At 38.3% G+C, this 52163-nt stretch overlaps 1 protein-coding gene across 1 annotated transcript; it reads left to right on the forward strand.

The window, feature by feature from the left end:
• The first annotated feature begins 11326 nt into the window (after nucleotides 1-11326).
• On the forward strand, nucleotides 11327-39800 carry TNKS2 (tankyrase 2). Its single transcript, XM_013093938.5, has 27 exons — nucleotides 11327-11749; nucleotides 16818-17042; nucleotides 17998-18093; nucleotides 18414-18450; nucleotides 18771-18846; nucleotides 20023-20117; nucleotides 21282-21348; nucleotides 22842-23028; nucleotides 24170-24291; nucleotides 24794-24885; nucleotides 24970-25048; nucleotides 26082-26253; nucleotides 26959-27038; nucleotides 27454-27599; nucleotides 28038-28203; nucleotides 28489-28708; nucleotides 29097-29206; nucleotides 29928-30116; nucleotides 30902-31154; nucleotides 31768-31850; nucleotides 32434-32554; nucleotides 33508-33605; nucleotides 34071-34145; nucleotides 35165-35270; nucleotides 36118-36304; nucleotides 37131-37287; nucleotides 37575-39800. Exons 1-27 carry the CDS (start codon nucleotides 11545-11547, stop codon nucleotides 37635-37637), a joined length of 3507 nt encoding a protein of 1168 aa, XP_012949392.3. The 5' UTR covers nucleotides 11327-11544; the 3' UTR covers nucleotides 37638-39800.
• The last annotated feature ends 12363 nt before the right edge of the window (nucleotides 39801-52163 follow it).

Below are 52163 nucleotides of genomic sequence, written 5' to 3' on the forward strand. Positions count from 1 at the left end.
TGTCCATGTACTGTTTTTAAAGAGCCGGCGCAGCAGTGCCAGGCTCCCTCACAAGCTGCTTGCAGGCCGCAGCCTTGGTGGCCTCAGGTGCTGGGGCCTCAGTGCTGTGCGGGACCAGCTCGTGCCACCCGTTAGCCTGGGCTTGCAAGTTTGCATCGTACTGACAGTAGCGTGGCCCCAGGGCAGCCCTTCATGCTTAATTTAGGTTTAGCTACTATTGTTTCCCATAGCTTTCCTCAGCAATGCAAGTGGCATGAACACTTGTATAATTACTTCCTACCCTCTGTAAGGTGAACTTAACTTTTTTTCTGAGACCAGTTGCTCCTTCTGTGTTACCTGAGTAACTACCAAATAAGAATAGCTTAGAAAAGAATGATTTTATTCAGTTCCAAGTTTATTTTTATATAAACTATTTTGGATATATTGGACAATTCCTGAAACTTTCTGATGATTTCTCACTGTGATCATTCTGTCTTGGAGAAAATGATAGTGTGAGGGCCAGCATGTATCAGTTGTCCTGATAAGAAAAGTCTGCACAATGGTCACTCAAACACTTAATAAAGCAAGCAGTCCTCTTTCAGATCACTTAATCTAGCTCTAGAATGGTAAACACATAATCCTAATAGAATTATTAGGTATTATTTACAGTCACAAATGCCTGAACAGAAAAGAAAGTCACAGAGCATTTGTGTACCCTTCTATGTATGCTGCCATAATTTCCAGTTTTGCACCACTTTGAGTACACAGCTGCCATTAGAGGCTTTGCTAGTTGTGTCAGATTACAACTATAAAAAATGTTTTGTTTCTCTGCAGTTAAAGATTCTTAGAAACCAGCATGTTTCCATAGATTTTTTTCAATGACTGTAATGTGAAGTGTCTGGGAACAAAAGCAAACAATGCCAACTTCTGTCATGTGCTTATCTGCTGCATAGGATTGTTGTTTACAAGCTAAGAGGGCCACAAAAATGGCTAGAACTGATGTCCTCATACATACTGCAGGGACTATTCTGATCCACACTGAAGTTTCCGTACGTGGACAGTATCAAGAAAGCTTTGCTGCATTGTCTAGCCAGGCAACAACAAACAGATCATTGCTGAGATTGTTTTTGAAGGAAAACCTACCATGAGAAAGATATTTCACTATTAATCACACAGAATCACAGAATTTCTAGGTTGGAAGAGACCTCAAGATCATCGAGTCCAACCTCTGACCTAACGCTAACAGTCCCCACTAAACCATATCCCTAAATATTAAGTGCCTATAGAACATTTATTTTGTGTGTACTGATAGCATTTCAGATGTCTTTAAGGTTTTAAGATCTTAGTAGTCATGTCCTCCACAACCAATACATTTTCCCACTCAGCTGTTCCTTTTCCTGTTTTGAAATTGTTTGGGTGATGAGGTAGACCTAGAAGGTAAAGTACTGGGTAAAGTATGGAAGAATGAGGTAGAAGACTCCTTCAGCCAGTACCTTGAGACCTCATCTTGAAGAGCAAAGATCCTGGCCAGATGAAGCAAAGAACTAAGAAGGAAAGGGAGAAGAAAGACTATTCGCTCTCCTGGAGGGGCTCCAGAGTGATGGAACCTGAGATATATTTAGTTTTATCCCCAAGTTACCTTCCTGTCAAACTGACATTCTGTGTAACTTAATCTTAACAGCAATGGTTGACATTTAAGTAGCTCTGTAAAATAAAAAGGGCCTATTTTGGAATTTTGTAGAAATATATTCAGTCACCTCTAAAATCCAAAATTGGTAACTTTGAAATGTATTTCCTGACTATCTAAAACAATTTAGGATTTAGAATTACATTGCAAAGGATTACATTTAGGATTACACTGAAAAGCGTTGTCATTTAAAGAGGAATTATCAGGTGTTAAGCACTGGGTGTACTGGCCAAATGCACAGAGGGTACATACCATACAAAATAATCATAGTCTCAGGTGAAATACAAGCACTACTATTTACTATTTTTAGGCTGGGTTATTTCACTGTGTGACCATGATGTTGAGACTGACCATAATGTAACATTTCAACAATCAAGTTCAGTACAAGAAAAAGTCAGTGGTTTTCCACAGTGAATGGAAAAATGATTTTTCTATGCATCAATAAAGATATAAATTACTGTGATTAGGCAATATATAAGGTTTTGAGATAATCTATCCAAAAGAAACTTTGCAGTTTCTATAAGGAATTACAGAAATAAATGAATCAAAAATATAATCCTAGAACAAACTGAATAAAGGTGTCAAAAATTTCCCTCTCTTGCTAGAATCAAGAAAATCAAAAAATCCAGAAAAAGTTTGTCTCTCTACCTAAATGAATAGTACATTGCCATTTGTTTACATTACTCAACTGTGACAGACAGTAATAATAAATGATTTGCTAATGTTATCCCATCCTTCAAATGTATAATATTGGCTATAAACAAAGACTACCGGTATTTATTAACTCTTCTTTCAATGAGGAAAACAAATTTAAAGTTGATTTAAGCATTTGTGTGTGTGTGGCCCAAGTTGCCCAAGACATTTTACTTTTAAGGTGTTTCATAGCTAGGTTTTGGTGGGCAGCTGAAAGGGGAGTATTCCACTTGTCTACATGACAATTCCATGAACCTGCATGTAAAATGTAATCCAAATGAAAAAAAAATTTTTTTTTTTGAACAGTTAGAACTTTCATAAGGTACCATCATTTGTAGCTGATAGAAGACTTTTACAGCATAGCATTAATATTCTGTCAATGAATGAATGCAATTATTTTCTTGCAGCCTATATAGACAAAATAGCACAGAAACCTACTATAGATAAGGAGTTAGTTTGCTATCATGTTTCAGTGAACTTCCTTGTGCTAAATACTCACTGAATCTTTGTGGGAATACACTCTAGTGTAAAACCCACCAAACCCTTTGCATTGCATCATTGAAACTGTTGGAAGATTTTTCTCTTGTACATGCTTAACCAGGTTAGGCATACAAAAATAAGAGACCTAAGCTTCAGAGTCTCAGAATGAAGCTAAATTCATGACTTGTATTTCACTCTGTAAATTAGTTTGCTTTTAAGAAAGTTCAAGCATAGAATTAATTTGACCCATCCAGGTCAAAAAGTTCCTAGGTTTCATTAGGACCAGTTGCAAACTACATCGAAGTTATAACCAGCTGTTGTGTTGCATTACTTTGCTTTGATCTGAGAGGTCTGATAAATAGATTCTGTCCCCAATTTACTCATGTGACAAACACATTAAATGGCAGTGAGGATTAGTCCCTTAAATATAGCGTTATTGCCCACTCGGCATTCATGTAGGAACACAAATGCCTTTAGTGGGTTATAGAATCATATGGTCTGGGTTGGAAGGGACCTCAAGGATCATCTAGTTCTAACTCCCTGTCATAGGCAGGGATGCCACCCACTAGATCAGGTTACTCAGAGCCTCATCTAACGTAGTCTTGAACACCTCCAGGATGGGGCATCCACAACCTCTTTAGGCAACCTGTTCCAGTGCTTCATCACCCTCTGAGTGAAAAAAAATCCTTCTAAACTCTAACCTAAATCTCCCTTCTTTTAGTTTAAAACCATTCCCCCTTGTTCTATCAGTATAAGATAGGATACTGATAAGATAACTCTTTATTCGAGTAAAGAGTCTTTCTCCATCCTTTTTATAAGCCCCCTTTAAGCAGTGAAAGGCTGTGATGAGGTCACCCTGGAGCCTTCTCTTCTGTAGGCTGAACAGCCCCAGCTCGCTCAGCCTGTCTACATAGGTGCTCCAGCCTTCTGATCATCTTTGTGGCCCTCACTCCATCATAAAAGGCCACCACATTGGTCAGGCATGATTTACCCTTGGTGAAGCCATGCTGGCTGTCTTGGATCACCTCTTTGTCTTGCATGTGCCTTGACATTGCTTCCAGGAGGATCTTTTCCATAATCTTGCCAGGCACAGAGGTGAGGCTCAGTGGTCTGTAGTTCCCTGGGTCCTCCTTTCTACCCTTTTTTAAAAAGGGGAGTGATGTTTCCCTTTTTCCAGTCACCGGGGACTTCACCTGACTGACAGGACTTTTCAAATATGATGGAGAGAGGTTTGGCAACCCTGGGATGCATGACATTAGGCCCCATAGACTTGTCTAGTTTCATCAGGTGATCTTGATCCTGCTCTTCACTTGTGGTGGGTGGGACTTTGCTCCCCCAGTGTCCATCTACAGATTCAAGGAAATGAAAGCCTTGGGAAGCCTAACTAGTAGTGAAGATTGAGGCAAAGAAGTTGTTGAGTACCTCAGCCTTCTCTATGTCTGTTGTTACCAGTTCATCCTTCTCATCCATCAGAGGGGGTACAATCTCCTTGGCCATTCTTTTCTGAGCAATGGAAGAACAGAATCCCTTCCTGTTGTTCTTTGCATCCCTTGCCAAGCTCGCTTCCATCCATGTCTTGGCTTTCCTTATTCCATCCCTGCACATACAGACTACATTCCTGTACTCTTCCCAGGCCACATGTCCTTGTTTCCACTGCCTGTGCATTTCCTTCTTGTGCCTTAGTTTGACCAGCAGGTCCTTGCTCAGCCATCCCAGTTGTCTGTCCTCCCTTCCTGGTTTTTTTATGCAGGGGGATGGCAAGTTCTTGTGCTCTAAGGAAAACATTCTTAAAGAGTCTCCAGCTCTGCTCAGCTCCTTTGTCCCTAGGGACAGTGTTCTGGGGGATCTCAGCTACTATGTCTTTAAATAACTTGAAGTTTGGTTTTCGGAAGTTCAGGGTCCTGACTTTGCTCTTTGCCAGGCCTGTATTCCTCGAGATCACAAACTCAACTAAGGCATAGTCACTGCAGCCCTGACTGCCTCCACTCTTGACCTCTTTAATGAGCTCTTCCATGTTGGTGAGCACCAGGTCAAGTAATGCTTCTCCTCTGGTTGGTTTGTCTAGTACCTGGACCAAAGTTATCCTCAGCGCACTCTAGGAATCTTCCAGATTGCTTACAGCTTGTTGTGTAGCTTTCCCAGCAGACATACAGGTAGTTGAAGTCCCCCATCAGGATAAGAGCGTGCAAGCACAAGACTTATTGTAGTTGAAGCAAGAATTCCTCATACACAGGCTCTCCTTGATCTGGTGGCCTGCAGTAGAACCCAACCACAAGCTGTCATGATGCAGGTTTTAAACCTTCCATATAGGAATGTAAGAATTGTTTTAATGGATCAGAAAACTTTTTCCTCCAAGGATATCTGTTTGCCCTTCTTGAGAAATTATTACTGGCTACAGTAAGAAGTAAGATGTTGAAAAAATAATCCCAAAGGAGAAGCTTCTTGTTGTCACGTGCTAGTTTAGCTCCATGATAAATGATGCTTAGCACACTAACTGTATTCACTTCTCATAGTCTTCCTGTTTTTTAAAAAAATGTTGTGTTTTTTTTTTGTTTTGTTTTGTTTTTTTTACTGACAATTTATGGTCATTGGAGTTTGAATCCCATAACCTTTTGAACTTACTTCCTAGTTACTGTCACTCAGTTATAATCTGCATAATATATACTTCACAGTCTTTTTTCATATCTGATTTTAATGACTAACCATATTCCCTCTTTTCATCACAATTCCTCTTCTGAATCAGTGCTATGCCAAGTTTTCAGTAGAAACCTTCCATTGAAAATGTTGAAATTCATTGGACTTGATCATTTTCACTTCATGATGAAACTACAGTTAATTCTTGAACCAAGTAACTGTGTTGCTTCAGCTTAAGTCAAGAATAGAATAGCTTTTTTTTTTTTTTTTTTTTTTTTAAGATTACGGAACTAGCTGTTCCAAGAAGCCATAATTTGAATTCTTGAGAAATCGCTTCTCAGAGATTTGTCCTGAAGTAACATTTTGCCAATCTACGTGCAAGTAGTTGGAGCAGCACACTACCACTTTCTAAAAAAATGATTAGACTTATTTGCTTCTTTCCTTTTCTTCACACTGCATGCTCTGCATGGTATTTACATTACATACTATGAGCAAGAAATTTAGGTATCCAATGTAAAGGTATAAGCTTCTTATACGATCAGTAGAAAGAGGTAAAGTACTTCAAAGGGCAATTAAGAGCCCATCAATTAGAATCCAGCTTGCCTTGTTAATTGCATAGAGAACCTGGGCACTTCTGTTAAATGCCAGGATAAATTGTGAAAATGTTTGAACATGCCCAAAGCGTTTTTTTTTTTTCTTTCAGTTGGGACAGGAAATAAATATGAAATTCTGTTCAAATAATGTCACTTGACCTGCAATTTAAATGCATGGAAATTCTCTCATTACTTCTAGCTCCTCTGATTTTTTTCTCCTGTTAAAATGAATTTTCCAAGAGAATTACTGTTTCCCATCTCAGTCATTTCTAGATAGACTCTAAGCAAAGATACTTAGGTATCCAACTTTATTTTTGCTTTTGGTTATCTTCAGAAAAGCTGAATATGGCATGGTTGAATAGGCATTCTAGTTTGCCTGTATTTCCTTTTAGCTTTTTCCTATTATCATACCTCAGAGATATAAATGGATATGTTTTGCTAGCATCCCTAGTCAATGCCTATCTTTGGCTCTACTCCTCTACTGCTGTTTGTGGCTTTCTTCCTAACAACAAATAACAATTCTCCAGGCCTCTGCCATGTTCCCAAGCTGGCAGTCCACATACTTAGGTTTTGTACGTGCAGAGTCTGTGCTTTTATAAAAGCTCTCTGTCTTCTCAGACATGTTTGAGGCACTACAGAAAAGCAAACAAAAGCTCCCACTAAGCCCTCCATGTATGTGTCTGCCTAGTAGCCTCTGATGGGAGAATTGGAATAATTTTAAAGACATCAAAAGAATCCAATTCGAGATTAAAATCACAAGAATCCAATTCGGGATTAAAAGATTTTTTTTTTTTTTTTTTAAAGTAATCCAGTTTCCATGAATTCCAACATGCTTTTCTGTGCTTTTGCTGTCAGGAACACAAGCTTCTCCCTACTGCTAACAAGAATCTTCCCTAAATGTATCATGTGAACTGTCATCTTCACAGCTGGTCACCACGTTGTTGGACTGTTCTGGCGGTTGCTGCATACACAGATACAGCATTTAAATGACTACGTCGCCTACCATTACAGCTTGTCAGCACTGCAGCTGTAGCCCCATCTCCTGGAGGGACCACTTAGCTATGTATTTGATCATCTGCGATGCTCACGCTCAGCATCTCCAAGTTTCTTTTCATTTTATTTGTTTGTTTGTTTTCCCTTTTTTTTTTTTTTTTTTTTTTCCAGAACAATGTTTTATATTTTCCACTTTACCTCCACCTGCTGGTAAAACAAAGCTGGCTCATACAAAACCAGTAACTACATAGGTGGACTGACAGGGGAAAGGAACTAGCTCCTGCTTGTTTAAGATGAGCAGCCAAAATACATGATAGGTAGGAAGCAAAGGGGAAGGAGAAAGTTAAGTTCCTTTAAAGCAATTGTTGTGCCTACATCCACTGTTGTACAGCTGTACTGCTTTCATTTTGTAGTATGCTCTTATTATTAAGTTGATCACTCTATTTTTAAAAACTAGTTTGCCTTGATAAAGTCTCTGTTCAGTTTTAAAAATTTAGTAACTAAACAGGCTACTTCTCTTCAAAATTATTTTCTTCATTTCTTTATACACACATTTTATAATTTCCTGATGTACAGCATTAATGATTGTTGAATTTCAGTTTTGGTTTGGTTGTTTTGCCAAGTCTCACACAGAAATACTTCAAAAGAAGTAGGTTTTGAAATTCTTCGGCAATAAGTTAAATGTCTGACCACTCGAAGTGTCCTACTAATTTTACTTTTCATCCTAGAGCAAGGCAAACTGCTACGGAAACAGTTAGGAAGCACTGCGAAGTCCTCGCGGAGCCAAGGGCTGGGAGGTGAGGGCCGGGCCAGCTCTGGGCCTAAGAGGAGGCCTCACCAGGCCGAGTGTACCCAACCTCCCCTTTTCTTTCCTGCCCTCTAGCGACCAACCAAGCATGCTTCTACATAATTGCTCCAGGACCCACAAAAATACTCTAATGTCTCTATTAGAGCAGGTCGTGCCATTGAAATAAATGTGAGGCAGAGGTAGAGCTACTGGTACATCACAAATGACAGCGCCAAAATGGCAGTCATGGTCCTGTGAGGTGCTAATGGTGAGCCTCTTGGATGCTGCTGGTAACAGTGGAGCCACAGCCCCTGCTTTCTCTAGAAAAAGCCCAACAGAAGACCAAAAGACACCGTTGAATTTTACAGATTATTATCTCCTAAAAGAAATAAAGATAAAATATTTTACGTTATGTGAATCTGAAAAGTCAGGGTGACAGACTCAGGATTGGTATGCCAATCCTGAAAGTTGGTAAGTCTTTGACTCACTGAACTCAAGGCTATTTGAATCCTGCTCTTGGAGTATGTTTTAAAATATTTTTCTATTCACAGAGACCTGCCATAGTTTTACACTCCACCTGTCAGGAAACCATACTGGAAAAGAAAGTTAGGCTATAGGTGATTTAGAAAAAATAGCATATTTCTAGCATAGTGATGTAGAGAAACACGTTCTCTATTTTAGATCCAAAATAGCATACATTTTATAGTCAAGGTTTTCTTCAAACTCTCATCTATCTCCATTAGCATTTCATAATAGCTTTTGCCAAAGAAAGAAACATAGCTAGAGTTTATATTGAACTAATAAAAATAAGTTATAGTTCTAAACTTCTTCAGAGGGCCTGGGCATCACAAAGTGTTTGTATGGACACAGACATTTACGCTTCCACAGACACACAACCCCTTCTTCTGCTTTGAAAAGGAAACAGACAATTTCAAGACAATGCATTTGCTATTTCTGCCATCAAAAGCTTGTCCTTTTTTTTTTTTTTTTTTTTTTTTTTCCCCAGCTATGCTAATACGACTAATAAAATATTTTTTCTCTCCACAGGTCCTGTTTTTCCGCACTTCTGACATCATGGAGATGACACACTTTACATGGGTGAAGTGAGAAGCATTTCTTAGGAGTGTCTTGTGATTTCTTTTCCACTTACAGACTGCTTGTATTTTGCCAGATGTAATAAATATATACATCAGGCTTCTCTGAGTTGCTTTGGCACATGCCCTCACCAGAAGACTGGGGCTCACAGGGAAGACACGGTACCTCCCATTCCCCACCTGCACCACACCAGGAGGTGCCTGTGGTCAACTGGCGTCCCCACTGACACCACCTCTTCGAAAGCCCACATTTTGAAGAGGAAAGATGATGTGGTGCTTTTCTGTCTCTGCAACAGGGCACTCGTGACCTTCATCAACTACCTTTTCCAAAGTGCTTTTATTTACATATTATAGCATCAGTAGAAAAATACAATTAAAATATTACCAAGTTAATCCCTTTCTAGTTAGCTTGTGAGCCTTATGGGACAGAGAAAGATGTTCTGTTCTCCAAAACCATGAACTGGTAAAGTATATCCCAATCTCTCTTTTAACTTATATTGTATTATATCCATTTTGTAATTATTCAAGCACTTCCTTCTGATAAACATATTTCACTACATAAATATATAAGGCTTTTCTTTGATTGCGCCATTTACTTCTGTTATATATGGAGTGGTAACTCGTGTCGAGAAAATGGTTGGTATTAATAAAGAAAGGGGGAGATGTGGGAGTGTGGCCATGGGGGTCAGCAAGCCCCATGGTTGATGATAACATAAGACTCTTAACAATGAGGCCATCAGGAACGTAAAAGAGTTTAGAGGTAACAAAGAAGGAGACTCCATGCAGTCTCGGGTTGCTTGTTCTCCAGGAGTCAAGGCATGGAAGTTTCTGGGTGTTTGCCGTTGCTGTTATTTGCAAAGTTGTTTGACCAGTGAAGAGTTGTTTTGAAAAGAACTGCTCTGGGGAGAAGGGTATAACAGGGGAGCCTGCCCTCAAGATTTAAAAAAAAAAAAAAAAAGGCAACATGATGAAGATGATGAAGTTATGTCATCAATAAAGAAGCAGAAAGAAGGAATGAAAAGGAACAGGCAAGCATGACAGAGACCAGGACGGGAACAGGCACATTGATCACCTCATGAAGATAGGTTCGGCCATACTGAGCAAACCGCTCAAAGAAGCTCATAGAGAAAGTCTCTGGAAATAGGCACACTGGAGCTGGGAAGAAGCTCAAGCTGAGAGAAGCAGACCTGAGCATACAATTGCCCCTTGCTGGTAAGCAGTTGCGCATTATGGGGAATCATATGTCCTTAGGAACAAAGACTGTCCTGGTAACCTTACAGCTTATTCTCCTTATTAACAATCAGACAGTTTATGATCCTGAAACATGGGACCAAATTGAGGTCAAGGTGTGGGACTCTGCAACTAAAAACGACAAGGTTGTTGCGGAATTGCTCGGCACCTGGCAAGCAGTCTCTGAGGCCTTAAAGAGCCCTGTGGGACCACAATCACAAACGTGTGGTTTGCCAGGCAGTGAGGGAGCTGCGGGCTCCTCTACTGATCCGACTGCTGTGCCATGGGCCCCTCCGCTGCTACAGCCATCAAACGCTTTTGCTGTTACGCCCCCTGGTGACCTGGACGTGCCTTTTGGCCCAGGCCCTATTGGCCTTGAAAAGGAGATGGATATGCTTGTCTTTGATCCGGGAAGAACGGGATACATAAGGCCCAAAGACTGCGTTGCTTGACAACTTAAAGCAAGACGTATTGTTCAAAGAAATGAAAAACGGAGACTTGTTTGTAATAAAGGAATGGAAATGGAGACTGTTAAGTCATGGAACTTAAGGGATTGTTTGTTACCTTTTCTGATTGTATAGGCATACTCGAGTTTAGCATGTAAAAGCAATGTTCTGTATATTTAGAATGTTTGATGTTCGTGTGTGCGTGTTGGTGGAGCGTAGACTCCCCGCACAACCAGCACTGTTTACTTGCCTTTTATACCTTTTATAAATATTCCTTTTATAAATATTCCTAAATTCAGATTGAGTTGAGACTTCATTTATAACAATAACATCTGCCCTAGAAATATGGTTAAGAAAATATTTTGTAATACTGAGTGCAGATTATTTGGTATGTTGATGTTTTGCTAAGCACTGGAACACAGAAGTTAATGGTTGAAATCATTAGTATAAATGTTAACTTCATTCATCCTGCCTTGAAAAACAAACAAACAAAAATGAATATTTAAAAAAAAAACAACCAACCAAAAAAAAAACAAAAAAACAAAAACAAAACAAAAAAAAAAAAAAAAAAAATTTGTTCAGCCCTGGCCCGCTCTGCGTCCTCTCACAGCCCTCACACGAGGCCCCCGCGCCACCATGGCGCCGCCCTGTGCGCATGCCTGTCCCTTCGCTAGACGCGTGCGCCCTGCGCCAGGTGCCCGCCCCTTCCTGCTGCAGCGAGGCCGAGGGCGGCGGTGCTGCTGCCGCTGCCGCCGCTGCTGCTGTTACCGCTGCCGCTGCTGCGTCCACTGCGTCCGCACCCCTCCACCGCCATGCGCCGGGCCCCGCGCCCCGCCCCGCGCCCTGCGCCGAGGGCCGCCGCCGCCGAGGGCCGCGGGCTGTGAGCGGGGCGCCGCGGGCTGCTGGGCCCGGCCCGGCCCGGCCCGGCATGGCGGGGCGGCGGTGCGCGGGCGGCGCGGCCGCCTTGGCTGAAGCTCCGGGCTGCGGAGCGGCGGCGGCGGAGCCGGCCCGGGAGCTGTTCGAGGCTTGCAGGAACGGGGACGTGGAGCGGGTGAAGCGGCTGGTGCGGCCCGAGAACGTCAACAGCCGGGACACGGCGGGCAGGAAGTCCAGCCCGCTGCACTTCGCCGCAGGTACCGGCCGGGGGCCGCCCCGCCTGCCCGGGCAGCGCCGGGGCTCGGTGCTGGGTGGCCGTGGTGCGTGGGCTGTCAGCCTGGGCGGCGGGTCGCGGCCCCCGGACCGCCTCCGTCCGCCTCGGCAGCCGCGTTTATTTTTAGCGTTTCGCCCACGGTCGGAGAGCTGGGTTTCGAAGTTGTCGCGTCCTTATCGGTAACAGACAGGCTTTGTTAATTCAGCACTTAAAAGGCAAATAACTGACATCACAGAGCAACTGCTTCTGCTGGGCGCTGGCCAGGAGATTGTCCACCACCTTTCCAGACAAAGGCTGGATTGTGGCGGTTGTTGTCGTGTTGTTTCTCCTGGTTGCACTGCAGTGTGAGATGCAGGACCCTAAGGGTGCGGGAGGGAGCAGCTGCGTTTTAGCTAAGCAATATGGATAAGCGATAAAGATGCTTGTTTCTTCATTGAGTTATTTTGGAAAAAGGTTTCTAATTAAGATGCCACTTTTTCTCATTCAGCAGATTTAATGGAGCTAAGTTCCTGAGAGCCTTCTTTGTAGGACAGCTGCATTTCACAGGTTTAAGATACTTGAGCAGCAACAGAGCCTAGGGGACAACTTAAAATATCCTCAGAGGAGAACAATTTTGCAGCTATCTTTTTATAAGTTTGTCCTGCCTGTTCACTCATAAGTTGTGAATTTCTAAATGAGTTTGCTTCACAGCCTTTTGGAGAAGCAGGAGGTTGTTGTTTTTGTTTTGTTAGTTTGCTTTTTGTGCCTAAGGTGTTTCTCATACAACGTAATGATCTACTTTACCTTTCTGGACAAGAGTGATCTGTTTTGGCTTTAAAAAAAAAACAGAGTTTCAGATCTATGGAAAACTTTTTATTTAAAAAAATAAATATAAGTCAGTTCACATATTTGTTGGACTTCTGACACTAAGCAGGATGGTGTGTGTAAGTGGGAGAGGCTGTGGCCCTGCTTACGTCTACTTCAGACTTGATACAGAAAAATGAATAGCCTTTCTCACGAGACTGAAGGGTATGCTGAAAGTTTCTGGTTAAAACGCGATGCAGAATAAATGTGTAATTTCTTGATTTAGTGCTTTGCCACTACTTCAGATCACTCTTTGTTGTCAGCCTACCTGCAGTAGACTCAGTTTTGGAAGTTGGGCATAAGCAGTTCCTGGATTTTTGGGTTGTTTTTGTTTTGATTTGTTTTTTCCATGTTATTCACAGTTTGAGTAATTCTTTTGTCTCTTGTGTCTAAAGGAATTACGTTCCAGGAAGTAAAAGCAAAAGTCTGTTGTATTTGTGCTTTGTTTAGCCTAGGTATGTTATTAGAAAATGTTATGAAACTTCTCTGACTAGTTTCATTCAGTTACAAGACTTTGTTTTATGGAAGAGGTGGAGAACTGTGAAGATAGTTTTCTTACTGCCTTTTTTCCTCTTCGTGGGGCAATCTGGGACCTGAACTTGGGTTTTGTTTTTAACGATTTTGCTCAGACCTTTTTTTCCCTTACCTAGCAACTTAACAAAAAAAAGTGTTTCATTTTACATGTGTCATTTTGTATAGGTGACTTTTAAAATACCTTTCTTACTTTAAAAAAAAAAAAAAAAAAAGAAATAAAAAAGTTTTCCCTTGGAGAGTTTGTCTTTATTAGAAGTAATACGTACTGGGGTCTTGATTGCTGTCTGGGTTTTTGTAGCACACAGCGGCCTTTGCGATGTGGTGGGCTCACTCTTCTCTCACCATTGGCTGCATGTGCTTACTCAAGGGCAGTCAATCCTTTTCATCAGCAGCAGTGTATTGTTGAACTGACAGTATCATAATGTTTTGGGGACTTGGCAGTACCAAAATGCCCTTCCTGCAAGTTAAAATTCATCCAAAAAAAAACAAAAAAAAAAACACCAAACAGCTGGGGCAGTGTCAGTGGAGAAGAATGAGAGCTCAGTCATTTGTGTAGCTTATTCTGTCAGAATTAAGTGAATGTCAATTATGACATTATCTATACAGATGCACAGGCAAGTTTCTGTGGTGATTGAGTATTTGTCAACTAGAAGTTTGCAGCTTTTGAGGGGAACAAGTGCAGCGAGCTGCTTGGCTGCCGTAGGTGGGAGAAGGGAGGCAGCCCTGGTAGCTCTGATATTTTGCAGTAAGAAATTGTGTTTGTGATGATGAGACCAGTTGTCTTGCATAGGAGCAAGCTGTGATACCATTTAGTTTGTCCTCTGGTGCGAGCTTGAGAGACACAAAAAAAATTAGAAATGACATTAAAAAAAAAGTATTAAAGCTGTTCTTGCAGCAGTGGACTAACAGCAAAGAGGAACTGTTTGTGTCAGCAGTGGCTCCTGCCTGTGTCAGCACAGGCTGTCCTCTCTCTCCGCTCAGTGAAAGCAGGAGAGGCCATTGTACAGAGTTTGGCCGCCTCCTCTGTACACATACATCCTGTGGAAAATACTTCTGTTTCCATTTGTGGTGCCCTCTTGTACACGTGTTTTCCCGGAGCAGTGAGGAGTCCCTGCTGTGTGCTTCTTGCTGGAGTGCAGTTACAGAAATTGTTCTGATGCAGGTGATGATCCAGTCACAACATTAAAATATCAGCAGGCAGCTTAGAGGTGTTGTTGTCCGTTTGGGGGGTGTATTTCGATTGGATGCTGGCTTTGCACTGAGAGAAGCTATGGGTAGCTGATGAATTGTGTCTGATTGAACCAATGTGCTAACTAGAGGGCTCCCAGGTGAGTTGTCCTCACCTGTAGGGAGGCTGACCGCAGCTTGTTGTCCATATTGGTATTGATTCCTGCTCAGGCTGGTGGCTGTATTCAAAATGGTGACTGTACGCCACAGCTGTGAAGGAGAGCAATGCCTTCTGCATAAGAATGAGTGATGTTTATCCCCCAGATGTGTAACTTGGAGACAGAAAGTTGGATCAGAGACTTTTCTAACATGGCTAAAGCAGTTTCTGGAAAACGTTCTTTGGAACCAAAAGAAGATACCAAGCAGTCTGTCATCAAATAGCAGCTTTGATGATGTGTTTGCGGGACTGTGGCACTTGTGAGAAGTCTGCTCTGAATAGATATTGTAAGAATTTAGCAAATTTTCATTATGCATTCAGCCTAGAAACAGAATTTCTGGAATTCTTGAAGATGCAAGAAAAATCTAAGAGAACCTATGTAAGAAAGATAAGAGTACTTCTGATATCTAGTTATGAAAGCTAGATGTAAGAATGTTTGAGGGAGGAGGAGGAAAGATGCATTTTGTGGCCTGTCTTTGGCACGTACAGCTTCTTTACAGAACTTCTCTCAGCATGGCTAGCTGATCACATTTATAGACTTGGAACAATGAAAACAATAGGATTGCAGATTCCAGAAATTGCTTTAATTGCAATATTTGTTTTTTCAGCTGTTAGCAGGGGAAGTGAAAGTGCTTCATGGTCCGGGATTTCAGCTGCTGTAAGTCTGGGAGAAAGGTCAACTGAAGAGTTCAGGTTTATTGAAGAACAGGCTGTGAGAGTGTTCTGTTGCAACAAAGCTAAAGCCAAAAAGTTCAGTTGTAGCTAAAACATGCTTCAGTGGTTTTGTGACTGAAATGTGGGTATAGTTGTCAGAAATAAACATAATTTCTAGGTTCTCCTTGCCTTGTCTTCTGACTACCTGCTGAGGGTGGGTGGATGATGGCCAAAGTTCAAATTCACTGGCTTGGAGCACACTGGTGTTTTTAGCTGGAGGATGATTTGGTCTGAGGAGAAGCTCAGGTGAAGAGACAGCCCCCACCAGTTCTTGACCTCTTCAGGAAAATGGTTTGTAGCTCAGGTATTTAAAGCACAGGAGGCCAAGTCCAGCATGCATGTGACATTTCCCAGCAGGTACCCAGCACAGGTCTGGTATGTACCAAAATATGGCTCTTGTCTGTGCTCACAATCCCTGAGACCCAAGCAGGGCTTCATGAAGCCTTTGAGGGAATGTTTCAGGCAGCGTCCTTTAGAACACATGTATAGGCACAATAGCTATAAGCAGAATTCTTAAGTCATGCTGGCTTCTTGTAAAGATACTGAAGAAAGCATGGATACGGTTGGTAATGGCTTGAGATACTGCGTTATTTGCTGTTATATAAATGTGTGAGATACAGCTGAAGTTAAATAATAGTAGCCATAGAATTGGCTTGGAACAGCACTTACCTTATTTAGAATACATTTCTCACCCAAAATGAGCATGTTTTTTTGCTGTCCAGTAACTTGAATGACAGGATTGTAAAATTGCCTCAGAATGTGTGAGAGCATTTTTGTGTTTCGGTCACGATTGAACATTCATAGTCAGATTAGGGATCAATTAAAATAGGCTTTATGGCCATCTTTCAGTTCTGGTTGTGCATGCTCATAATATATTTCTTCTATGGAGAATGGTCGGTCTCAGATAAACGTTTTTACCTTCCTAAGGATTTTCTTAAGTGATCATTTCAAAGATGAAATGTGTGCATTCTGTTAATTAATCTTTAGAAAGCAGGTAGCCATGCTGATGGTTTTAGCTTATAAGCAGTGCTGTGCTTACTTGTTTTTTATATTAAAAAAAAGTTAAGTAAAATAATTTTCATGCTATGTGATTTTATTTCTTTAATTTAAATAATTTAAAATATCAATCATATACACATTGGCTTGAAACCACTCACCACTCCTATTCGTTAAACTCATCTATTGGTCCTTCTGCAAACTGGCTGCAGGTTGGCAGTGTTGTACAAAACATTGTTAGCTTTAATTACCACGTAAAATGACTGAAAAAGGTTTTGTTGGTGGTGTTCTGGTTTCTGTTGTTTTTCAAGAAGCTGTCGACTTGTGGGAGTTCTACCAGAATACTAATTGTTCAAATCTTGAATATTGTTTTTCTACTGATTTTAATATAATTTGGGGGGTTTCAAAAATGGCTTTACCATATAAATGCTCCTTTTGTAAGAATTGCCAGTTTGGATTTTTATTCAGAGAGAAAATAGTCATTTAATCTTGTTTTAATACGGGTATGTGGGACAAGGAGTTTCCTTCTCCAACATCTTTCATCCTTGGCAGATGAGACAAAGCTCTCTTTCTCTTCCAGGTTTTGGTCGGAAGGATGTAGTTGAATATTTACTTCAAAGTGGTGCCAATGTCCATGCACGAGATGATGGAGGTCTTATTCCTCTTCACAACGCTTGCTCATTTGGACATGCCGAAGTTGTCAATCTTCTCTTACGGCACGGTGCAGATCCTAATGCTCGGGACAATTGGAATTACACTCCTCTTCACGAAGCTGCCATTAAGGGCAAGACAGATGTCTGCATTGGTAATTTTCTTGCACTTCTCCTGTGACTGACTTGCGTTTGTGTTTTTTCTTTAACAACAAACTAAAGAATAATTTTTATTCTAGGAAATAAAAGACCATTTTAATTCTATGAAACTATCAATTTACAAGGATTAAAAATAAAAATCTTGTATAAGCTTAAATTCATATGTTAGCTTTATGAGGAACAAAGTAACTACATATTTTAGATCTGTTTTTGATATTTGCCTAAGTATATCAATTCAGGTTGACATCATAGGGAGAAAGCCTTAGTGATGCAATGGAACTAGATTCTCTTCTGCTTCAGCCTAGACTCTTACATTGTCTTCTGCTGTTACTTACAGTGCAGTGGAAAGAACAAAACTATTTTTAATAATGGATTTATTCTGTCTCTCTACATTGCAGTCATGTTAAATTAGCTAAGGATATGAACTAAATTTAAACAAGTTGAGTACATTATATTGATGAGGTGTCTTGACTATGTAATTCTTAAGAGGTGGGAAGAGAGAGAGTGTTTGAGAAACTAGTTCTTTGATTGTGTCATTTCCTTGAATATAATTTATTCAGGAGCACATTTGGAGAGTGGTGTGTATATAACCTGGTTGGTTTGTCCCCAGTATCAGTGCAAGGTCGATGAAGATGCACATCCTTCCAGTAGGTACCTAATGAGAAGTACCTACTGTTTTTTTGGGGAGGAAAGGGGGACAGTCTGTTTTCCAGCTGAAGTTGCCTCCTGCCAGTTTCTGATTGTTCCAATTCTTCTCTGCTATTTTCTAATAAAATGTGGTTCACTAGGTAAACTGTTCACAGGTAGCATTATAGAATTCTGACATAAAGAAGTTGAGGGGAAGTTTGGAATGATAACTGGATTTTTCTTTTGTGTTTGCTGCTTACAATATGTCTTGTAAGCCTTGTCTTGTAGAGCTGTTTTCTCATGAAAACCTTTTGCATTTTGAAGTATTGCTGCAGCATGGTGCTGAACCGACCATCCGGAACACAGATGGAAGAACAGCTTTGGATTTAGCAGACCCATCCGCAAAAGCAGTGTTGACTGGTAAGTGATAATTTTTAGATTACTTTGACTAATAATGCTCCAATTAATTTAATATCGGCGGGGGGGAACAACAAAACAAAACAAAAAACCTACAAATATACTGTATTACTTTTTCTGTTTTATAATTCTAATTAGAAAATCCCTGTATGGCCTTATTATCTCATTCATGTGATTCATTCTAGATAAATACTTCATTGTACTGATTCAAAACTGGACTGTCAAATTTTGGAAGTGAATGATAAATAGTAAACTTCGACTTGGAAACTTAACATATATGGATATATGTTTAACAACTAAAGAAACTCCCTTTTGTCTTCCAGGTGAATACAAGAAAGATGAACTCTTAGAAAGTGCCAGGTATGCATTTTAATGGAAGACATCTGAGGTTTAGTTATTTTCAGAATTGTATGGGGGCTTTGTATGTTATGAATATGTTTATTCATGAGCTGGCATTCCATCTAGATACACAGCTTTATCTGTTTTTGTGAATAAAACAACAAAAATAATTACATAAACACTTTTTTTTTGTTGCTTTGTCCTTAATAATACTGGCAATCCATAAGTAATATATAGCTTTAGAACTGATCTGCTGAACACATTATAACAAGGAAAAACAAAAGCATAAGCTCCTAATAATTATAACAAAAAGAATGCCTGTTTCATATCTTGTTTTTCAGGAGTGGAAATGAAGAAAAGATGATGTCTCTTCTTACACCATTAAATGTTAACTGTCATGCAAGTGATGGCAGAAAGGTATTTTTGTTTAAAATTTGATTTAAAAACTTAGTTTCACACTTTTTGACCAGATTTCAAGAATGTTTTAACATAGATTCTATTTTGTTTAATATAGGTAGGGAAAAAAGACTGTAAATCTCTAGTACCTGTCTGGTGTTTGTTTTTAAACCTTTAAAGCACTATGTAGGTATTTTCCATGGGGGAGCAATAAACACACAGCTTTTCAGTTGGAACTTCAGCTTGACCTTGATATCTGCAGTGATAAAGAAGGGAGGTCTTTTCATAGACTCTTACATGTTATCATGAAGAAATACATGCAGGCCCCTTGCTTGTCATACACCCAAAGCAAGTTATTGTTGCTGTTTCAGAAAGAGGTTATTCATCGCTTTGGTAGTGGTATTGTTAAAGAACTACTTAAAAATGTTCAAAATCTCATTATTTATTTTTTTTCAAATCATACCATGGACTACCAAAGTTTCAGGTTATTAAATACCTAATTTTGGCATCCTTATTCTTCTTGTTATGTACGTGTACACTTTCCCTTAAGTTTTGTTGAAACAACTTTTCCTGTGCAAGGCTTGTGGTAAGATACTGGGATTTCCGGAATAGCTATATACTACTATTTTCTCAGCTTCTAATTGTGAGACATCCTCCTGGAACTGCACAAATGCATTGAGTTGATGGTTTTGTAAATGAAGAGGATAAGATTTTTCTTAGCTAATTTGTAGCTCTACCTTGACTGATATTCTTGAATGCATCAGCTAGAAACAAGCAGAAGCTAGTCTGTGGAGTTGGAGAACTTTAAAAAATAAAAATTAAAAAAAAAAACCTGTCATTTATCAGACATACCGTGTAAAGGTCATGTTAGTTCCCCTTTAGCAAGGGACATAGTTTTTCCCAGCAAAGTTTATAGACAAAACAAAAAAATGGATTGTGGGACTCAAATTTGTTAAGAAGACCTTAATCCCGGAACATACTATTAATGAAATAAATTCAGGATTTGTGTTTATTAGGACTGTAAGAGTAGTCAGTAAAGAATAAAAATAACTACTAAATGTCTGATTCAAGCCCTCTGGTGTTTTTTTTAGTGTTACAAGTATTTTAGGGACTTCAGTAATCAGTCTTGTTAACAAGTTTTGAAAAAAAAAAATTTGATTTTGTGTTACTGATTACTTCTACGTTCTGTTGTTTCAGTCTACTCCTTTACATTTAGCAGCTGGATATAACCGTGTAAAAATAGTACAGCTGTTACTGCAACATGGAGCTGATGTACATGCTAAAGATAAGGGGTAGGTTCGTTTTTCCTTTATTCAGAATGAACAGAAAATTCCGAGAATTGACGTGAGGAATAGTAATACCGTTTTAACCATGAAGAATTTCTAAGTCAAGGCCTTTAATCTTTCTGTCATGACAAAAATATTAAGTTGAGTCTTAAGACTTACAAAGCGGTAAAATCTAAATTGAGCTGACCACAGAATATGCTAGCTTTCAGGCATCACTTAGTTTGTCTACTTTATAAATAAAGTACTTAAATAAATCACTGAGGAGTCAGCAAATATTTTAAATGTTGACTCAGTCTTAATTTTCTTCCTACATTTAAGTTTCTACACTTTTTTGGAAGGAATAATTAAAAATTGAAGATCCGTTTTCCAGAGACTATGTTTGGACTAAGTTTTTAAGTATTTGGTTGTTATCTCAGGAAATGTAGCAATCATATCATATGGATGTGCTGAATTTATTGACAGTTGCATAAAATATAATGAAAAACTTAATTTTAAAATGTGTATCTGTGTACATAAAAGATTATGGAAAGCAAACTTAACTCTCAGTTTTAGAAGATCATAACTACATAAATAGCTGTCTTATCAGGCATCTTTAAGTGTCCATTTGGTGTTTGAATTCACTTTTGTCCTTTCTCCCTTACTAGCCTGCAGTGAAAAAAAATCATTTTGGGCAAAATCTCACTTGCTTCAAAGACCATTTGGTTTGTGAGAGTATGAAGCTGGCTTGAAAACCATGGTAGCTCTGCTATTACTACAGAAATTTGTACAGTTACTTAAATGGTAGCCTGTAAGGCTCCTTTAGTTTCCAAGGGAAAGGGTAATCTTGCACCAATGTCCTCACTGACAAAGGAATTAATGACTGTCACTCCTGAAACATTACTACAGTTAGTCCTTCCAAGTCTCAGAAGAGCACTTTCATTTGCAGTCAGTGCAATTTGTTTCTCATCTTCTGGTCATTTTCAGTGTTCACTGTTCTGAAAAATACTGATGAGTTTTTATGGGTTCTTCCCCAATTTATTTCCCTTCAACTTCATTTGAGCACCTCAGATGCAGGTTTTTGTAAAATGTTCAAGATGCAGTGTAGTGTTATTTGCATTGTTCTAGATTTTTTGCATTGTTTGGAATTGAAATAGGAGTACTAAGATTATTTCCCTTTTCTTTCCTGTATAGAGATTTGGTGCCGCTTCACAATGCATGTTCCTATGGTCATTATGAAGTAACAGAGCTTCTAGTAAAGGTTGGTCTTTGAAAAAATTCAATTAGGTTGGATAATATTAAATAAGAACAGTTTACAATAGACAGAAGTTGCATATTTTTCATTCATTTTCAAAACCTGAAGAATAGATTCCTTTTATTCTACATATTAGTTGTTATCAAGCTATAGCTGCAGAATCTTCTGTTTGCGAGGAAGCTTTCCCCTTAAATGTGCTTTTAGTTTTTAACTCTCTTGTCTTCAAAGTTGAATGTTTACCATGGAGTAAGTACTACTGCTCTAAACCCTTCCACTCTCACTCATTAAAAAAAGGGGGAAAAGGGGGAGGAAAAAAAATAAAAATAAAAAAAAAAACTGAGCAATACTGTGAATCAAACAATAGAAAAAATACTTCAGAAGACAGTATTAAGGGATTTTCAAAAAGAATACTGATAAAGATTGTAAACAGTTTAACATTAAAGAGTAATCAGTTTCTTGAGGTAATGAAAATCAGAACCTAAATTCTTGCTCACAATTATAACCCTCACCCCAAAGAAAAATCAGCTTTTATAAAGTAAGTGAACTCCAGGAACTGAATTGGCTTATCTGGATTATGTTAAACTCAAAGATAAAGTATGATGCACTTTAAACCAGGGGCTTCAAGGTGTTCCTGCAAAAATCTGTGCCACAAAGGGATTTTTAGTACTTAAAGGGGGCTTATAAAAAACATGGAAAACAACTTTTTACGTGGGCCTTTTTTTTGTGTTTTGTTTTTGCTCCATAGGCCAACTGTAAAGTGAATCTTTACAGCTGTGGTATTAGACATTAAAAAAAAAAATTCTGTCCACTACTGCATGTCTTAACTGTTAGGCTACAGTTATAATTCATACTGGATTTGTGCTCCAGTGAATCTTTAATTATTTTTTGTTAGCACTGCAGTGTTAACAGGAGCAATGGGAATGAGCATGTCTGGTCAGACTTGCTTACAAAAAGAACTCACAGTGCCTGGAGAAGCATTATGTAGATGTTAAATAACCAAGGGTATTACTTGCAGAACCTTGTACTTAATGTATTGATTCAAGATTGAGTGTCTGTTGATTAGACATCTTGGCTGTCATTACTCCGGGGTATTTACAGAAAGTGTATTTAACTTAGTACAGGTGTTCACTGTAGACTTATTCTAGAGCAGCAAGAAAAAGGAGCTTTTCCAGAGGTGACTTGGAGCAGGTAAATGAGACTCGTTATCAGATGTGGTCTGTAGCAGAGCTCCTCTGATTTTTTGAGAAGAAAGTCTAGAGACCAGCCTGCCTTTGGCTTCTGTGAATGCCTTTGAGACACTAGAGGATTAAAAACTGCAATGTGCTGGAATATTCTGTTATATTGAAAATGAATGTCTGGAGAATGTCTTGGATACAGTTTGCATACAAGCTTTGATTTTTATTTTAACAGTCTACTGCATTGAAATGAATGACAGAAGCCTTTTTCTAATAATCTGTTTTTTTATGTTGCATCTTTTTTTTACCCCTTTCTTTTTCAAGCATGGAGCATGTGTGAATGCAATGGATCTGTGGCAATTCACTCCTCTGCATGAAGCAGCTTCTAAGAACAGGGTGGAAGTTTGTTCTCTTTTGTTAAGTTATGGTGCTGACCCAACACTGTTGAACTGTCACAACAAAAGCACCATTGATTTGGCTCCAACGCCCCAATTAAAAGAACGATTAGCATGTGAGTATGAAATAAGATCAGTTCTGCAGTTTTAGATTGTAATATGTGCTGAGGTTTCCTGCACAGTGAGCTGCCAGAAATGAGATCTCGAAAATGCTTACAGTTTACAAGCTAATTGGGCAATATTTGGTAGTACATTTCCTTGTTTATAATTTGATCTTCTAAACTAGAGGAGATATAGATTAGATGTTCGGTGGAAATTCTTTACTTAGAGGGTGGTGAGGCACAGGAACAGGTTGTCCAGAGAAACTTGATGCCCCATCCCTGGAGGTATTCAAGGCCAGTTCGGATGGGGCTTTGGGAGCATGATCTAGTGGAAGGTGTCTCTTCACATGGCAGAGGGCTTGGAACTACGTGGGCTTTAAAGTCCTTTCCAACCCAACAATACAAAGTGTATGGTCAGTTTTACAGTCAGGTGGTTGTGGTGGTTTTTGTAGCTTCACTGTAAGCACTTTCCCTTGCGACCTCGCCAGTGTGCTTTTATTTTCCACACATAATCCTGTCGTCGCATCAAGGCTGTTGAAATACTCATTTTTTACTCCACCGTAGTTTGCTGGAAGAAAGAAAAAACAGAATTGTTTAAAACATGGATTGTATTTTCAGTATGCCACGATCACCAAAAGTTCGAAGAAATTAATGAAAGGCATTGATTTTGTTCAGCATACTAAATGTGTTGAGAAGAATACCCTCATTCTGTCTTAGAGTAGACAAATGGTAACTTTCTGGGGTACATTGACAATAATTGAGAAATACTACATTTGACTTCACACTGGCAACTAGAAATGGTTTTCCGAAGAGAGGTAACAAGTAAAGTTATCCTGGGACTGGTACATATGCAAAGAATGGAACCTAGAACAATGAAATAGATCTTGTTCAGCCAGCTTGGATCTCTCTAGCTTTGGACTGGAAGCAAAGTGCATTCTTGTTATGTTTTGACTTAGCTAGCAAATTCTGTCAAGTGGTATAGAAGCTTTAAGTCTGAGTTGAAATTTTTGCAGTGTGGTCTGCTACATGGGGCGAAGCCCTTTAAGTGTCCTACCAAGGAATGAAATGAATGTTTTTATCTGAAAGAATCAATATTCTTGATCCTTCTAGAGTTAAGGAATGTAGCATTCTGTTATATATTTATTTCTTTTTAAAGATGAATTCAAAGGTCACTCGCTGCTACAGGCTGCAAGAGAATCAGATGTAGCTCGTATAAAGAAGCATCTTTCTTTGGAGACAGTAAACTTCAAGCACCCTCAAACACATGAGACAGCATTGGTAATGCTTTGGGATTTATTAATTATTTTGTATGTATTGTGGCTGGTCTAAATATAGTAGGCAATAGTTTAGAACTCTTGGGTTCATTGTCAAACATTGTCATTATGACTAACCTGGAACATGAAGTGTCCAGTTTAAAAAAAAAAAAAAAGGGAAAAAGTTGTTTAAGGTTTTTAAGGTTAAAGTTAAGACTAATAAATTGCCCGTTTTTTGTAGGTTATCTAAATCATTGTTTTTCTTTCTTTTCTGTAATCTAATTTTAAGCAACACCAAGTTACACATTAGCTTTGTTTGTAAAGCTTTGCTTTCTAGCAATTATTGGAGAGGGAGTTTTGGAAAATACCAGAGTCCATGTGGAATCTCTTGAATCATAAAGAGAATTATCATTTCTTTTTCTGTTGCCTTTGCACACAATCAACTCTACTGCCAGCTGACTAACTAGTAGTAAAACCTTATGTTGCTAGCTAGTTATTAATGCTAAATTTTTTGATGTCTTTTTCAGCACTGTGCTGCTGCATCTCCATATCCAAAACGAAAACAAGTGTGCGAATTGCTACTGAGGAAAGGAGCCAACATTAATGAAAAAACAAAAGAGTGAGTGGTTACAAATGAATGCTCCTGTTTGTTTAGAAGATTTTGAAAAATGTATTTTAAATTACTCTTTTTTTTTTTTTAAAGCTTCTTGACTCCTCTGCACGTGGCATCAGAAAAAGCTCATAATGATGTTGTCGAAGTAGTTGTGAAACATGAAGCTAAGGTACAAGTTACTGTTCTTCATACCTTTTGCTTACATTTATCTTTTGTATAGGTTTTAATAGCATGAGAATAATTTGGCAAAGTGTCTACTCTGCTATCCAATTTGTTTTGAAAGGTTATATATTTATGCACTTAAGACACAGACCATCAATCAGTCCATCAGTACAGCCCTGCACATTGAGGCATTATCTTTGTTCCTATTTTCTAAGTTGTGTGGATATAGTTCTTTTCACTGTTAACTGAAAGCTCACAGAACGTGTTATGTGCCTTGTTGTCCAGTAGCAATAACACTGCTGTTTAAAAATAAAAAAATAAAAAAGCATGAACAACAAGAGGTTAGTCTGAACTGTAAAACAGGTAGACTTTGTGATGTTGTGTGCATTAAAAAAAGAGAATGTAGAAAGCAGATACTCTCATTCTCTGTCATACAGAGCATCTGCAGATGCTCTGTAATTTTGGGCTTGAATTGCCTAAATTAGGAGTTGAGGCTCTTCCTTATGGAAATTTGGATACAGCCTGACTGCTGTGAAGTTTATAGAGCGATGATCAAAATTCATGGAACAGTAGGGAATACGAGTAACCTTTGGGTACATAATTTTAAATTTTTAAACGCATCTTGGTTACCTTGACTGAAACACATACGGAGTCTTTAATCTGAAAGACTACTGTTTAGCCAATACAGGTAGAAGCCATTTTACATACTGGCACAAAGGTTGTCTGTTGCCATGAGCAAAATCATGGATTATGTCTGTATGTGGTAAAGCTGTTGTAACTGTTCACACTGTGGATCATTCACATGATTCTTAAAAGGAGGCTATTTTTCCTCAATAAATGCATTTATAACTTTATGAACAGCTTATATTTAAATCTTCTGAAATGTCATGGTGTTTGAAAATATGCTGAATATGTTGTTCTAATCAAATTTAGAAGCAATACATGAAGTTCTCCCAGTCTATAATGAAAAAAATATGATCAAAACAATGTTAGAAAAAACTTTTCAATAACATGTTCTCAAGGTTCTGTTTTATTTTTAGGTTAATGCATTGGATAATCTCGGGCAGACCTCTCTTCACAGAGCAGCACATTGCGGTCACCTTCAGACGTGCAGGTTGCTGTTGAGTTCTGGATGTGATCCTTCCATTGTGTCTCTGCAGGGCTTTACAGCCTTACAGATGGGGACTGAAAGTGTGCAGCAGCTACTACAAGGTACAATTGATTTATTCAAGATGTACTTAAGAAGTAATGTGAAGTTTCATTTAACTTGCTGCTTCGAGTGCTGTAAGGAATAATAGTGAGTGCAAAAAAAAAAAAAGAATTTTCTACAAAAGATAAAATCTGGTTTGGTTTGTACAGTTCATATTCTGTAACCACATGCACATGGAAAGGCTCTGCTTATATAAGTAGGGTTAATTATACCATTTAATCTCTAGTGTTCAGGTGCAGATTGTCACAGGTGCTCAGAACGTTAAATGGTATAGCCACCTAGAATCACTTGTAGAAGTCCTGATACAGGGAGGGTAGAATCTTCTACGTAAAAAGTGAGTTTCAAAGAAGTAGTTGTGCATTTGTGAGCAGAGGCAACGGGGTATATAGATTTTCATGAATAAGGTTTAGTTATTGTACGCACAGGTAAGCTTCTTGTGATAGTCTGATTCTGAAACTGAATGCTTAATTGGTTCCACAATTTTCCTATGTGGGTAGGAAGCATGTTGCTAAAGGCAACTTTTTAAAGATAGATAATAGCTGTGGTTGTACGTGTTTAAAAAGAAAAATATTGTAATAATTCAAAAATTCTCTAACTTTTTTCATTAAATCCTTGATTTCCCTTAAATTCATGAAATGCAGAAATTATTTCTTGTCTTAAATTCTTTCAAGTTACTGTTAGGTCATAGAACCTCATTTATATTGCAGAAGGTATCCCACTAGGTAATTCAGATGCAGATCGACAATTGCTGGAGGCTGCGAAAGCTGGAGATGTGGATACTGTAAAAGTAAGCTTAAACCTGTCCTAAAAATAATTGGGAATTATATGCCAAAGTATAATTTCTAAAAATAAGCAAATCAACAGCCCTTTTCTGGCTGTTTTAGAGTTATGATTCTTGTCATCTGTAGTTTTGTACAATACAAAGGTTGTAGGTCAAAATGTAATGTTCACCACCAGGAGGTGGTGCATTCTGAAAGTTGCAATCTGTTCGTACATAAAAGTTGGAAATAAGTCACAGGTGTGGATTTGGGAGGAGGGGGTAATTGTTTTTTTCATGGGATACAACCTATGAAAAGTAAAGTTATATAAAAATACATTTTAATGAAAGTATTTTTCAAAATCAGATGTATAATAACATCTATGACTAAAAGTGTTCCTACATTATATATAGTGATATATGTTTTGTCTGTTGGGTTTCACAGAAACTATGTACAGTTCAAAGTGTGAACTGCAGGGATATTGAAGGCCGTCAGTCTACACCACTTCATTTTGCAGCTGGCTATAATAGGGTATCTGTTGTTGAATATCTTCTCCAGCATGGAGCTGATGTGCATGCAAAAGATAAGGGGTAAATACTCAAATTTATTGTATATTTTCATGGCAATTGTAACTGATGGTATCTGTCAGCTTTTGAGTATCACTAGCTGATATGCATCCTGTGTTTCTTCAGATGCTTATTCTCAGGGACAGGTCAGTTACAGTGAAGGTCTGTGAAACTGTTCAGAATATCCAGAAAAACATTTTTGCGGTACTTAGGAGTAGAGTGTTAAAAATTTTATACCCTGTTTTTAGTTTTCTTCACTGCTACTTCAATGCTGATTGCATTTATACTGTGGCAGCAGATATTCCTACTGCATTAGACTACAGTGAAAAATCTAAATTAAAAAGGGGGGGGGTAGGGGGAAGGGTTATGGTTAGGTTAAGGTACATTCTGTTTTAGGTTTATATCTCTTTGTGAAAAGAGATTCTATTTTTTTACGTAAACTTTTTAACATTTTTTTTCCAGCGGACTCGTCCCTTTACATAATGCTTGTTCATATGGTCACTATGAAGTTGCGGAACTCCTCGTTAAACATGGTGCAGTTGTCAATGTAGCTGACTTGTGGAAATTCACTCCCTTGCATGAAGCTGCAGCAAAAGGAAAATATGAGATATGCAAACTCCTATTACAGGTATTACACATGTTGGAGGAGATTACTTTCTTTTTTTCTGTTGAGCCTGAAGTATGATTGTACTTCATAAAGAAGTTGGTTGGTGGTTTCTAAATGACTGTAGGTAAACATTTTCAATAAAAGGAATACGATTTGCAAGTATGTTGTTCTTTCTCACAATGTGTGTAATGGTCTCTGAAGCAGTCAAGTGTATGTCAGAATAATCGTTCAATAAGGCATAAAATACCTAAGATGCAAAATGTTTATTCTGCTTATGTGCTTACCATCTGGTTTTGATGTGCACAGCATGGAGCTGACCCCACAAAGAAAAACAGAGATGGAAATACTCCATTAGACCTTGTTAAAGATGGTGATACTGATATTCAGGACCTACTTAGAGGAGATGCGGCTCTACTAGATGCTGCTAAGAAAGGTTGTTTGGCCAGGGTTAAAAAGCTGTGTTCACCTGACAACGTCAATTGTCGGGACACGCAAGGACGGCATTCAACACCACTACATTTAGCAGGTCAGTGTTTCATTTAACTTATTGGATTGGAGTTAGTAGTTACTGTCTGAGCTTACTATATCTAAACAAGTTTAAAAGTTTAGCCTCAAGTTAGAAGAGTATGTATTTCTCTTTTTATTTAGAAAAAAGTCCATAATTTAGTATTTTATGCATGTATTTCCAATTCTCCGTAACCCAAGAGTGTCTTTTATTGTTTATTGACAGAGGTTTTAAAATCAGATACTCTTAAATAGGGTGAAGCTGTCTTCATTGATAGATTATGAACTATTTTCAGTGGGAACGGCATACTAACCTTCAAGTAATGTAAATGAATTCTAATTTCTCTGTAGCTTGTTGAAGAAGTTTTTAAAGATTTACTGTATTTATTATATCCTTTACGACCTTCCAGCTGGTTACAACAATTTGGAGGTTGCAGAGTACCTGTTACAGCATGGAGCAGATGTGAATGCACAGGATAAAGGAGGTTTGATTCCTCTGCATAATGCTGCATCTTATGGGGTAAATATCTTGGACTTTCATATGAGTTATTTTCCTAAAAAATAAAATGCATTTATTTGACAGCATAATGAGCCAATACTCTCTAGAAAGCTTTTGCTATCAAGTTGTAATGTAGTCTTCTTTGCAAAAAAGTCAGTCAGTCATAATAAGCTGATTGTTATAATTGAGGACTTCTTTGAATTTGTAAAGTAATGGTCTGAATTGCCAGAACTTAGTTTTCTGAACATAAACGCTTGCAAGGTCAGCAGCCTGAAGGGTGTTCCACAAAATGTATTTCCCCACCCATGCTGATCAGATCTTATCAACAAGATCTTATTTCTTCTTCTCTGGCTGGTGTTGAGACAACAGTTGTGTATCGAGATCTTTGTGTTTGTATCAAGTCTTTAAGCAAAGCAGCTGGAGTACTTTCCAAACCAGAAGTTCGAATTCAGGTGCTTTTCCATTAGGTTCCCTTGGGCTTGGAATTCTGTTGTAGTCTTGTTAAAAAAAAAAAAAAAAAAAAAAAAAGACAAGAGAAGAAATCTTAACTCTTCTTATTGGAATATAATAAAATAAGTCAGGAAGAAAACACCTTGTTGTAAAACTTTTTATAGGAATTACAAAGTAAATGTATTCTAATAAAAATTCAGAATGAGGATTACAGAGAAGTATCAGTAAAAGTTCTGAGTTAGCTTAATACACTGTAGTACCTCGGAATTTAACAGGTGGCTTTATTTTTCAGCATGTAGATGTAGCAGCTTTACTTATAAAGTATAATGCATGTGTGAATGCTACGGACAAATGGGCTTTCACACCTTTGCATGAAGCAGCCCAGAAAGGAAGGACACAGCTTTGTGCCCTGTTACTGGCACATGGGGCTGATCCAACACTGAAAAACCAGGAAGGACAAACACCTTTAGACCTGGTTACCGTAAGTGATGGAGCTCTTTTGGGAGAATCTGCATTTGCCTTCTGCTTGTGGCAGCTCTTATTAACATTCTAAAAGATACTAATAGGGGAATTTCTGCGGAGTTTAAAATGCTGTGGGTTTTCTGGTTTTATATGTGCCTGGTAGAGAAAGTCAGTAGAGCCTTTATAATCCTTTAGATATCTCCTTCAAGACTTACTTCAAAATGGAGTGGAGAGAAAGAATACAAAAGAAGTCTGTACTTACAAGTTGATGTTCTTAATCCAGTACTTAAATTTTGACAAATAAAAAAATTGTAGCAATCAAAGGTGAGCAAACTTTGTAGCAAGATAAATTGAGGAAATTATCTGGTGGTTAAGTTCTTGGTGTGCTTTTTCCCCAAAAATACTACAATACAATCCAAAGCTATACTCAGAGTAACTCTATTTTATTTCATAAGTTTTGGTTAGCAGTAGAAACTTTTGCTAAATTTTCCTAGAAAATGAATTTTGTTTAGCTGCCCCTAAAGTTTTTGTTTTAAGAAATACTGAAATCGTAACTGTTGATCTTATTACAGTTTGTATTTATAAATGTTTTACAATTTCATCTGTGTTATTAGCACAAAAGGCTGTTTGCAAACTGCATTGTAAAATGGATATATGTTCCAGTATGCAGTTATCTATATTTCAGTATACTTAGGAATAAGTCTGGAATAATTATAATGCATTCTAGGAAAAACAACTGTGTAAAAAATTTCCTGTATTTTAATAAATTGCCTATATTTTAATAAATTGTCTTCTTATATTTAGGCAGATGATGTCAGCGCATTACTGACAGCAGCAATGCCTCCTTCTGCCTTACCATCTTGCTACAAACCTCAGGTTATAAGTGTATCTCAGACTACGGGCTCTACAGCAGATTCCCTGTCTTCTGTTCCATCCAGTCCCTCCAGTCTCTCTGCTGCAAGTAGTCTTGACAATTTGTCTGGTAGTTTTTCTGAACTTCCATCTGTTGTTGGTACAAACAGCTCAGAGGGAGCTACTGTTCTGGAGAAAAAAGAAGGTGAGGCTTAGTTTCTACCATATGATAGAAAGAATACATGTGTGAAGTTTCCATAGCTACATACAGTTACTGTGACTTAAAGTATACAATATCCCTATTCGTTAAGATGTCATTAACAAAGAGCAGATGTCTGAAATCTTGTACAAGATTTTTAGTACTTTCCCCTTCCAGAAGACCTTAAAAAAGGCTCCTTTTCCTCTGAACAGACTCAAAATGGTGAATCGTGTTTTAAAAGAGAAGTCAGATGAAGCTTGGCTCCATACCAAGCTGTGTTTTACTACAAACTTGATCCAGTTTCCAAAAGGTTACTGTCAAATCAATAACCTGAAATGGTTACTTCTATAACATGTTTGTTCTGAAAATACTTGTTGTTGAAGCATGTGTTTCTGGTAGCTAGTTGTTTGCGTATCTCATAGAGGTTTGCATACACGCTGTCTGTATGTGCACAGATGTTAGTGTTAGTACCATTGGTTAGTGATGCAAATATTTATTTCCTATCTTCACAAGACCAGAAATTTTTGCATCTCCCATTATTGCCACAGACAGTGCAAGATTGTGTATACTTACATAATACATACGCAAATGTATGTTCTGAGTTTTTCTTCATATCCAGTTTCAGGTGTAGATTTTAGCATAAATCAGTTTGTGCGGAACCTTGGCCTCGAACATCTTATTGACATATTTGAGAGAGAACAGGTAAGTAGACACATTTATGTCCAGATATTCCTAGAAAGCAAGGGAATAAATACTGACCGGTTAGAATAGTGTAATAAGACAAATTTAAAATGAGTTAATGTTTCAACTTGAAATAGAAGGAAGGAAAAGTTTGTAACTCTGGATTTTTTATTTATATATATATAACATGTATGTATATTAACATATAGAATACCTATCCTTATTAAAAAAATGGGGACAAGTGCCTGTATCAGTTTGAGAGTGTAGGTGTGTTTCCTTTCAGTGGTATAAATAGTGAAGTTAAATAAATAGTTGTGTTTGTGGGTAATTTTTATGTTTATTTTTCGATCAGAAACATGATCCTTGCTAGCAATACCAGTTGCTCAGTTGTAGTTTGTAGCGTATTTATTTGAAGATAAAAGTTCGGAGAAAATAGTTGAGTCAAAGCCAAGGACAAGAATAATACACTGAAGTCTCCAGTGTGCGTATTCTTTTTTTTTACACCTTTGCCTCAACTTTTGAGGTATATTTTTTTTACTGTCATTGGCAGCTGTGCTGTTCTGTTTATGCTATTGTACAAATAAAGATGTTGCTCTCATTCTAGATAACACTGGATGTGTTGGTTGAAATGGGACACAAAGAATTGAAGGAAATTGGAATTAATGCTTATGGCCATAGGCACAAAATCATTAAAGGAGTTGAAAGGCTGATTTCTGGACAGCAAGGTATACACTTGTTTCAAATTATTACGTAACACTGCTTTTATAGAGTCCTTTTTCATAAATACTTTAATAGTAAATCATATCTTGTTAAAAATAATAGTGAAACTTGTCCTAAAATGACACTTTAAATGATAGGAATGTCTTCTGACTTGAAATGTGGGGGCTTTTATATGAACTGTGAATCAGGCTTAGATCTTGCTTCTTTTTAAAAAGTAATCTTTGCGATCACCATTTTGTGTTTACTTTCATAGGTAATGTGTTCATCCTAGAGCAAAGTGATTGTAAGCTTTTTGAGGGAGTATGGTAGTACGGTTTGTGGTAGGGACTATATTGTGCTGTTCTGTTAGATTCTGTGATTGTGTTTGCTTTCTCAGAAAGCCAGATGATTTTTTCTATATGCTTTTTTAAGATACGGTTGATGCATTGATGTGTTTCCAGTGAACCAAAATTAGCATAACCTGCTGTGTTCAACAGCTTCAGCTTGTATTGAATTTTGTGCTGAAGCCTCTTTATTTATGCAGCACTGAAGTGGTTATTCTTGTGTAGGCAATGATCGATCAGTATCCACAGATAAATGGGTGTAATTGTTGTTCTGCATTCAGACCCAGCTGCTACACTTTTTATGGCATTTATAGTGTATGTAGTATGTATAGTGTATGTATATTTATAGTGTATGTATGGGTAGAGATTATAAACAGATTTTGAAAAAGTTTAAAACTAGTGAAATGATTGGAGGGATGGCACTTAGACATCCACAAAAGCCTATGTGCTTGGTGGTAAGTAAAAGGCAATTAAAATCATTGATAACATTTTGCCTTTCTTCCTAGCAAAACTGTTCATCCTTTAAGCTGAGTTTTTAGAAGATAGTTTCTTTAAGAAGAAAATTCTTACTGTTTATCATTCTAAATGAGTCTTGAAGCAGTTCCTGAAAGTGTTATGTTTTGTTACATTCACAGGACTTAACCCATACCTGACCCTAAATACTTCCAGTAGCGGAACTATTCTCATAGATCTTTCCTCCGAAGATAAGGAGTTTCAATCAGTAGAAGAGGAGGTATGCTTTCTTTATACCCTCATAATATTTTTGTTTTTTCTACTAAATATATGGACATAGGAGTACTGCTAGACAATTTAGCAATGAGATAGACATTTCTAAGCATAACAAGAAAAACTTACATAAGGATACTTCAAATTTCCATCTATCAACTGCTTGTCTGTCAAGACACAGGTTTAAGTCACTTCCTTTTGAAATGTAATAATCACACAGGACAGAATTTTGAAGAAACAATACTCTAAACAGGATACTGGAAGTCTCTCAATTTGAAATTTCGTTCATACTCAAGTTACATTACCAAAAAAAAAAATCACAAAACATGTTTGTGTGCATCCTCGCAATCCGGTATTGTTTAGCACACAGTCACTGTCTAAAAATTTTAAGAGTTTGTTCTTTTGATTATTTGAAAGTGTGAAAGATGTGTGTTCTGCAGCAGTGACCATCCTAAAAATTCTCAATCTTCAGATGCAGAGTACTGTCCGAGAGCATAGAGATGGAGGACATGCTGGTGGAGTCTTCAATAGATACAACATTTTAAAGGTAACTTACATATTTTTTATAACTAACGGTTACACCCTCAGTGTTTTGGCTGCAAACATCCTTAACTTGTCCATAAAACGTTCTAAATTTGTTTATTTACTGAGTTTCATAAGAAATGTGCCATTCTGAGACATGCACAGGGAAAAGATAATCTTTCAGGGAAATTCAAAGAATAAGCAGTTTTTCCGTATAATCTTATGGATCAGTAAACATTTAAAAGTTTTATGATAAATTGACGTAGGATATCACAGAAAACCGTATGATATTTGAAGAAGATGACAGAAGGTTTCATAGGAAACAAAGGATTCATTCTGTTGAGGAAATGACAGGGAGAAACAGGAAGAAGCAAAAAGTGAAAGCAAAGCTTCTGAAGCATGGAAGTAAGGGGACCTAGTATAACTTGATTTAAAACTGAAGGAGCTTAGAACAACAGAACATAAACAACCTTGCTTTAAGCAATTTATTGCATTTTCCCCCAGAAGAAATGGTCATTTTCATTAAAATATCTTTTTAATTTGTAAGTGCAAGTTCTATGCTAAACTGATACTACACTTTGCACAGTAAAAGAGATGGGCTGTATCTACACACATAAGGCTTTGCCAGTGCCTAGCATACCTGTGCTTAGAGTGCATTATTTACTTCCTCTGAAAAGTATTCCAGAAGTCTTCATGAAAGATTCTTCTTTATTTTCTAGATGATCTTCTTACTGGTGCTTTTTATCAAGATGTTTTTGGAGGGATACTGAAGTAGAATTGTGACTAAACCTGCTAAATATAAATTAAGAAGTATTGCCTAAGATGTTTAAAATTAATTGATTCAGTTAAGCATTCATTTACAATTAACTTGTTGTTATGTTAGATCAATCAACATAGTATATTAGAGAATCCCAGCCTTTCACTGAGTTCTAAGGAAAGAAGTATTCTCTAGGTGTCATTTTAGAGTAAGTACTGTGGTATAACCTCTGTTAAGTAAACGCAAATCTTCACTTTTGGGTGGAACTTATATTTTAACTTTTTCAGATTCAGAAAGTGTGCAACAAAAAGCTATGGGAAAGATATACTCACAGGAGGAAAGAGGTCTCCGAAGAGAATCATAACCATGCTAATGAAAGGATGCTGTTTCATGGTGAGATGCTGAAATGCACCTTTATGTACTTGTTTAACCATCAGCACTGTTTGGTGGAGGGTTTATTTTGGTCCAAACAGTAATTTTTCTCACTGAATATAGGTACTAGATTTTGCACAAGTTTTATGCAAACATGTTTGTCAACAGTGACATGTAATGTACTGGATCCTACTTCTGAAACTTTCACTTCCTTGTCTCTCCATGAAGGGGACTTCTGAAGTTCTAAGTAAAAACATACTAGCAACTATGAATGGGGATCAAGGGGTGTGCCTTTGTAGTTTGTCTTGACGTGCAAATTAAATAGGTTCAATGAAAATAGGTTCCTTGCAATGAAAACTGCATAGTTCCCAACATAACTGGGAATTGTGAGTAAAAAAAAAAAAAAAAAAAGTGAAAAACACTAAAGAGACAAACAGCAGAACAATCTCTTCTCCTTTAGATAGTTACTGCAGAGTTTTGACTGGAGTACATTCAATGTGTTTCATTGCTTTTTAAATGCAGTTTACTTAGTAGAAGATGATGTGATTTGTGTAGCAATATAATCCCAGAATCTTGGTTAGGATGAAGCTATGCTGAATGGAATATTCACTGAGCATTCTTTTACAGGAAGAATTGCCTTAAACATTATCCTTTATAAATATCTGTTAAAAATGTACACCCAGCAACTCCTGTTCTTTGTATAACATCTCTAGCAGACAGGTAGTGTAAATTGGAGCTCAGAATTTCTGCAGATTGATTTCCTTGTGTATGGAAATGCTGCATCCAAAAAAAGCTGGGGAACAGATAGTAGAATTGTTGTACATATCTCCGTGTATAGTACTTTAAACATTTTGCTTCCTTCTCTTAGGGTCCCCATTTGTGAATGCGATCATTCACAAAGGCTTTGATGAGAGACATGCCTATATAGGTGGCATGTTTGGAGCTGGGATTTATTTTGCTGAAAATTCTTCCAAAAGTAATCAGTATGTCTATGGAATTGGAGGTGGCACTGGATGTCCAATTCACAAAGATAGATCTTGTTATGTTTGCCATAGGTAAGTTACGATCTTTTACACAAAAGAATCCAAATTTGCATTTGCATGTTATGTTACAGACAGGCAAGTCAGCAGATTCTGTGAAGAAATATTTCTTAGGTAACGAAACCTCAGCGCTCAGTATATGCTGAGCGTAAGAATATCAGAAAACTTTGATAATTGTCTTAGAGAACCTTTAACTATCTTTGTTGCATTTAACCAAGTCTTTGCCCTTAACTCAGCGTAAAAATGAGAGGTTGGTAGCCTGAGAGTGAGGAGATCTGTTAGCTGCTTGCATGGAAGATGCGGCAATATCAGTGTTCAGTCCACTTGATTGCCTGCCAGTGATACTCAGGTACTGTATTTCTTTGAAGAGAATGCACACTGTAACAGTCATCCCTCCATGTCACTGCTGCTTCAGACACTAAAATACAGGCATGGATTTACAGAATCTCTACCACTAGCTAAGTTCATAAATCCTTTAGATTTAAGAGTCCTTGCCCCTTTTCACTTTATATTACTTAGCATTTTCTGGTACTCTGAAATAAAGAGATGATCTAGATTTACAGAGGATGTCAGTCTAGTCAAGCTTTGTAAAGTTTTGAATAAGAAGTTTTACAAATTTGCCTTGTGTGAAGGGTTTGAAAGCCAAGAGTTTTGCCTGAGCATAACAAAATGGTTTGTAACATTGGTCTACAAAAACTGAGATTAAATTGCCACTGTATTAGAACATATCTAAAGAAATAAGTACTCTTGATCTGTATTTTTTTTTTTTAATAAAAACATTCGAACTTGTCTGTAGGTTATGTAAGGTATTCTGTTTTCATGTTTTTTTACTTTAACACAGGCAATTGCTGTTCTGTCGTGTAACACTGGGCAAGTCTTTCCTGCAGTTCAGTGCTATGAAAATGGCTCATTCTCCCCCTGGACATCACTCAGTTACTGGGCGACCCAGTGTAAATGGACTGGCATTAGCAGAATACGTCATTTACAGAGGGGAGCAGGTATGTTGGTTTTGGGGTTGTTTTTTCAGACCTCTTTTTAAAAGGCATGAGTTACGAGTGTTTTTTCCGCTTATTTTTGATGTACTAGGACTTGTTTTTTTCTTGGAACAAACTCTAGCTGTGGTTGAAGGTGAAAGGGTCTTTGCCTGAATACTTCAGGCATTTTACCTCTTGACATTTTGCCTTTTTTCTTTTTCTTTTTTTTTTTAACCTTTTTCCTCACCTCTGGATAAATTTGGAATGTTTGTCAGAAAATATAATAAAGAATGTATATGTTGCTCTTTCAGGCTTATCCAGAATACTTGATTACTTACCAGATAATGAAACCTGAAGTCACCACTGAAGCTTAAGACAAATTACTTGTGGGAAAACATCAGACTTGGATGTGAAGATACCAGTGGCTGCCATCCTGTTAACTACAATGAGTTGTTGAAAAACAGGTGGTGTGGTAGCAAATGTGAACAAAATCTATCATTTTTGACTTGATAAAGCTTTAATAATGTATAGTACATTTTTCTAAAATTTCAAAAATGTCCTCTTTTTCAGCACTTTAACAGATACCATTCCAGGCATAAACTGAAATTTGCCTGTACTAAATTATAAACAAAAATTAACTTAAACCAATGGTTTTATACAATACTACATTGACATTTAACAGAAATTGTAATGCTCTATACAGGAACTCATTTTACTAATACTGTGTTCTTTAAAACACTGCATTTACACTGAAAATGTTTTCATTTGTAAAACTGTAAATAAGAGCTTTTGTACTAGCTTGGTATTTATTTACATTGCTTTGTAATATAAGTGTTTTAGAACTGCAACCTTGTAAAAAAAAAAAAAAATTTCCAAATGTTGGTTTGTTCATCTGTTTCCTCATGCACAATAGATTTAAAAAGCCAGTTTTCAGGGTTTAACACTTATTTGGGAGGGAAAAAGTAAGTTTTATCTGAAGAAGTATAGAAATAGCCAACTAGATTGAATACTCTTTTTTTCTGTATTTTTATTTATGGAATATACATTCCTGAGAATGATGGGCTATGAAAATATTCCAGCTGAATACTAAAGTGTCTTTTCCACCTACTTACTAGAATTTCATATTTTATTTCTATAAAATGTCTTCAAAAGTTTTTATTTAACTGTAGATTTAGTTCATCTGTATCCTCATTTCAGGGCTAGTAGACCTTGCAAGTTAGTTTTAGTAAATTATTTTCTTTGAATGTAGTTGGAATATTAACCTCAAGGAGGTCTGTCTTGAGTTCCCCTTGCTTACATTTAAGCCAGGAAGTTAAATAGTTCATTTCTAATGCGAGGGCTGGCAGCTTGGCCTTTTTTGTATGATTATTTTGGTAAATTAATCTATTTGTTGGTGCCCTCAGGATGAGTATTATGAGGTGGAAATGTTAAAAACCACCCTGTCGTCCCCTGTGTTTCTTCCATGTTAATGTTCAAGCTGCAGCTGAAGCGCTTGCATAGAGGCGTTTACCTGCAGTGCTTTTGGCCGAGTGAAACTGTTCAGGGTGCAAGATTCTGGTCCCTTGTGCTTGGCCAGCTGGATGAGGAGCATGTAAGTGGGTTGAGCAGCTATTCTGTGGTGACAGCTGCCTACGGTATCTCTGTTGAGACCACTTGTATGGAAGAAGAGTGCAAAAGGTATCACCCCCTGTTCAAGACACATTCGGAGTTATTGAATGCACTGATCAGTGCAGTCAGCCCTGTCATAGCTCTCGTGTATTCTACTTCTGTTCCATATGCAATTTTTACCTACATATTTCAAAAATATGTAAATACAAATTAGAGCTCATTTGGGTTTAAAGTGGTTAGGAGTCTATTTGTCTGTTTCAGTTGTCTTATATTTCTACATACAGGACGCTGTCCCAGAAGACAAGTTGTTTGCTGGCCACATTATCATACCATGGTTTTAAATGTAGTAACTGGTCAAGATAATGAAAATGTCTTGCTGATGTGGTGGTTATGTGATTATGCTCTATGTAAAAATGTACTGAACCTTACCCAGTTGTGTGGGGAATCTGAATAATAAGATTGCATCACTTAACTCTTGCAGAAAGTAATATTGGCTATGAATAAAAAAGGCTTTGATTTTTAGGTACTTTCTCCCAGCATGTTGCCTGTTCCTTTGGTATAGTAATGCTGGAATTGGTGTTCATGCAAAATCTGTTAAGTATGTTTAAAACATTTTATTATTGCTAAAATGCTTCATTCTCTATGAATGATCACTTAATGTCTTGTAAAATAATGTGGTATGATAGATTTAAGTGGTACCACAATGCTGGTTTTGTCTGTTTGGGGATTTTTGAGCTTTCTTTTCTTTTTTGCATGACATACCTTGCACTCTGAAGATGGAAGCTGTAATGATTTGATAATATTGACTGTTGAGGTGAATCTTTAATCTCTTGTGCAATTAGTTCTGCTTTACTCATCCTGAAGTGTCTTTACATGTACTGTATAACATTCCATATTCATTTAACACTAAATAAATTTAATTCACTGGTTTTCTGGTAGCGTGGGAGTAATTACAGATGTAAAATGTCAACCCATTGTTTTAAATGTAAGCATGCAAAAAAAAATTAAACTACATCATTAGAGGGGAAATTAATTGCATTAAATAGAGAATTTTTTAATGTGGATGGAAAAAACATAAATAACGTGGAAACTTGTTGTTTGGTATATTGCTACCTAACAGCTTTAGCTACCAGTCTAAGCTTAATAATAGGTTTGCTATGCATTTAAAACTCCATTATCTGGTCCAAACCTGAAAGAAAACTGCCTGAAGTTGGTTCTATAAAATGAATAGCCTGAAAATTCTGACCTTTCAGATGCCTGTATAGGTAGCAGTCTGAGATGTAAATGAACAATGACAAAAAAAAAAAAAAAAAAAAACTGTTTAGATCACTTGCGGTAATAAGTAAATAGCTTTATTTCATTAAGACCACTTACACTGGTTTTGGAAACCTTCTACCATATGAATAGAAGATTTAAGCAGATATGAGCACTAGAGGGCAGGAAAGTCAAACTTTAGTAAGACCGAAGTGATGAAGTTCTTTAAGATGCCTTAGTACAATTTCAAATCTACCTATGTAGGCTGTTATTTAAAGGAGGGGAAAAAAAAAAAGTAAAATTAGCTTTTTATTTGCATTTTTAAAGTAATTAGTATAAAAACAACTTCTTCCAATAAGGGAATAACTGTATAAAATGAGTTGCTCCTGTTTTTTCTACCCTGCACTTCCTCATTAAAAATCATGCTCTGTGTGTGTATGCATGTACATACATATGCATATGGATATATGAGTACACACACGGCTGTTCTTTCCTTCACTAAAAATGTGCAAAAAAAGGTGATGTACCCAGCAGGTCACTGGTGTCAGTGGGTGTCCATTTGCTCTTCTTCTGCTTATCTCCTCAACTTAATGATAATAAATCAGTTTCTCTCTTTTGCTGGAAAAAAATAGCAGAATCCTAGTGGTAGCTTGCCTTCTGCTTGTAGTATAAAGGCTTGATTTGTACTCCTCTGGTGCAGTAGTACAGCGCAGAGTGCTTTCTCTCCCTCAGTTAATTGGCAAATCAGGTGGCCACATCTCCCCCTCTGGCTCTTGGAGCTGTGCGTTTCCTGCACCCCTGAAGCTGCAGTAGGTGATGACGGTGTCAGTGAGGGAAGTGCTAGAGCTGAGGGTGTGGAGGGAGGCCCCCTCCAGCAGGTGTAAGCAGTGGTATGCTTCTGAGAGGATCAAGGGCTTCTTCACTCTGCCTGTGCCTCGCTGCTAGATCAAAAAAAGCTGCACGCAGCCAGAACAGAGTAGAAGATGTAAAGCAAAAGCATGTGGAAGACTGGTTTGGAGTTAGTGTTCTGCTCTAAAAAGAGGCAAGCTTGGTAACAGAGAAGACAGGAGACGAAAATGCTAATAACCTTTAAAAAACAAATTGTAGGAGTACTGCAAAGTAAGGGTTGCATGTCCCATTTTCAGTTAAAGCAGCAAACAAATGTTTGTTATGAACATGTAGATGTTACGGGGATTTCAAGACAGCTAGCTAGCTATTCTTGACAACACAAATACTTTGAAGGAGAAAGTTGTAGCCAATTCAAAACGCTAATGATAGACCTGGGAAATAACATGTGCAAAAGCAAAAAATAGAGTTTGAAAGCTGAAGTCATGTGTCCTATGCACTTGTTCTTAAAAACATTGCTTTTGAGCATTATCAGAGAGAAGCCAAATGTCAATCAAAAAACCACCATGGATCATACCAGTAAATAAAAGTATCACATTAAATCATCTGCCTTGGGTGGGGAGCACACAGGTTGAGGTGGGGGGTCACACAGCCAGAAAAGAGGAAGAAGGAGGTGGGAGGTCAGGTGCCCCCTTCCATCTCTCTGTTTGTGATCTTGATAAAATTGATGAATCTGTTTAGCCACCCTAAGAGGAGGAGGTAGTATAACCAAAATGTTTCAGCCCATGTCTCGATGGGGGGAAGCAGAGGAGATGGGGGCACTTCCTTACATGGTACGTGCTGATACTGCACAGCAAGTGTGCACTGACAGCTTGGCACACACTAGGTTGTTGAGTTTGGTCTATTAGGAGTTTTCAGAAAGTGATAGCATTTACAAACCTTAATGCTTAATGTAGATGTAGCAAATGAAAATGCCCTAATGCCTAGAAATGTGTAATTGAGAGTTTCCATAGCTGAAGCAGTTTGGTGTCAGCTGATAATGCTGCTTACAGGGCTGGGGCGGTGCATGCCGCAAAGGATTAGTATGGAACCATGAAGCTAACACCAAGCCTGAGAAACAAACAGGGAAAAGCAGTCTGTTATTTCGGGGTTAGCATTGTATGGCTTTAGGTTTTCTAGCTGCTTTGTAGATTTGGAAGAGTTTCACAGCAAGGCAGTTACTCAGTTTTATGAGGCATTGGGCATGGTAGATCCATAGACAGATGTAAGCTGTTACTAACCCAGTAAGGAAGCAGGTAAATACCCATTAAGCAGGAAATGAGGCTGACACGTAAGTAGAACTGGAGTAATGTGAACAGAGGAAAAAAATGTATTTTGTTGGAAAAAATGAAGCGGAAAATCAATGTGTGTAATATTTATGAGCCAACTGAGGAGAATATTGCATCTAATAGCTACTAATTATTGTAGTCAAAGTGGAAGCTGACATAAGTTACAGCAATTATTGTTTTATTTAATGATTGAATGAACTACCAAGCAGTCTAAAAGTGTCATCTTTAATTAAATAAATCTGTATATGATGAGCAATGCCTGATGAATAGTGTTTGGAAGTATTTTACTGATTCATTGCAATCATGCAATAGAAGAAATTAGATTTGGTTTTGGATCAAAGGGCTTCCTGAAAGACTTTCATTAATAAATAATCATGATAGTGCACCTGTTTTCATAAAGGAAAGTCTAATTCAGAACTTAGGGGTAAGAGCTGGGAGAACTTACAGGATGTCACTGAAAAGCAGTAGAGATTAATAGAGAAAGGGAAAAATAAGTAAGGGTAGTTTCACAATTAGTATAGTCCCAGTAATAGCATAAGGCCTCTGAAGCACATTGTGTAAAGGTGTTATTTACAGCAAAGATTCAAAACCTAGTAATCAGGGAAATAAATCTGACTTCATAATAAAGGGACTAATGAATGATAAGGCTTATTTCAAAAGATAAGGAATGTGAAAACACATTGGAAGCTGCTGAAAAGAGTACACCTATCTCTGCCAGAGCTCTGTGAAGAGAGCAGGTTAGTGCATAGCTAGTGAAATGGATCGCTAAAGATGCAGAACAGGCAGACCTTGAAGAAAAAGCAGGGTTAAAAACAACTCGGGGAGGACAGGCACGCAGAAAAAGAAAGGGCACTGAGCATCTCAGAGTGGTGGCAGATCCATTAACACAGGAGGCCTGGTGTACCAGAAGATCTGAAACTGGCTACACAAAATTAGGATGAAAAGCAGTGTCTTGATAACAAGGCAAAAATAAGAGAAAACTGCTGCTATTAATGGTGGAGAAGAAGTAGGTTGCTGAATTTCTAAAATAAAAAAAATATAAATAATAATAATAATAAAAAAAAATGTGAACCTTCTATCCAAAGCCCTACTCATATATGCCTTGTAAATGTACAAAATATCTTTAAAAATGTCTGAACATTTGTATAATCAGACTTGAAGTGACAGGTTGATAGCAGAGGCATGAGCCTGGTTCTAGCACGTGCAGGGCAGACCAATCCCAGTGTGGAGTTCTAATGGGAGTATTACATTGTGGATAGGACTGAAAAAATAAATAAATAAAATAAAGGAAACACGCTGTCTTTATGTTTATTGTGGATTTGACCATATTCCAAAGCACTCCCTCTCTTCTGAAATACCATCTGCTCTTAAAAGCATGCTTAATCAGTGATAACATAGGAAACAAGATGTTTGTAAAATGCAAGAAAGAAAATAGTAATTTCACACTTGGACCAATTAAAAAGAATATTTCACATTTAGTATAAATAGATTTATTCAGGGACAGGCTTTAAAACCAGTCTGGATAATTTTGTATATAAAAGTGCCAGGTGTGTTACTGTACAGAAGTAGTCCAGTAGAAATACTGAAATCATGAAATTAATTGGCAAGAAATATGAGAATCTTGTACCAACTACAACTGTTAGTAGTCAAGGACCCATCAAAATGGTCTGTAAGCAAATAGTTCAGCATTTATATATGCCTGCTTTCTGTCTTCTGAGCTGTCCCCATTCCGAGACAATGCCAGCTTTTCAGTAAAGGAGTTTAACACAATGTGTGAGTTAAATATTTCGTATATCATGCTTTTGTAGAGTTTACTTCTGTGAAAAGAACAAAGAGTAATGATACAATGTTGTACAATTAATAGCTTAAATATGGTTAATTGTGTAATAGGGTGCATTACTATGTATTACAGGTGTTTTATTGTAATATCAATAAATAACATATTTTCCTTTAAAAAAAAATAATGCTTAATATGTCTCCTTCACTAGACTGATTTTAAAGTACAGATTTTGGAGAGTTTGTGGTTCAGCATCTTTAACCTCCTGAAATATTCTTAAAAATAGTGGGTTTGGGCTTGCTGACCTACTTACTAGTTTTAGTATAGTAAATGATCTCATATCAGTAAGGATGATGAAATCCCATGTATTTGCCTCAGAATTTCAGCATTTTCAGGAAAAAAAAAAAAAAAATCAGAACTTTATACCTATCCTGATTTAGCAGTACAGCTATTTTAAGGCTATTAACTGGAAAAGTTTCCCCCTCCTCAAACTCAGACACAATTCACTTGTTCCTTCTGTATCTAATTCTGGAGGTAAAATATAACCAGCATTTCCCAAGGAAATTCATGATATATGTCCTTTAGTTTTAAAATTTCATTCAGATTTCTTCTTTTTTGTAACATTTTTTCTCTTTTGACCAGTGGAATTACTTTATTTATTTGAACTCGGTGATCTTTGCAGGCCCCTTCTAACTGCACTGCTCTAGCTCCAGTTTAACTGTGGCTACCTAGAGGAAGAAATAAGTATTGTTGTGTTGTCACTAATTTTCCCCTACATTGAGTTCAGAATAGGATTTAGCTTTTGGTACTACAGGAAAAAAGCCACACATCTATCTTGCCTATATTTTTACTTCCTCAACCAAGCTTCTGCCACCAGGAGAGGGGTGCGAGTCATTCAGGAAGGCTCAGGAGGCCGGACGATCCACCTGTGCCTTTCCCCAAGCAACAACGAGGGGTCCTGATCACATTTTCCATCATCAAACTTCTCTGGGTAGCTCCTGTCAAAGATATCACCAAAGCGCGTCGCAGCCTGTGTGTGTCTGGCAGACTCATGGTGTTGTTGGCAGCCTTCTGCATCTTCTCCCTCGTGACAGACCCTGTGGACTTGCTGGCCTAAGAGCCAAAACATCTCATTTTCAGGTCTGTCTGCTATGGACACCACAGCCGATCTGAATAAGAGCAAGAACTCTGCTCTGTGTGACTGGAGGTTCCTGATCTAAAAATATTTTAGTGATGTTTTGGATGGCTCATGACAGGAACGTAGATGTCCTAAATAAATGCTAATTTCCATGAGGACCTCTGTACCTATAGGTATCAGACAATCCAAGATCACTTTTAGTGCTGAAAGTTCTTCTGTTTCTCTACAGCATTCCCTATAATTTTGACTGTTTTCTTTTTCAGGACAAACTGTATAATATGGTGATTCACTCCAGAGTTCTGTGATAGCCTCCATATCCACAAAGAAGCTGAAGGGCATTTCAGCTTAGATGGCAGAAAGATTGGTCCAGCTTACCCCTAGGTAAGAACTTCACACAAAAATACCTGATGTTCTTTAACGTACACCTGTAAAAGCAAAATGAATTAATTATTTTGGGTCAATACTAAAGAACCTAAATTGCAATGGGCCATTTTCAACCTTGTATTTGAGAAGAATAAAAGTGTGTATGTATTTCTAGAGGCCTTTTATTTTGAGAACTGTGCTTGCTTTGAAATAGGATATTTCCATTCTCGATGTTAAAAGTATGAGAGTAAGATCACACCATAATAAAAGCTGGCATTTCACATAGTTCCCAGAAAATACGGAGTATCTGCCTCAGAGACAGAAGCTATGATCACCTTCTATTTTTAGTTTACAATTCAAGAAATTAAGTTGAGGAACACTTTTTTTTTAAACTAATTGTTAAAAACAAGGTAATCAGCATAGTAGCACTGTAAAATGAATGTGAAATCTATAGTTCTACATGTGGAAAGCAGCACAAGGGAGACCACCAGTTCTGACAATCAGTCATTCACATTTCCCACTGTTTTCCTCTATTGTAGCAAAATGTGAGAAGCTGCTCTCAAGGCCACACATACAATGGTCTTTATTGGTCTTTACTGAGGCATGATCAGCATCTATGCTGAAAGTGCCAGCTTCAAAGCAGTGTTACTTGATGACATCTGGCAGCCTGGCTTTGCTACAGATAGATTTATGAGCTGTGAAAGATGGTCAAATTAACATCTTCTGCATTCTTGATAGGATTAGGGTTTCTGGGACATGCAGCCATTTGCATATTGCCCTGACTTACCACACTGGTATTGTGTTCACAGCCCATTTTAATAGATTTTTGTAGGGGGCTTTCTCCCTTTACACCTTACCATTTTTCACTCACTGTTGGCAGTGACACAGATGTGTTGGTTTAATAGACCTAGCAGGAATCATATGTCTCAGTCTGACCTCTTCCTGTCAAAATCTTAACGTAAATCAGGGGCAGCAACAATTGCAGTAAACTCTTACCTTCACCTGGGGAAGGCTGTGCTTCACCTGGGATGAGCTTGCACACACATACTTGAATGACTAATGCACTTTTAGCAGCCATCAGGGGTGGGTAGAAGTGATGGTGGATGTAAAAAGGAGGCTTTGCAGCTTAGACGCACCCTATAGGCCCATGAAATATATGGCCAAGAAATGTTTTCAACTCAGCTTCTGATCAAGATACCGGCAAAGAAGCTAAAAACTCATGTCAGTGAGGCCATGATCTCTGTCATCACAGGAAAAAAAAATAAAATTAAAAAAAAAAAAAATGAAATGCTTCAATAGTCTAACTAGTTGAACATCTTGTCTGAGTGATCAATCTAGGTCAGAGAGAATCCTCTGGGACACATTAAAATTGACTCAAAAATAAATATTTTATACTTCCTTTCTTCACACGTTTTCTTCTTGGCTTGCAAAATTTTTTATGGATTAAGGACTATCTCTACGCAGATGTATATAATTAATCCTAGGTGAGTCCTTCAGGTGCTGCTATACTACAAATGATAAGCAATAATCACAAGTCTTTCACCATGTAGGCCCCAAGCACAACTTAGCTGCAGTAAGCCTCTGCAGTTTCAGGCCTACTGCTACTATCTTTTTATTTTCCAGGCAGTGTGTCAGTTCACCACTGAAAGACACAATCCAAATCCCATTTCTCTGACAACTGTGGCATCAGCATTTCTGTGCTGCTGCTGGGGACAGCCTGGCATCCTCTTCATCCACTAGAGAATCTGCATGTGGAATTTGAAAGATATGGTGTGTCACTTTAACTCTGCTGTATAATTTGCTGTACATGATGCTCCGGGATACACTGCCATTATCTAGTTTCAAATCGCTCTTTCTTAAGACCAGGTTTAGGGAAAGATGAATGAACGGATCTTTGTGGACTCCTAATTGCATTCAGTTGCAAGAAATGAACAACTTATGCTGTAGACTCATAGCCATTTTCAGTGAGGCTTCACCAGGCCTGTTGCTGAAAGCCACATTTGCCTGGCTTTGGACACTCACTTCGTTCCTGTGCGATCACCTCCCTGCTGCTAGGACCGCTGGGGAAACAGAGCCAGCTGAAAATGCCCTGCCCCGGCATGCTTTAAGCTGGATTGCATCCCTGATCTTGTCTGTAATGAGGCTGCATAAACACTTGAACTGGCATAAAAAAATGGGGAATAGAAACAATGACAGGAGAAGGACAAGGCTGCCTCTTTCAGCCGCAAGGGCAGCTTCTGCATGCCGTAAGCAATGTTCCCCGGCCTTGGTTTGCTGGTGTGAGATGACCGGGTTAACTGCATGGGTACATGGTGAAGGGGATTTCTAAGGTGCATAGAAAAGATATATTATCCAACAAATCACTACTTAAAATTTGCAAAAAGTACTTTTATGTACTTCTTACCTGGAATATATAATAATAAAAATAAATCAGCTATTCATCTTCAGGAAGTAGTGACTTTTACAAGCAACATCTTCTGATCTCCCTGCTCCATTTTTTACACTCACTTCCATTCTGATATAAAGTTAGATGATGTCTTCTCTCTAGAGCCAATTACTTTTGCTGGGAGTGATGCAAGACAGAAGTATTTTCATTAACCTTAGTTAGCTCTGAATTTCTAACAAGAAGTCTGCTCTGCTCTAGCATCTTGGTTTAAGTAACTTGAAGGGATTTGGCATCTCTGCAACTCCCACCATGCTATTCAGTTGTGGGTAGAGCAACTAGAGAAAGGCAGAAATGTACACGGCCATCAGTCTCATTGCCTTGGGCAGCAAGGCGCATGAAGAAGGCCACAAAATGTCTGCTCAAGAATGGCAGGTGAAGACACACAAAAAAGGCAGAGCAACCTGGATGATATTCTAGTGGTTGTGTGCTCCTAGATTTTGACATTATTTTGTTACTAATCTACATTCACTGCACAGGCATGTTAAAAGGAGGAGTGGGTAGTGTGTCTTGGCTGAGGGGCTCATATCTTGCTGGAAGCAGGCCAGGAAAGCTGCCAGCACCAGGTGATTTAGGCTATCCCTGCCAGCCCTCTGCTGACAGACAGGGTCAGCCCAACGCCTCTTGGTGGCCCAGTGATGTGTTGTCCCCTCAGGTACATCCTGCTGGCCCTGGCCCTGGAGCTGCCTCGTCTCCCACGGAAAAAAATGGGAGCCTTTATCTTCCTTAGATCTACAATAACTGCTTAAACCAAAGTAATTTTTTTTTGTTTTGTTTTCTGCTACTGTTCTGCTACATGACTATGGCGCTGTCAAGCTCTTGTCTGAGTTCATTGCAACAAACTGTCGATGTTACCTCAGCTATTTACCATGGACCATAAACAATTTCCAAAGCTCCCAGAAGCTATTAAAATGCCGTTGATATGTACATCTCTGGGCCGCGGGAGCACGCTCATTGGCCCCTCACTGGGTGGGATGACATCAGGCCTCACTCTCAATAGGGCCTTCAGTTTGCCTAAATGTCTGCTGAGGGCTGTGAGAGAATAGAGCTGAGGGGAGAAAGCGTCCGCACTACATGGTCTCAGATCCAATGAAAACACAGACAGCTTCAACTGGGGATAAAAGAACTTTAAAAAAAAGGAGAGAGAGACTGTAGTCTTGGAGCTGCTATTAACAGGAGATGAATCGCAAGAGACCATTTCATGCCGGGGTACTTTACAGAGCAGAATCCCTAAGAGCCATTAGCTCTCAGTGAGAGTCGTGTCGAAGCCCTTTGCTGTCAGGACAGAAGCATGCATATAAATTTTATACCATTTGTCTTTGAGCAGAGACAAAAGATCAGCTCAAAATCCTCAACATCTTGTCTCTACTAACATGAAATAATACACTCTTGTGTGGCTGTCTTGTTACCTTTTTCCCATCAAGAGAATACTAGTGATAAAATTATTCATGCTTTTGGAAGGTTTTGTTCTTATTTTTTTATTTTTAATTTTAAAGGAGAAAATACAAGAAGTTGAGGCTGTATTAATTTCTGTTTCTGTTCTTATTCCTGTGACAATCATGCAGCTGCTAAGGGTGGTGACCTCAGGAAGCATACAGTACTTTTTCAGTTGAAAAGAAGCACAGCTTTAAAAAAGTCAGCCACTACATTTTCTTCCCCTGCTTTTCATTAAATTAATTCAGAGGATGATGTGGATGATGTCTCATTTATTTTCTATTTCCACATGCAATCTTAAAAAAAAAAAAAGTATTTTTTTGCTCTTTCTCAACCAACAATTCTAACCCTATAGACATTTTGGGACCTATGACCTTAACTTGCTCATGCAAAAAAGTCTGCTCAATCCAGTAGGTCCACTCAGACTAAATAGTGTCTCTAGATACAATTTGCAGAAAAGATCCTATACAACTTTTTTGGTGTTTTTTAAATTCATTGTGTGTGCTGAAGTAGATCAATTTTACAATCTAGGGCTTGGATCTCTTTAATTGAAAAAAATCCGTTCTTTGTATTTTCTTTGTTAAAGAGATACTGTATTCCCCTTTGATAAATAGTTATTTTATCTTCAGTACTTTGTGAACGTGTAAGGAGAAATGATGAAATTCTATGTTCACAATGATTCTCATCAAACATTTTCTCATTTTATGACAGTTTAAATAAAAAATAATGTTATGTTAGAGTCTGAATTAATACTAAGAAGATTTACTTTACAAGGAATATTTTCTCTGAGAGACGAACATAACTCTTCTCTGGCTGATACAATAGCTCTGCAGTGGTGCAAAATGGAAATAAAGTTAGAGCTATTGACTGCGATTCACTTATAACAAAACACTTCTGCATGACACAAAGCAAAACTGAGCAGGCTAGCTCTATATTCAGTATTCAATAATTTTACATGCTTATTTTTATATGTTTTCCTAGAGCAAATTATAAGACAGCCACTCGTGTGGCGATGGTCCTGTGCACCTCTGGTACCAACACAGCAAGCAGCACAGCTCTCTATCCAGCACGCCACACACACTGGCAGTGAGGAGTCATGAAACACATGCACCCATCCAGAATGCAAGGGCCAGCAGCAAGGACAGAGCTCTGAAACACACACATATATCATATCTCATATTCTTGCTGTCGAAGAAAGATCTGTGCTTTTCCCTGGTACTCTGAGACCACATGGGCTGTACTTCGGCACTTGTCCCCGCGGCTGGGCTGTGCAGGAGCCGGGGGGAGGCGCGGGGGGCTCTCCCGTGGGAAGGCTGGAGCCGACGGGTGAAATCACACCACGGCAGTCAGGCTGTGTTGCTATTCACAGCGGGAATGTGGGCTGAGTTGGGGCTGCCGCTTGCCGCCCCTCTCACGCCCTCATCCCCCTTGGGGAAACGTGCATCATTAACCTTCTGAATGCTTGAAAAACACTGGGCAAAATATTTGCCTTCACAGCGGCCAACGCAGACTGTACGCATTGCACAAAGCAAGGCACATACCAAGTGAGGTTAAGCCCTAAAACTCGGAATTGTTTCTAAAGCTGTCGATATCTTATACATGATTGTACTTAGAAAGAGCTCTCCCACTTGAGGAAAGAGTGTGAGGGCTGGATGAGTTAATCTAAGCTCTGAAATACTGTATGGTTAAAAGCCTCTTTCATGTAACTGTGTTTATGAACTGAGCTCAGAATTCTTAAAAATCCAAATTATTACAAAGGAGAGGGTCTGGTGTTTGGCAAAACCACAAAGCCTGCCATTCTCTTGACTGCCTTGTTTTACAGTGGGTTTCAAAAAAGGCCTCACAGCACAAGGGAGTGCCTAGAATATGCTGGAATCACTTAAAGAAAATTCCCAAAGATTTAAGATTCCCCTATCAAATTTGCTTGCACTTGAATGGTTGTTTTTTGTTGATGTTTTGTTTTGTTTTGTTTGGTACTCTGCCTTATTCTTCTTTGCTAATGATTACTTTTAAATTGCACCACAAATCTCCAAAAACACAGCCTCCTTCCGTAGGATCCCCCAGAACAGGTTGGTCTTAACCCCAGGTAGAAACCTTCAATGCCAAGTCACCAGATGCATCACCTTAGCCCAAAACACTGGCCTCATCTCCTTTTCCAAAACCCAGTTTCTCACAAATGACTGCAATAACTGAGACTTCTCCAGCCTAGCTGAGGCCTCAGTTTAACCAGGATCTGGATGAGGAAGGCAGACACGTCTCCACACAGAGCAATCATGGCCTCTAGTGCTGGAGGCCACAGGCAGTGCTGAGGGGGTGCCGAAGGCCAGGCTGGGCCCTGCTGTGCCTGCCTGCCATGCTGGTGGTGCCAGGCCCGCCAGACTTGTGGACACGGCAGCATACAGCATTAAGCTACCTTGTGGCAATGACCTCTGTGGCCTTACTGAGTTTCCATGAGCATATTTTAAGTTAAAATGTTGTGGGTGACGAGCGGTGTGGAAGTGGCCTCCAACACCACTGACTGGTGAGGGCCACAGTGTGAATTAATGTGGCTTTTTTTCAGGCATCCTCTTGACTGCAGACATCTCAGCTGCCACAGTAAATGCTGTGCTCCTGAGGCACTAGCTGCTAGGTACACTTTCGCATGGTCACACCTGTAAATAATGTCATCTTGCTCCTCGGGTACACCTCTCTGCTCCATCCTCCTCCTCT

Source organism: Anas platyrhynchos, chromosome 6 (assembly GCF_047663525.1).
Source record: "Anas platyrhynchos isolate ZD024472 breed Pekin duck chromosome 6, IASCAAS_PekinDuck_T2T, whole genome shotgun sequence".
NCBI classification, from domain to species: Eukaryota; Metazoa; Chordata; class Aves; order Anseriformes; family Anatidae; genus Anas; species Anas platyrhynchos.

What these genes read in the sequence shown, in the direction of transcription:
- TNKS2 (XM_013093938.5), top strand. Translation starts at nt 11,545, where the DNA reads ATGGCGGGGCGGCGGTGCGCGGGCGGCGCGGCCGCCTTGGCTGAAGCT. An exon ending in GAACTCTTAGAAAGTGCCAG is followed by an intron (nt 18,451 to 18,770) that starts GTATGCATTTTA and finishes CTTGTTTTTCAG; the next exon opens with GAGTGGAAATGAAGAAAAGA. An exon ending in TTGTGAAACATGAAGCTAAG is followed by an intron (nt 25,049 to 26,081) that starts GTACAAGTTACT and finishes TTTTATTTTTAG; the next exon opens with GTTAATGCATTGGATAATCT.